The 60,948-nt window shown below is 37.1% G+C and overlaps 2 protein-coding genes and 1 non-coding gene across 3 annotated transcripts; 2 read left to right on the top strand and 1 right to left on the bottom strand.

The window, feature by feature from the left end:
* Nucleotides 1–13,036: 13,036 nt before the first annotated feature.
* Nucleotides 13,037–20,190, bottom strand: LOC141642986 (uncharacterized). The gene is made up of 4 exons (XM_074451994.1): nt 19,654–20,190; nt 14,688–14,795; nt 14,377–14,486; nt 13,037–13,430 (listed from the first exon to the last, which is right to left on the bottom strand). Exons 1-4 carry the CDS (start codon nt 20,114–20,116, stop codon nt 13,359–13,361), a joined length of 753 nt encoding a protein of 250 aa, XP_074308095.1. The 5' UTR covers nt 20,117–20,190; the 3' UTR covers nt 13,037–13,358.
* TRNAF-GAA (transfer RNA phenylalanine (anticodon GAA)) lies at nt 19,411–19,483 on the top strand. The gene has a single exon. It is a non-coding gene; the product is annotated as a tRNA-Phe (tRNA).
* A 38,229-nt stretch (nt 20,191–58,419) lies between the features above and the next one.
* LOC141641318 (uncharacterized) lies at nt 58,420–59,637 on the top strand. Its single transcript, XM_074449988.1, has 2 exons — nt 58,420–58,621; nt 58,718–59,637. The coding sequence occupies exons 1-2, from the start codon at nt 58,420–58,422 to the stop codon at nt 59,635–59,637; spliced, it is 1,122 nt and encodes a 373-aa protein (XP_074306089.1).
* The last annotated feature ends 1,311 nt before the right edge of the window (nt 59,638–60,948 follow it).

The following is a 60,948-nucleotide window of genomic DNA, read 5'->3' as shown; positions in this document are numbered from 1 at the left end:
ACCGGTGACGGCATCGCAACACCGCCACCAACAACCGCACGCAGCGCAAAATGTCCGCATCACAACACATCATCGTGCCCGGATCACCACCCGAGGCACAACAACCACATCGATAAACATCACGCCCACATATAATTCCCACAAACACCGACTCAAGTATAACTCTCCAGGACAAGAAAACTTACTCAAAACTGCTTTACTCGACCATAACACAACATTTTATGCGGAATAAACATACAAGAATCTCATGCCTATCATCCATACCTTTTCACGGAATAAGCATGTATCATCAATACACATACGATTTTAACTATCCATGCCAAATCAATCAAATTATTACCTTTTGAACCTTATTCCAATAGATTGTCGTACCCAACATATATCACAAACATTCATATAACAACTTTATGACTATCACACCCTACCGCTTCTCGTGAGGTCAGAACATCACACAAACATTTATACACATCATAGACCTATAATCACATCTAACTAGTCAATCCTGATCACGTAAGTTACCACCTGTTAAAAGTTACCTCTCACCCGAGCTTAACTCGTACACCCCTCATAACATATTCTCCCATTCGCATAATCATCACCCCCTGCTAAATGTGACCATACCGTTAATACTCAACTACTAACAACCGCCTCGTATAACCACATCTTATACTCTCTCACAACCATACATATCTATCTGGTCTCTACAAAATCAACCTCATTAGAACAACTAGTTTCCCTAAAGTAACATCATCCTCAACCACTAGTGACAATATTATGGCACCAACATCCTTCATGTGACCACTCTCTTACTATCACTTCGTAATATCACAATCCGTTTTCTCTCTTTGGTTATCATCCCAAATAACGAACATCCAATCCATCAACAAGATTTACCTCAATATTATTCCCAATTCTATCCTTTATCATCTCGTTACCTAACTCTCCACCAAAATCTCAGATCGTGCAAACACTCTACAAGCTCCTTATTCCCTTAATACCTCGAAACTCACGGCTAACACGTCGTCCTGCTCACCTTTATAACCATTAACTCACACCCTCTAATGGGGATATCGTACATTTCATAATTTCCTACCTTCATGCTCCTTAACTCTGGTCAACGTTCTCTCAACTTACTTCCATCCCTCTTTCCCTCCTTTTACTCAATAATGCCAATTAATAAGTCATCTCCTTTCTCTTTCTACCTAACTCTTTAGTCATTTGTTTATTTTCCATAGCTCCACAACTCTAATTCCATTAATTCATCTCAATATCTTATCATTCTTCTTATCATTTATCATCTCTCATCTTGCTTCACACTCACCCTTGTCACCATCAAGTCCGCACACTAATGATTTACTCTTCAATTAGTCGTATCTCCCTTTCGCATCTCTAGAAACCAAAATTCACTTCATACCGTTTGTCCAAAGAATTACACACTAGGCTCACCCCTTTGATATTCCAACTTCCCAAACTTAGCCACTATCTACAAATCCACATCGCGACATAACTTCCTTTAAGTTCACTATATACCTCTCTTTCCTATCTTCTTACAACAACCTTCCATTACATATATCCTTAAGCAACTCTATCCTAGCTGTCTTCCTCCATAAATCCTTACACATCCAAATATGCCACTATTCGTGTCCCTTATCTCAATCTTTCATTCTCATGCTTCTTTACACTTACATCACCCTTGTCCATATACACTTACTTTTATACTACTCAACACACGACTATATCACTCATCATATCTCACAAAACATGCTCTTTGCCTCAATTAGCTCACATTCTTCCTTTTTCTTTTTCCATTATCTCTCACATGTCTTCCTTATCCAACACATGTCCTTCATAAGCCGGCATTCTCCCTATCATAGTATTTGGTAACTTACGTATCAAGACCGTCTCACATATAAAAGAATGCGTTAAGACTCAAAACATACATGTGTATATACCCTACGACTCAAAACAATGTAAAAACATAGCCACCGGCTCAAAACAAAAGTAAGAACATAGCCATCGACTCACAGTGGCCATCCAATGAGGTACTCGGTCGAGTACATAACATACTAGGTCGAGTACAAGGTACTTGGTCGAGTAACTATATTACTCGGTCGAGTTTTCGACTCCAGAAGCAAACTCAATTGTCGCAGAAGGATTACTCGGTCGAGTATTGGGAATACTCGGTCGAGTAGACCTTACTCGGTCGAGTATGAGACTACTCGGCCGAGTTCACGACTCCGACGCTAAACAAGTATTATCACAGAGAGATTACTCGGCCGAATATGGAATACTCGGTCGAGTATAAAAGATACTCGGCCGAGTAGGGACTACTCGGTCGAGTATCGCCAGATTCTCAAAGACCGACCAGTTTTCGTAAAACAGTCATATCTCCCTCGTTACTAGGTCGTTTTGGGCGTGTGACCTATCGTTAGAATCGTAAGAAGACAAGCTATCACCTCAACTTGGAATCACAGCAATATCATTTCTAGAACTAGACTTATGACAGTTTTAAAACAACCCTTCCGTAATCGTTCTTTCTACAAATCAAGTTTCCTAAGCCAAAACAACTTGAACATACATAAGGCAACAATAACAATTCAATACTTCAAGAAACCAGTACATAGAGGCACTTTTATCATACTCACATTAAAATTAAACACGACATTCACATATATAGGCGCATGACCTTAATCACATGCTTCTACCAACAATCAAGCATTAAAATCATCATGTTCACATGCACATGTACCACTACCATACTTCATGTTCAACATTGTATTAAACAGGTAACATGATCACATTCTTCATGCTCAATATCAACCAGATACAATTTCACAATTCACCTTTCATATTTTACCATGTTCCAACACTTAACATGCCAACATATTCATACTCAAAGTTTAACATCAACAATCCTCGATGCATCTTTCAACAACTATCACATTCCACTTCTTTCATCATTTCATCCAACCATGCACAAGATTCAAACTATAGATATCAAACTCACATGACTCAAACATACAACAGTTTCCCCCCATGTGACCGGCTTGAGATCCTAAGGGCCTTAATGCGACTTCGGGACGTCTCCCAAGTCTTTGCGGTAGCTCCAAACAACTCTCCCCGGGTTCATTTTATTTGGACTTCCTAAGTTCATTGGGTTCATTTGTTTTAGGTGCCGGAATCGTCGGCTCTGATACCACTTTGTAACACCCCCTCATACCAAGGTACCTTACCAGGACTACCCCAGCATGAAAGGTTGTTACCATCTCGGTTGCCCGAGGTTAGTATATATCAAAAGCAACAGTCCAAACACATTTATTAATGTACGGTAGTTATAAAAGTTACATAGTCTCCAAAATCTAATAAACGAATTATCCAAAAGGCAACAACTACCCAAACAATAACTAAGGCTCGTGATGGTGTCATCTAATCCAGCGTGGTGACTCTCCCATGATCGCCCCAAGCTCAATAAATGTATCACTGTCACAATCGCTCACCATCCCCGAATGGATCACCGCAGTTTTACAAAACAACAACACGGGGTCAAGACTACTCAATCAATATAAGACAACAAACATTACCACCGGTGATCATCGATCTCACACAAGAACCGACTACACACCGAAGTGTGTAGCCCCGCCAGATTACCCATCGCAACAGGTAATCCGCCGCTGGGTGACCGCAGCCCATCCCCACCTAGTCCAGCTCATCAACGAGCGACTAACAATCCCCGTCCCTTAATGTGCACATCCCCTCCCGTGACGGGTTCCACGGAGGGCGAACTAGGGTGTGAAGCCACTCCCGCAAGTGACTCCACCACAATCATACACACACAGCATCACAGCTGTCACAACATCACAACCGTCACAACACAACCGCACCAACACCGTCATCACAACACCCATACTCCGATGATCGCAGATAACAAAGACTTACAACACAAGCACAGTCTTAAATCAATTAACAGTAACTGAGTAGGGAAACCCTACCTTTTCGCAATCCGATATGCTCTAATCAATCATACAATATGCATAGCAATTACCACATCGTCACCTACAACAATTATAATAAACAATTAACACACATATAATGACCAAACCCTAAACCCCCAAATTAACCCAAAACAATAATTAGGGCAAAACCCTAAAAGACAACTTAATGAGACTCATGAAATCAGAGACTTACCGACATAATCGACGCAAGGCAATATTCGTTAGACTCACGAACAATCCACGCAAATGAGAGGGAGATTAGGAGAGGATTAGAGTTACGTTGTGTAGTTTAGGTTTTGTAAAAATGTTTTAGAAACTGTATAATGCGTCTCAATATAACTCTAATCCTTTCTAAATCAACCGCGGAAAATATTACCCGTCAGACCGGATACTCGGTCGAGTATAGAGTATACTCGACCGAGTATCCTCTACTCGGTCGAGTATTACCCATACTCGGCCGAGAATTCCTGGGCAGTAGCCAAACAGAATACCCAACACACTTTACTCGACCGAGTAGGCCATACTCGGTCGAGTACCAGCCTATAAAATCCGTAGTGTTACAAATATAACTGTATTTACCGACTTAGTTGAGTGCACGCTTCTGAGTCACCCTTTTAATCTGGTTAAATTTAATCCTGGATCGGAAGATTGGACTAAATAGACCTGCTATGAACAGTAGACTACCCTGACGAGGACAGAAGTTAAGTTAGTGGTTATTTAGGATAGAAAGTGGACCGGAAGGACCTTTCCATATCCGTCTCGTAGTAATTCATCTAAGTTGTTTACAGTTGAATCACTGGACTACCGTAGTGAACCGAAATCCTGACATGCCCCTTCTCTATTGATAGTTTAATCTCATTTTCTACCTTTATTGCTCTTTCCTTGCTTCTCTTCCTTTTGCACTTTTAGTTTAGAAAACCAATTACAAAGCCCCCCCATTTGTGACCAAATAGACAGACCTTTACAGATATCTTGCCTCCCTGAGGAAATCGACCTGACTTCCCTAGCTATATAGTTAGTTTAGTTAGTTATTTTTGATAGGTATACGACAGCCCTGTCAGCGGTGGACTCTCGCGTAAAAATTGTAGTGTGTGATGGTTGGTATTTATAGAGAAATGTGGGATGGTAGGTCGGTCGATTTTTCTTGGTGGCTAAGGAGACACCTGCTTTAGGCACGAGCTACCTCGTGATGCAATGGGGTGTACTGTCCCTTTCGCAAATTTGGATTTTGCATTTGTTCTATTAACCAATGTTTTGTTAGTTGTGATTTGTGATCTTTGATGGTTTATTGGCCGTGTACGCGTCCTCTTGGGTGATATTTGGGGTAGGTATTTTGTGTCTTTGACTCGAGTTTGACCCGTGTGAGTCGGGATTTGAATTTCGAGTCGGTTTTTGGCTCGGTGTCGGTTTTGACTCTAATTAGGGTCATTTTAATGGAAATGACATGATGAAGACATTCATGGCATTATTTTAGACATTCGAGATTTGGGTTGACTCGGGTTGACTCAGGTTGACTCGAGTTGCGGGTTTTTGAGTTGGTTTTTGGCCCGGTGTCCGTTTTGACTCTAATTAGGGTCATTTTAATGGAAATGACATGATAAAGGCATTCATGGCATCATTTTTTACATTCGGGATTTGGGTTGACTAGGGTTGACTCAGGTTGACTCGAGTTGCGGGTTTCTGAGTCGGTTTTGGGTCCGAAGACGGTTTTAACTCTAAATAGTGTTATTTTAATGCAAATGAAGTTAGAAAACTTTTTAAATCATTTTTCATATCCGAGTAGTGCATTAAACCGTCTCATGTATAGCCAATTCACGCACGCATATCAAAAACACGTTATAGTCTGATCATCATCGGGTGGTTTTTGGAAGGTGTAGATACTGGGTATCTACAACCGCCATCAACACCTCTACACATGGCCACGAAACAACCCTAGCCAACCGACACCAACAACAACTATACACACGACACAAGCAACCTACACCACCATCATACGCCACTAGCAGCCACCACGGTGGTCCCATGAGAAGCGCCACCACGCCACGGTTAGGTCTAGCCAAATCATGAGGGTTCTAATACCCGGGTTCATGACAAACGCCAACAAACAACCAAACATGCGACAACTCCGGCAACCACCCCATAACCCACCACCTTTAACCACCCTAACGCATCCCCGACGGCCGACCAACTACCACAGGTCCAAGTCCGGCCAAGCCACAAACAAGGGTGAAAACGTATGTTAATCGTATGCAACAACCACTCATAAACCCGCCTGAAAAGCCCCTTTACCGAGGTCCCTGGTGTTCAAGGGTGGGTTCTGGCTACTCCCTGGTGGTCCACGGTCATGGTCAAGGTCACGGCTAGTCTTACGGTGGTCTAGAAAGGGAGCTATAAAGGTTATAAAATCAATACATTAAGATGTAAGACGGTCTTACCTTGAGACGATAATATAAGCTGAGTTCTTCTCTTTTCACCCTTCTAAATCTCCCTCTCTCTCTCTTTATTGTGAGATTATGAATTTTATGAGTGAATAAGGTCTCTAATTAGGTCATACCATCTATTTATAGTGATAAGGTAGGTCATATAGAGCGGTATTTAGGAAACTATGTTATATACTATTATTATTAGTATTGGGAAATCCAATTACTATTAGTATTATTGTAATTGTAATTATTATTATTATTATTATTATTATTATTATTATTATTATTATTACTATACTTTAAATACTCGGTCCAACACGTCTTCCTGACTCGTCCATTATTTTATTATTGGTTACCGTCTTATTTGCAATTATTAATATAAATGTCTTTTAATTAATTATTCAAATTACATAAATTATTCTTATAAATACTTATTAAATTACGGGGTATTACAACTATTTTCTCCACCAGAACTTGGCATTCCTTCTTCCCCAATTTCCCTGCAGCAATGGGAACACCTAAGTACTTAAATGGAATCTTGCCCTCAACACAACCAGAGACATGAATAATATGATCCCTATCAGCCCTCTGAACTCCATTGAAAATAAATGTTAGACTTCAGCTTATTCATATGTAGTCCAGATACATCAGAAAAAGGTGGCAAAAGATCTCAGTAACAACATCACAGACTTGGTATCCCCTCTTGAGAACAACAAAAGATCATCAGCAAATATTAAATGATGTAACCTCAATCTGCCACATAAAGGATGAAGCCTAAAACCCAAGTTTGCAGTTGTAAATTGTAGGATTCTAGTAAGATACTCCATTGCTATCGTGAACAGAAAAGGGGTCTCCTTGTCTCAGTCCTTTATGCCCTTTAAAGAACCCAAATGGCGCACCATTAAGTACAAGGTAATATGAGGTAGTGGAAACACACTCCATAATCATCTACAGAAATTAGAGTGGAAAGTTCAGAGCTATCATCATCTGATGAAGAAATCCCCAATTTACATAATCATAAGCCTTTTTTAGGTCCACCTTGATCAAGCATCTAGGTGAGACTGAAGCTCTCTTATATAATCTGATTATATCCTGGCATTCAAGGATATTCTCAATAATTCTCCTTCCTTTAATAAAGCCTCCTTGATTAGGGCTAATAATACTGGGAAGGACATTGGCTAGCCTAGTACACAACAGTTTGGTTATGACTTTATAGATCACATTACAACATGATATTGGCCTGAACTATGTGACATTCTCTGGCATCTCAATTTTGGGAATAAGAGTAACAAAAGTATGGTTAGCTTGTTTGAGTAGCTTCCCATTCTTGAAAAAAATCCTTGACCACTTCACATACATTAGGCCCCACAATACTCCATGCATCTTTAAAAAAGCACTTGAATACTCATATGGGCCAGGTGCTTTATGATTAAGTATTGAAAAAACAGCATTCCTTATCTCAGAATCAGACATAGGGGCCAATAAAACCTCCCTATGTTCAGCACTACAAACAGGCCCTTTTTGCACCACCTGAGTATTCACATGATGCACAGTATCCTCCTTACCCAGTAAATTTTGATAAAAGATCAAGAAAGCCTGCTGAATCTGCTCAGGTTCAGTAACCCACACACCCTGTTTATCAGCAATTCTTAAAAATTTATTCCTTGCTTGCCTCCCTTTTATATAACTATGAAAATAATTGGAATTAGTATCGCTTTAGACTTTTGCAAGAGAAAACTGTCACATGCTTTTTTTAGTTCCTGATAATCTTTGGTTGCCTGGTTCTTAGTACCAATTAGCTCAGCATTACTAGGATCAGTCCTCAACTGTTATTGTATATTTTCTAAGTGCTTCCAAGCTCTCATAGTATTGTTCTCAACATCATTAAAGAGAGCCTTATTCAATTCCTTCAAAGATCTCTTTAACATCTTTGGTTTCCTCACAAGCTTATACATAGGAGTGCCATAAACCTGAAAATCCCATGCTTCACTAACATAGGGGATAAATTGCTCCACCCCACTCCACATGTTAAAGTATTTGAAGCTCTTCTTACACCTTTAAACCGAACTGGACCTTTGGATGATACAGGGTGTATGGTCAAAATATCCTTTCACGTGGAAATGAACATAATAATCAGATTTTTATATCAACCATCCATGATTGACCAAAGCTCTATCAGACCTACTATAAACTCTTGTACTAGCCTCCTATTTATTATTCCAAGTAAAATAAGATCCTGAGGCAGCCATATCAACAACATTACACTGATCAACACAATGTTGAAAATCCTCCATTTCCTCATCAGTTGTTTGCCCTCCAAGTCTTTTACATGGCCTAAGCACTGTATTAAAATCCCCACAGATGAGCCAAGGCCCCCTGATGTGAGAATAAAATTGTCCTAATTTAAGCCATATCATTTTCCTTTCCTGAATTCCATTGAATGCATGAACCATAGTTATGTGAAATGAGTCACCAGTCCCCAACGCATCTACCAAAACATGCATAAATTGAGCACTTTACTCAATGAAGCTAATCTAATAAAGGTTAGGCTTCCAAAGTATCCATACTCTTCCACCCTTATGCCACTGAGAGTTAGTTGATACACACCATCCACCACATATATTCTGCCTTATTCTATTTAGAGACGAAGGTTTCACCTTCGTCTCAAGGAGGCCAAATAGTCTAATATTATGATGATGCAGGAACCAATTATTGTATTTCTGCTTGGCTGGACTATTTAGCCCCTAACATTCCAAAAGCCTATCATTGCACCCTACCCCCTCCGGGGGCAAAATAAGGGTTTTAGTACCAATTCCAACTTTAGGTGTGACATTGTTTAATGCATCAAGGTAGGAGTGTTCACCAAATCTAGATGAGCTACAACCATGGTCAAGAAGTTCTTGCCTGCTCAATCTAATAACTGCTCTTGCAGGAGTGGTAATATGATAAGTTCCCTTCCTGGTCCATGCCACCTGAAATTGATTAGGGACTTCAACCGATGTGCTGTCAGTTGTGATTTAGGAGACACAAACACAGGTTTAGGAGTAGGCTTCTTTGGCGTAAGTACCTTAGGCGTAAGGACCTTAGGTGGAGGACCTTTTGCCTGATTAACCTGCACTTTTTGCCCCTGCTTCTATTTACTCTTAGGCTTCTTACAGCTTTGCCCATCATGGCCAATACCACCACAGACCTTGCACAGGATAGGATTCCATTCAAATTCCACTAGAACCACTATCAGCTTTCCTTCTTCATCTAGAAACTTAACCTTTTTAGGTGTTGCTTTCCCAAAAGGGACATCAATTAGCACTTTAGCATAACCTAATATGGTTCTATCCACTGTAGCCCCATCACACCTAACAAATCACCCATTAATCCTGCAATCCTAGGTATATATTTACCCCAGAATTTCAGGGGGAAATTAAGAAGTTTAACCCACACAGGCACCACTCTCACCTCAGCCTTAGAAAGGGGTTCCAGGGCAGACCACGGTCTCACAATCAGAGGCTTGTTATCAAACAGGAAGTGACCCTGCTGTAACACAACTTCTTGATCCTTCTGTCGTCCAAATCGCACTAGAAACACCCCAGAAGGCAAAAAGAAAATTATACCCACACCATAATCCATCCACAACCTTCGAATAAAACCCTCCACAACATCTCACGGAGGGTCCGCTCCAAGGATGAAACAAATCACAAAATGTTTCCATAAATCTAATTTAACCTTAACTTCAGCATCAGAAAATTGTAGCGTGCCTACAGGTTCTTCATCAATGGTTCAATTTCCGCTTATTCTTGCCGCGATTTTGCACAATCCACTCTTTTGCCTCTTCATCAGTTATAAGATCATCTAAATCCAACGGTTCTAAATCCACTGGGATTGAATTCGGCTTGACTGAAGAAGATGGTCCTGTTACTGTGAAATCTAAAGGAGAAAAACGATTTTTATTCGAGTTTTTATAATTTTTATGAGAAGAAATCTCTAAAGATCGTTACTTTTTAACTGCCGTCATGTTGAAATTTTGGCTTCTGACAATCCTCACTCATTCTCTTGTTTTTTTTGTGTTTTTCTTGTTCTATCTCTACATGTTTTTATGTCAAAGTTATTCTTGTCTTTAGTTTTGTAATTTTAGATTTATATTTTGATTGATTATTTTCAAACTTATCAGGTAAGTCTTGAAATTACATCAAATTTATTGTTAGATCTTGATTTCGGGTGTGATATTTATCATATGGAACTATTAAAATTCACTTTTAATTTAGTGAATATGGTAATTTAGTTTGACGAATATATTTTCTAGTGTGATATTCATCATATGTCACTGTTATATTCACTTTCAATTTAGTGAATATGATAGTGTAATTTGACGAATATGTGGTATGTAGTGTGATATTTACCATGTTACACTATTATATTCACTTTAAATTTAGTGAATATGATAATATAATTTGATGAATATGTATTACATAGTGTACATTCACTATATAACACTATTATATTCATTTTGGGTTTGGTAAATATAATAGAATAATTTGATGAATATGGGTTATGTAATGTGATATTCATCAAATGACACTATGTTTATCAGTAGTTCCTGCAGCCCTACGTAAACCTAGTTCCTATATTATAATATTAATATTTATTCGTAAACCGACTTATAGCCCTAGTTCTTAGTTTCACACTTTTATCAAGACCTACTTTAACCTCCTAATAACCCACCCCACTAAACCCAAAAATAACAATATATAATTAGACATTATCATGCCCCTTACACGTGTGCACTTCCCATTTGGTATTCAATTGGGGTTTTACTACTTGGCAGTGTGATGTGTTCTAATATTGTGTTCCTAAACCTTTCCATGTGTTCCATCCAGGAAGTTTGGAACACATGACAGAAGAAATGGGCTGGTTATTTTGTTTTATTTATTTTAATTTTTTTTTTTCGTTTTTTGTTTTATTCAAGACCTAGATCTATTCAACCCAACCTATAAACGTAGTCTTATATTCACTTTGAATTGAGCGAATACGGTGTTTAGTTTGACGATTTTGAACTATAAACTTAAAAAATCTGACTACAAATTGATGAAAATTATGGATTAGATAAATTTGATACGAGTATGATTGTATAGTTGTTTTATTGAGTAATATGAAAAAAAAAAAAGTACTACTGAAAGATGTTGTGGGTAGTTATTTTTTTTCTTTTGTTTTTTTTTATTTTTTTTTCAATAACTCCTTTAGGAGTATCTTACGAGAAAAAAAGGATTACGCATCTGAAGTAGTACCTCAGACCTTGTAGTTTTTGAGCATATTCACATTTTTTTTCTAAGCATATTACCATTTATAAATATAGTTTCTGAGCAATATTATATTTTTTTAGTGTAATGTTTTAGTAAATGTGCTCAAAAACTTTATACTAAAGTAGAACTCAAAAACTTTAAAATAAAACTCGGAAAATAAACTACCTCAGATGTATAGTCCATGAACTCGTATCTTACTCCCTACTCCTGGGTGTAGGATATAATTTGCCATTAGAAAAAGAACATTCCCATATTTATCCTACTTTTTCCTTTTATTCTTATACAAACAATGGTTGAGGTGGATGTGCGGCCATATAAGGAAATATCGATTAAGGAATGAGGTGATTAGTGAAAAGGTGGAAGTGGCGCCAATAAAGGACCAAATGATGGAAAACCGACTAAGATGGTTTGACCATGTGAGAAGGAGACCTATGGACGCACCAGTTAGGAGGCTGGAGAACTAGGGTACAGAAAAGGTTGCTAGGGTGGAGGGAGACCAAAACAGACATGGCTGAGAGTGATAGAGCACAATATGAGATTTCTCGGGCTTGATGAGGGAATGATGACGGAGAGGATACAATGGAGGGAAATGATACATGTGGATTTTTAGTATTTGACGTTATTTGATATATTTAATGTTTTTATTTAATTTTTAAAAATGTATTTGTTCTTTTCGAATGTATTACACCACATTTTTACCAACAATTTTCTTATATATTAATACCTGGTTCACTTTTTAGGTATTCCGGAACCTTAAGTTTTACTTCGGTTTTCAAAATCGTTTTAATCTTTATTGTCGATTTAAATTCTAAGTTTTTATAAAAAAAATCCGGATTTCGATTTAAAACCTCAAGTTTACCTTCTTTTGTATTATGTTTTACTCCCCTTTTGTTTTTCACTTTTTCTTTTTTTCGCATTTTGAGGTGTGCGTTCAACCATGAATAATTTTAAAGAATGATTCATGTCAGCTGACCCCAAATCATTTGGAATTAAGACTTGAATGTTGTTGTAAGAAAATATAACAAGTATTGCCGTCAGATGGAATGCAGATTCAAATCTCTGGAAACTGGAATCCAAGCCTCGAGTTCTCAACCTGTGTGGAAAACTATTGAGCGTCTAACCACAAAATGCAACCCAACCAAGTATGAGTATGACCAACTTATTCTCACCCTTGCATAATGTTCTCAATAGGCAGATGCTTAACTAGTTTAACTCGTAAAATCATTGAACAGAACAGGGTAGCACTCATGCCTCGGATTTGAGGCTTGAAATCTATAAGCAAGAACATTGTCCCTGTAACTCTGTAACCCCTTTACACATTTTAGCATTTTTCTACACATTTCATCTTTATAGGTTCTACTCTTCCAGAATCCATCTAACGTACAGTAACGATAATAACAACTCTGATAAATGTTTTCACAATTTAATATTGAAATTGTTGCACTCTGACGGTACATAAACCAAGCATGGACAACACTGAAAGAATGTTTCAAAGGACATACAGTAATAATAGTCGACTGCTGTGCTCACATCACAATTAGTGCTTCTATGTGAGCTCAATTGACGCAAGATCTATGTGGCCAAAGAGACACTTGATGCATATGAGCTAAACCAGATCAGTGTGTCTATCAGGATATGTTGGCTTTCAATCAGTGACCAATGCTAAAAGGTCTACAGGCTTGGCTCTGTTGAACAGACAGTGAAGGACGCCTGTTGTGGTCCTGTCATCAAATGAGAGCAACTGACATTAGTATAAAACATGTTTAACATGGCTCAAATTATGGGAGAGGTGGAAGAAGCACCCTTAATCCCAACCCTCAGTGAGATTATAGCCAAAACGTCTGGGTGTGCCTTCAGTGCACCTTTTAGATAAAGTACAACTAACAAGGTGCAATACTATGCAATTTCCATTTATTTTTTCTCGCTCTTTTGTATTACTCTTCACATTGCCACAGTATCCTTTACAAGTTAGCCATCTTTAAAACCCCAAAAAGGGTAGATCCGCACATTTGTTTTTCTAAAATACAATTTGTTAACAAAAACAGTGCGCCTCATGTCTAAAGCCTGCTTTTGCCTTGCAGCTTTCCACTCGACGCCACGGGGACTAAGGACCTCAGTGTGCTTCACGAGTTCACAAATTAAAGGTTGATATATGACAATTTCAAATCTAGCAGGGACCACAAGCAATTTTTATTTTACACACATTTTTCAATGAAACCTTACCAATTTTTGAATTCTAACAAGGTTTCGTTGCCCTCTCTTCCTTCACCACTAGATCACGAAGATCTATCACCAATATTATTTACTAATTATTTGATTAAAATCTTAAAAGCATGGTGTTTTCATGTTCCTAGAAGGAGGACATTTAATCCTTTAAATGACAAAAAAATAGCCATTAAGACTTTCCATGAACCACCTTACACAAATGTTAATATTAAGCCACTTTTTTTTTCTAAGATTAACTTCGTACATTAGTAATCAATGGCTTCACCACTTGAATAGAGATGCACTATATTATCATAAGAAGGTTTATAAAATGTGTAACTGTTCTATGAAAATGCACTTACTTTTGGGTTATAGCATCCATGACAGCTATAGTTTTTGGTGATACCCAAAAAGGAAGAGATAAGCTTATGCACTAATTTAGATTGAGTAAAGACTACATACTCCAATGTTGATGACTGAACAACACGAGCAACACCGAACAGATTGGGCTCCAAATGGATACATCAAAAGAACTGCACAAATCTCACATTTCACTTGTCCAACTTGATGCTCTGATATCCGCTCAAAAGAAGGACCAAAAAAAGGTTAATGGTTAGAGAACAATCAATTAAACGAAAAACTTACAGCTGTTACTGCATATCATTACACAATATCAAGCAGCAGAAACTAGCTTTTTACAGAAGTTTGGAAATTAGAAGGCGGAATTATTTTAAGTAGTTGATGCCAGAGAAAAGCTGAAAGCAAAGAAAGACCTTCGAGGACATAGTTCACTGTTAGGCAGCATGAACATCTCACGTGCTTGGAACCTTGAGGATAAGATAGAAGGTGGCGGCAAGAACCACAGACCATTTGACCCATTTCTGTTATTGAAATATTTAAGTTAGTGAGAAATCTGAAAATAAGGAAGTCCACTGGAAAGAATTAAAAGTACATAAACAATGTCTTAACAAAGAATCTAGTACTCGTTCCATCCATAAATCAAATTCCTGGTTTATTTTGCACAAAAAACCAAGGAAATAGTACAATGTAGATGGAAATGCAAGTTAATGAATAATGAATGAAAGATATGGGGTCAAAAACCATAATGACCACAATGTATCGTACAAAAAAGTATAATTCCAAGTGGAAAATTTCATTCATGGACATCACAAAATGGGAGATAGTAAGGTTTTTCATGGACGGAAGGAGTAAAATCGAAGAGCTGCTGCAAACCTGCAAGGCAGTGACATACTTGCACACTGAAAAAAAAATAATAAAAAAATAACCTGTGCAACTAAGCAGGACTTTGGCAGAAAAATGCGATACATTGATTTTAGTCAAATGCCATGATGTGTTCTACTGATGTTGTCTACAACTTGGTGAGGACTGTATCATCGCATTAAATGAAGCAAAAATGTGATCCATATTTAGCTTTTGTACTGTGAAGTTACTGTTGACGTGGTGTGAAGCTAAGCGATAATAGCGAAAGAACAAACGTTGCAGTCACTACATCATTCGTGGCACGAGATTATAGGCTCAGCTCATCAAATTCAAGAAAACAGTCATATAAACCTAATTCTGTAACATATGATGAGCTCTATAAGTCTATATGACATGGCATGATGGCATGCAATTCAAATAGCAACGAGTAGAAGTATTTGAGAACATAACAAACCAAACATGTTTTCCAAAGATATAACTCCAACAACAACTTTCCTATAACTGTGAATCGACCTCAGATTCCCAGGAGTATTTTGGCATTAGAAAATAGTACCTAATAAAAAGGTAAGTTGGCTCTGTGAGCAGCGGCTTCACCAGCACCAAAGGAATTAAGCAATTAAGGTACCACGGAAAGGGCATTTTTGTTTTCAAAATTTGATAACTACCAAAGGTAATAAAATTGATCACTAGTTGTAAGATAAACGTGTGAGTGCCAACTGGTAGCATCGTCAATGGTCAAGGGAAATATGATTAATGAACCTCCGAATAAGGTAGCTTTTTCAAGTATTATCGATGACCCTCCGATTTGCAAATCACAATGGAGTCTTCATCATGAATCATCTCAAAACAGCTTTATTTGTACAGCACAAGGGTAAGACTTTGTAAATCTGAACTTCCTACCTAACCATTGGTGAGGTGTTGGTTAACATTGTCGTATATTAATGACCGACTAAATTCCACCTGATATTTTACCATGTTTTTACTATCATGTGCTTGAAACAAGCAAAACTTTGCGTCTCATTAGACCAATACTGCGGAACGGGGGCGGCCCATAGCATGAGCAATCCGGTTCTTGGAACCGGGGGCCAAGCGTGTATGGGGCCTCATCTGCCAAGGAAAACAGTATAAGTATCAATGAACCCTGGGAGTGAATGTTTGTGAGCGTGTGGTGCAGCGGTTGGAATAACTATGCAGGTCAACAAGCGTGCATAGAAGGTCCAGGGTTCGATCCCTAGCACTATATCTTTTCTCCTAATTTTGGATTATTTTTCGTCCACTAGCGTAAATGACTTCGTAACTTCGTTAAACTTTTTTTTTCGAAAGATAATTTCATTGACCGTAGAATTTTTCTTTAAAAAAGACGGTTTTTACACAAATTTGTCTATAATGACGCACTTAAATTACTCCATTTTTTCCTTGTAGCTTTATTTTTTAATTTTCTCTAGTGTAAATATGCTAGATCAAAAATTAGAAGAAATCTCTATTTACAAACTACAAGATAATAAACGTATTGTAATGTGGTACGAAGTAATAATTGTAGATTATGATCAACACTTATCTGAGTTTAATTACTTTTATAGCATTTGAGATCTTCAAAAAGTCTCCTTCTATTATAATTATCCTCAAATATTATGTTTGAATTGATAGAATTATGAAAGATTGAATTTCATTGAGTTGAATTGCATAAATTGATTGAATACAATGTCCATGCTTTTATACAAGTTACAAGGATGATCTAGCTAACCCTAATGCTAATACTAGCCGTAATACAAGAGAGTGAAATATGGCAAGGATTTTCTATTGACTAAAATAATACAATTAAATATAATACATTCTATACCAAAGATATATGAAATAAAAGAATATGCTTATGGAGGATATTGTGCGTAATCTTGTGAACCAAGATTATTCTCTACACGCCCCCGCAAGACGGACGGTCGTAGAGGAAGTCCTCTCTTGGAGTAAAAAGGTGGTGTTCGATTGGTGGGTCATGGGTGCCTGTTGGCAATTTTTTTTTTTTTTTTTTGATTGGAGGAGGCAGCCATGGTAACAAGGACGAATAGACGGATCGGTAAGAGTCATGTCAACCATGGAGGAGCCTACGTTGGGGTTGATGTAGGGGCATGGGTGAGTACGAAAATGCAAAAGCTTAGGTTTCTTATTTTCGTGAAATGGTTTTGTTGATGATTCGTGATTTAAACGTCAATTGGTGATTTTCTAAGATAGAAGTAGTTTTGAAGATGAGGGTTCATTGAACATTTCAAAAAGATGGAACAATTTTGAGTGTGCATGGTGATGGGGTTTTGACTTTTGAGAAGGGAAGTTCTGCCGTGGGTTGTAACTGGACAATTTTTTTTTTTTTTTTTTTGAGAAAAAAATAGAGAAAAGTGGATAACGAGGTTTGAGTGTGTGGCCTAGACAGTTGTGGCCAAATTTAAAGGTGTGTTTGGGAGGACGATAAAGTTAGAAAGGGTGGTCGTGTGAATGACCAAGTTTGTAAAAGGATGGTCACGTAGATGACCAAAATTTTAAGGGTGGTCATGGGTGAACAAGTTGGGGTTGCTGTAGTGGCATGGGTGAGTACGAAAATGCAAAAGCTTAGGTTTCTTATTTTCGTGAAATGGTTTTGTTGATGATTAGTGATTTAAACGTCAATTGGTGATTTTCTAAGATAGAAGTAGTTTTGAAGATGAGGGTTCATTGAACATTTGAAAAAGATGGAACAATTTTGAGTGTGCATGGTGATGGGGTTTTGACTTTTGAGAAGGGAAGTTCTGCCGTGGGTTGTCACTGGACTTTTTTTTTTTTTTTGTTTTTTTTTTGAGAAAAAAATAGAGAAAAGTGGATAACGAGGTTTGAGTGTGTGGCCTAGACAGTTGTGGCCAAATTTAAAGGTGTGTTTGGGAGGACGATAAAGTTAGAAAGGGTGGTCGTGTGAATGACCAAGTTTGTAAAAGGATGGTCACGTGGATGACCAAAATTTTAAGGGTGGTCATGGGTGAACAAGTAAGGGATGGTCGAATATTTGACCGGATTTGTAAAGGGATGGTTGCGTGGGCAACCAAAATTGCAAGAGTTGCCGAGATGACGACAAAGTTTGGTAAAGGGGTGGTCGAGTATTTGACCAAGTTAATAAAGGGGTGGCCACAGGGGAACAAAGTTTAAGAGGGTTGGCCACAAGGGCACAAAGTTTGAGAGGGGTGGTCACAAGGACGCCAAAGTTTATGAGGGGTGGTCAAGTGGTTGACCGGATTTGGAGGGATGGCCACAAGGGCACAAAGTTTGAAAGGGGTGCATGGTCATAGATGACCAAGTTTGCAAAGGGTGGCCGTGGATGGCCAGGATAGGGGTTGATCGTTTGATCGGATAGTTTGATGCAATTCTTGGGGTAGCGGAAGATGGAGTAAGGATGGTGGTGGTAGTAGCGGAAGAGGATCAACTCTTAAGGCATTAACCTTTATCAAGAGCACGAGGCACAGATACCATGATAGAATTATGAAAAATTGATTTTCATTGAGTTGAATTGCATAAATTGATTGAATACAATGTCCATGCTTTTATACAAGTTACAAGGATGATCTAGCTAGCCCTAATGCTAATACTAGCCGTAATACAAGAGAGTGAAATATGGCAAGGATTTTCTATTGACTAAAATAATACAATTAAATATAATACATTCTATACCAAAGATATATGAAATAAAAGAATGTGCTTATGGAGGATATTGTGCGTAATCTTGTGAACCAAGATTATTCTCTACATGAATATTGGTAATGTCAAAATGTATATGACAATTATCATAAGGGCCTCCATCGAATATTTCGAACAGGGCCACCATATTTCATTGGCCGCCCCTGCTGCGGAACTTCTCCAGAAGTATAAAGCCATATCAGAAAGTGAAATCAGCGAACTATGGTGGGTCTATCAGTCTATGTTTGAAGCTGGTGGACATCGACAAGTAATATCTTATCTAGCATTTCGTAAGCAATATGGGGCAATATATTGGTATTTATAACAAGTGAATGCAGCTAGCTTAACAATGTTAGCCAGGGGGCTGAGGGTAAGGCCTAAAATACACACTTGAAAACTTAACGATGACCACTAGCAAACAATAGGTATACTTTCTCTAGGGGGCTAAACAAACCTTGATTCCAAATGACATTGAATGGCACCAACTTACAAAAGCAAAGACACTGATTTAAAATGGCAGTGCAGTGCTTGTTTTTAAAATGAGTCACCGAATATAATAATTAGAGAGGAAAAGAGAAACAAGTTGCGGGGATAGCTCAGTTGGGAGAGCGTCAGACTGAAGATCTGAAGGTCGCGTGTTCGATCCACGCTCACCGCATTTCTTTTTAAATATTTAAATAAAATATTTTTTGGATTTTCCGGTTTTTAATAAATAAACCATTTCTTTTTTTTACTTTTAAATAAAATATTTAATTGATTTATTTGATTTTCCGGGTTTAAATAAATAAACCTGTATTTATACAAGAAATAAGAATTAAAAAAAAAAACCTGGTTGGGGAGAAGGGGGGAGTTGCGGAGGCGGCGGCAAAGAATCCCAACCGGGTGGGGGACCTTCCATTTCATCATCTTCATCTTGTTGCAAATGTTGTTGCTCCACATTAACAATATCTGTCTCTTCTTTTAGTTCTTCTTCTTCTTCTTTTAGGTTTTCTTCTAATTCAGGGATTTCAACAACTTGTTCTTGTCCAATTTCTCGATTGATTTCAACTTGTAGTTTAATTGGGTCTTCAAATTGTTCAACCTCTCTCTCTTCTTCTGCATTGATTTTTCCTGGGTCTTCTTCTTCTTCTTCACAACTTTGTATAATTTCTTCTTCAACTTGTATGATTTCTTCTTCAGCTTGTATTTTCACGGTTTCTTTGTCCTCGTTTTCGTCATTAAGTTGTTCATCAAGTAGAGGTGGTGAAGACTGTTGTTGGGTTTCGGTCATTTGAGGGTCTTCTTCCGCCATTTCAGTGTGGGGTTCCTTTTCTATTTCTCACTTGTGATCCTTTTAGTCACTCCAATTCTTAATAACTTTTCCTATTTTCTTTTTATAAAAAAGTGAATTTGAATTACATAAAATACACTACCTTACATATAATCTATAAATATTATTAAAAGGCTAGCCTAAAAATATCACGTAAACAATGCCACATTGGATGAAAAAAGCCATGTAACAATGTGACTTGGCAAACTAATATGACATGGATTATCCAATTTATTATTATATTGCATTAATTTAAAATACTTATTTCTTTTAAAAATTCATCCATATTCCATTAGCTTTAAATTTAATTAACTTCAAAAAATTACAATAAAAAAATACGCATTAATTATAAGTTAATAATTTCAAGATATTTCATATGGAATAGTATTATATGTATTCGAAATAAAAAAAACTGAATACATAAGAAATTAAGAGCGAAGATGAATAAATGAAGTTGAAAGAAAAATTGTATTATCACTAATTCATTACTTTTTTTTTTTTTGAAAGGCATTAATTCACTATTGTTGTTACTATAACTTTTTTGTATATAGAAGATGTTTTATGGAACTACTTAATCGACAATTGAATATTAAAGATCATATAAAATATTTTCTTAGGAAACTATAAAATATATGGAAAATAAAATATTTATTTAATTTAAGTAATTTATAAACAAATTATGTAAATACTTAAGTGAAATTAAACACTAATAATAGAATTTTAAAAGGGTAATAATACCGTGTATTTAGTTCATGAAATTATTTCACGTAAAGGGTAAGGTTTTAGAAAATATAAAATATATGGATAAGAAAATATTTATATAATTTAAGTAATTTACAAACAAATTCTGTAAATACTTAAGTATATCTATGCAATATAGTTAACAGGTTAGATTAAAACGTTTATTTTAATTTCACATGGCATTAACATTTAGTATTTTATACCCCATTAATTTCTATTAATTTTTATTGATTATATAATTATTTATTAATTATTATTACATTATTATTTATTTGATATAATTCTTATAAAAAAAATGAATGATTACTAAAAGTCCTTACAAAAATGTCTTTACATATTGTGCAACATAAAAATAAAGAAAATCAAAAGACATCATTAATATTCTTAAATTAAATGTATATATTTAAGATTTGATAAGCTAAAAAACCAAAAAAAGATGTAACTTACCAAAATTCACATAAAAGTTTCATAATTTACAATTATATTTCACATTTTAATTTAAATTTTTGGAAGAGAACATAAATGTTAGTGAATCGGTTAAATTTTTTCATATTAACAAAACTCATAAAATTAAAGTATACATTTATTTATTTCTTTAAAATCTATATAATAAATAGTATAAAAAGACTAACATGGAGTATATTTTTAAATGATATGTGATATAACCACATGATTTCAAGAAGTCATATTACAAGTCTCATCATCATAATTATTTTCTTTTATTTCCCCTAATATTTATTCTTACAATTACAATATTAGAAAAAATTAAAAAAGACAATAACCTTTTATCTTCTTCCACTTCAATACTTTATTCAATTCACCACAAGCATTTAACCATACTTTTCACCTTCTTTCTCCATAATTCATTTCTCAAGTTTATTTTTAGTTTACCTTAAACTTTTGATGATATTATGACTTCTTAATTACTACTTTTTTTCTTGAGATGATAATGTTTATTCCATGAGCACAACAATAGACATGCATTTTTATTATAATTTTTTATCAACCTACAACTAAGTCGTTTTTCTCATGTTCTCTTTTCCATGATAAGATTTTACTATATTGGTCAAACTCATTTGATAATATTTTAAATATACTCGATATATCTTATGCAATTTTGTATTTCGTGTACAATTAATTTTGGCATAATACTAATTTATACAATTGATTGAATTTTCAGCAGCATGACATACTTGGAGATCAATACGTGCAAATGACAATCGACAAGTATGTGGATTTTTTTAAGAGGATGATGTTTCTCATTTTTTTTCCTTGGATTTTTTTTGGGAGATTTTCCTATTTTAATTATTAATAAAAAACTCATTTGATAATATTTTATATATACTCGGTATATCTTATGCAATTTTGTATTTCGTGTACAATTGATTTTGAAATAATACTAATTTGTACAATTGATTGAATTTTCAGGAGCATGACATACTTGGAGATCAATACGTGCAAATGACAGTCGACAAATATGTGGATTTTTTAAGAGGTATCATGATGTTTCTCATTTTTTTTCTTGGAATTTATTTTTTTGGGAGATTTTCCTATTTTAATTATTAATACATGACAATCGGTGAGTACAAAACACAATTTAAGAATTATCAATTTTTTTTATTTCAGATATTAGTTCAATATCAGTTAACACGATAGTTGATGTTGGAGGATGTGTTCATATGGATGATCAAATCTGAAGCTTTTGAATGGAGTAATCACCATATTGAGGATGTATTTTTATGTCGTTCGTTTTAATTGATATTAGCCTATCTATTTTTGTTCCAATAATTATGCTAAGGTTTTAGCCTATTAGTTATTCTTGGCCTTTTAGTTGTACTGATAGTATCGACACAACATTGACGGATAATTCTTACAAGAGAAAAAAAACCATCAAATGATAATTAAATTTGAAATGGAGACACACGTATTCAATGTATTCAATTACTATATTAGTCTTAATTCATTCACTTTGTTAGGCTATTTTTCTTTTAGCTATTGAAGGAAAAAAAACTTGACCACCGTTGGTAAATTGACGGTTAAGAAACACCTCAATCTCCGGAGCACCAATATTTTGAAAATACATAATACATAACCCATGTATAAGTATTAATCATTGATTTCTATATAAACAACTTATGTCTATATACATGTAATTAGACTATTTAATTTGAGTATGATGAATTGAGAATGCAAATCATTACTGAATTTACGAGCTAGCATAAATCATGAATCATCAGAGCAATAAGCAGCGTCATCCGTTCAACATATACATTAAAAAAAACTCTCTATTAAATGCCTAAATCCCATTAATTTACTAGGTTGTTAATAGAGGAGAAAAATAGTTACTCATGATTAGATTTTTTTTATATCTTTTACAAAGACCCACATTTTAACGACAAATACAATGCCTCTATTCCCCACTAATCTCATATTACTATTATTATTGTTTATATTACCGTGTTATTATGTTCAATCTCATTATTTACGTCCTATTTTATCGTCTGCATTGTTTTCAAATCAAAATATATTTTAGACAAGTAGTATTAATAAAAAAAAGGAATTTGTATAAGACCCGTGATTTTTCACGGGTTTCAAAACTAGTTAGATTTTAACCACACAAGACACTATATCACACAAGCAAAATAAAAATAAAAATAGGGAAGGTTATTAAGAATCGGAGGGAGTATGTTTATAATTACGGACTATTTTATTTGTGGTTGCTGGGCCTTAAACCGGCTCTATTTAGTTCAATTCATCCCTCCACAAATTAACTCTTAATTTAGTTCAGTTTAGCTCCATTAAGTTCATGTCTTTTTATCCAAAAAGAACATGGCATAAGATCTTTCGTTATATGATTTTACAATATGATAATGTAAAACCGTTTTACAGAAGACGTAGTTCTTTTTCATGGCCGAATGCAAGGGCTATGGCTGAGTACGGGTCATAGTGGATCAAGCACGTAATTTAACTTTTCTTTAAAATTGTTAAATTTTGATCAATATAAGAAAAAGATATATACAAATTATATAATAAGACAATTTCTTACTATAAGACTAGCACATCACCAAAACAAAAATCCAATACCTTAAAAAAAAAAAAAAATACAAACCCCAACAACCAAATACAAAGTACTGCAGTAATTTCTAAATAGTAATCACAAAATCTTATTTGTCTAAAGTTGTAGACGCGTTAAATATGTCACCACTTTCATAATAAGGCAAACAACAAGTGTGATGGTGAGGGGTTGTCTTATTATGAAATCCACTTGTTTTTTATCTTCATTCTCCGATGCTGCGGACTATAATTATATAAAGAACTTACAATATGTTAATATAGAAGACAGCCTCTTGGTTTTCCGCCAAATCTCCACTTTCTCGATTCTTGCACATATTAATTTCAATCTCTTTCTTTTGTGGGTCCGGGTGCGAAACTTGCCGCTCCATCTTATGAACACGGCGGTTGTTGCTCATCTACTTTCTCACGTGGGTACGATTTGTAAGGAGGAATCATTTCCTGATATTTTCCTAAATCGCAACTTCATACGAATCAAAGTATGGATCGACCTCACTAAACCTTTGGTACCAGGTTGTTTTATTCCTATCGGAGATATGGAGCATCTTTGGATTACCTTCTCTTACGAAGGCGTTTTCAGATTTTGCAGAAGATGTGGACTTGTTGGGCATAGGGTTTCGTTCTGCCCTATTTCAAAATCTTTAGGCGCCGCACGTATTGTTGCTCGTATGACGGAATTGCGAAATAGCGGGCTCACTATCCTCCAAGGCCCTCCGAACTATCCTTTTTATTCTCCTGATATCTTAGGTTTACCAGCAAGGTTTAACTATCTGTCCACGGCGGTTGACGTTGAAATCTCATCACCACCTGTGATGACGGACACCGTTGTTGCTTCGCCGATTTTTTCCGTCTCTTCATCCAGCACGACTTCGTCTGAGGAGGAAACTAAATACATAGAGTCAGTTACTCCTATTGATCCTACTGACGTGGTCCATGAAGACTTATATAAGGACCGACTTCTTATGCGTGAATATCCTGTTCTCCGTGGTCCGTCACATTTTCCATCATCATCTGCTGGACCTTCTACTGTGCCAACGCATCCCACTCCTGCTTTTCGGATACATGCGCCTAACCCAGCTCTTGATGCGACACTAGACTTGAACTTTGGCGATAATAGCCGAAACTCTGGTCGGGATACCCAAAACTTTGAAGCTGATGCGTCACCATCTTCCCCGGCGAAACATTTGAGGGCTTCTCTACCCGGGCCGACGCCATCTAATGTTCCTATACCTCGTCGTCTGACGCTTGGAGGCTCAAAGGTACGCCATGTTGAGTTTAAGGATTCAAGTACCTAAGAGGGGGAGGGGGTGAATTAGGTACTATTTAAAAAATTTATAACTCCAACTTTATTGAATTAAAGTGAGTTACGAGAACAAAAGAGATGAGAGGATACTTTGAATAATATTGAAAGATTGAACAAGTATCACGATGAATGTTTGCTGAAGTATGAAAGTAATAATCGTTCTGACTGTATCTATTTGTCTCAGTTTGTGGAATATGACTGCAGACCAAATGCGACAGTATGATGAACTGTTACTTCTAAGGTTAAGCAAAGCAAAACAAACAAACAAAGTAAATTGCAGCGGAAATAAAGTAAAACAAATGAACACGAGATTTTTGAATTGGTTCGGCAAATACTCAAGTGCCTACGTCCAATCTACCTTTTTATTGCTTTCTTTTAGTGATCTACTCCGACAACTAAAAGACCCTTACAATAAAAGACACCAACCTACTCCGGTTGTAAAGCTAGTACAAGAACTACTCCGTTCTTATGACAAGCTAACTCGCAACCTACTCCGGTTGCCAACTCACAACCTACTCCGGTTGTCAAGAGTTAAAGACTACTCCGTCCTAAACTCTACTAACACACTTAGAATGTTATAGGATCAAGTTTCCACTAACACATTCTTAACAAAGAATAGAGATGGACAACTTTTACAAGATCAACAATTCATAAGCAAGAGAGTTTAGTATAGAAAAGCAACAGTAGCCACGACTGTAACAACTTGAAGACACTTGAAGACTTTTAAAGGATTTTGCAAATAAACACGATTTTAAGCTTTAAAAACAATTTGCAAACATGAAAGAATTATTTCAGAAAAGTCTTAAGGATTTATGAAGGTGAGGCACGGTTTATATAGAGGAGGTGAGTGAAGGGGTTGCTAGGGTTTTAAAGGGTCAAAGACCTCACATGTGAAGGTCAATAGCAACCACCCAAAACTTGCACCAAAAAGGGCTCTTTTGCAAAGGCAAGAATAGGGAAAAATGGTTTGAAAGATATCCTTAAAAGCTCATGCAAATTCAGAAAACAAAGAGAGAAAAGACAAGTCACATGATGACAAGTTAACACTAAAATGGCAAAAAGCATTCTTTGTTTTCTTAAAGAGCCAAAGGGTTGAATTTGCATAAAGAGAAAACATTTTGAAAATAATAATTCAAACCACTCTTTATTGAAGACTACCTCCTTAATAAAAATCTGATTTTTATCTTTGAAAAATATGAGTCACGTGAAAGGCTTTTGAAAGATAAAAAGGGACTTCAAGTTTCTCGAGTTGTGGCAACAATCCAAGCAGTTGTTTACTTGTAAAAGCAAAATCGTTTGGACATTTCTATTACTCTAATATACTCTACTTTCTCACTTGTACATTAGATGACACATGACTTATTACAATGGGATTAATAACAACTTCAACACTTCTTAATCCATGCTTGATATGATCATATATCCTGAAAAGGTAAACTAAGATGACACAAATCAAATGGGCATGTTATCATCAACATAAGAAACCCAACAAATTCCCCCTTTGATGATGACAAGCCCCAAACGAATGTATAAGCAATGTAAACACCTTGATTCAAGATTATAAGCAAGCAAGATCAAATGAGATAAGGGACAATATTACCTTACCTAAGGCAAAAAGCTAGAATCAAACTACCATGACAATTTTACATTGCCCCAAAACAAGATTCAAGACTAAGAAGGTTAGACAAGGCATTAAGTTAATCAATATGCAAAGAGATTAAGAGCATGAGTTTACCTTTTCCCCCTCTTGACATCATCAAACGGATAGGGATGTCAAAAGCATTAGAGTGCAGATAACCACAAGAAAATGCAAAAAGACACATATAAGCGTGACAAGGTAACAAAGTCAACATAAACATACGGATTAAACATAAGTTCACCATAGTTCACCACGGCTAAATAGAGTTTAATACACACCACCAAGCATCAAAATAACAAGTAAAGAAAATAGTCTTAGAAGGGCACAACATGGTGGGACAAAAGATGTAAGGCAAAAGACAAGTTTGATTATGGGCAAATTTAGGGTGCGGAAGTTTGGTCATCGTTTTGAGGATAAAGAAGAAGATAGCAAAATGGTTAAGGTTTGACAATGAAGGTCTGAGTCACAGTCATCTCTACTGTTGCATTAGACTTTGTATATTGAAACCGCCAAGGTATGCACCGATATAAGTTCTCAACATGTGATGAAGGAACATCAACTTCTTGTATTTTGCTTTCATATCATGAAATTTTTGATAAATTTGATCTTGACCTCTGAGCGTAGCAACAATTGCATACACTGTTGCTTTCCTTTCTACTTTGACCTTTGAGCATAGTGATCGATACACTTTCGTGACTTCCTTTCAATTTCTTCCAAAATTTTTGCTTTATTTCTCAAGACCGTCGCAGTTTTCCATTTCATCTATCTCGTTTCCAATAATCACTTTGACATTTCGCATATTGCCTTCCCGGTTTTTTTTTTTTTTTTTTTTTTTTCATTCTCCAATTTTCCAACCAACTTCAATTTTCAATTTCATCTATCTCCGTTTTTCTAACCAACTTCCCAATCATCTCTTGATGCATATGTAGAACATGTAATTGTTTGGTTCTTTGTTTCACATAGACCTTTGCAACATAAGTGGATTGAATGTGAAGGGGTGATGTCTTTGGGTATTGAAAAATGAAGGATTTTGAGCAATTTGAAGAGTATAAGAGACATCCATTTGAAGGTGGTTGAAAGGGTTGGTATTCGTATTGAAGGACGTTTTGACCATGGTGGGTAATTGTTGAGTTTAATGGGTAGGTGAGATGGTAGGATTTGGGGAGATGAAGAGATAGACGGGTTGTAGGATTTTGGTGGGTTAGTAAGTTTGGATGGGTATAAGGGTAGAAGGTGGGTTGAAGGGAGTAAATGGCCCAATAAATGTGGGAGGTGAGGTAGTTGGCCCAACTTAAACACATTTAATTACTCGAAATAAAAACGCAAGGTAGCATATAATAAACGTAAATTTAGATATGAGGTTGAGTGATTACCGACTCACAAATACGGTGTCAATTTTTGGTCTAAACATGATTTCAATGCACTTAGAACACTTAATAACATATATCCAAATTTAATTTAATCAATTAAGGAAATTTGTAGAACTCACACTAACAATCACAAGCTATTAATTAACCCAATTTCTAGTCTAAATTTCTCAAAATGTTCTCTTGCAAGTGGCTTAGTAAAAATATCGGCAATTTGATTTTCGGTCTTGCAAAAGATAAGTTTAATATGTCCTTTTTCCACATGATCACGAATAAAATGGTGACGAATATCAATATGTTTGGTCTTAGAGTGTTGAATAGGATTTTTGGAAATATTTATTGCACTCGTATTATCACACATTAAAGGAATGGAGTCAAAAGTAATACCAAAATCCAAGAGTTGTTGTTTTACCCAAAGGAGTTGAGAACAACAATGTGCCGCACTAACGTACTCACTTTCGGCCGTAGAAAGAGCTACCGAGTTTTGTTTCTTTGAGGCCCAAGAAGTCAAGCAAGGACCCAAGAACGTTGCAATTCCGGAGGTACTCCTTCTATCCACCGTGCACCTCACATAGTCCGCATCCGAAAAGCCTATAAGATCAAAAGGACAATGTAAAGGGTACCATAAGTAAAGATTTTGTGTTCCAATCAAATACCGAAGAATTCGTTTAACGGCTTTAAAATGTGATTCTTTCGGATTTGCTTGGAACCTAGCACATAAACAAACACTAAAGAGAATGTCGGGACGACTTGCGGTCAAGTAGAGAAGTGAGCCTATCATACCTCTATACACCTTATCACTAACATTCTTACCGAGTTCATCTTTGTCCAATTTGGACCCGGCTACCATAGGTGTATCATGAGGCTTACCATTAGTCATCCCAAATTTCTTAAGCATTTCCTTAATATACTTTTGTTGATGGATCATGATTCCATCCTTTGATTGCTTAATTTGGAGCCCAAGGAATAATCCTAGCTCACCCATCATGCTCATTTCAAACTCCGATTTCATTAGTTCCGAAAAATATAAGTAAAGGAGTTCATTTGTTGCACCAAATATAATGTCATCAACATATACTTGTACAACCAACAGTTCACTGGACTGTTGCTTCAAGAACAATGTTTTGTCAACGGAGCCTCTTTTAAAACCATTTTCAATAAGAAATTTAGACAATCTATCATACCAACATCTTGGTGCTTGTTTTAAACCATAAAGAGCTTTGTCTAATTTGAAAACATGGTTAGGCAAGTCATTGTTCTCAAAACCCGGTGGTTGTTCTACAAAGACATCTTCTTCCAAATATCCATTTAAGAAAGCGGTTTTGACATCCATTTGGAAGAGTTTAATGCCTTTGTGAGCCGCAAAAGCTATAAGCAATCGTATGGCCTCAAGTCTAGCTACCGGTGCATAGGTTTCATCGTAATCAATACCCTCTTGTTGGTTATAACCTTGCACCACTAGTCTAGCCTTGTTCCTTACGATTTCTCCCGAGTCATCAAGCTTATTGCGAAAGACCCACCTAGTACCAATGACGGTACGATTAGGCGGTCTAGGGACTAAGTGTCATACCTCGTTTCTTTTGAATTGATTGAGTTCTTCTTGCATTGCAAGTAACCAGTCTGCATCAGTCAAGGCGACTGTTACATTTGAAGGTTCAATTTGAGAAAGGAAGGCATTATGGGCACAATACTCATTGAGATGAGCGAGATTGTTGACGGATGATCTTGTTCGAATTCCCGAGTTGAGATCACTTGTGAGATTAGTGAGTGGATGAGAGCTTTGATGTTTCCACTTCTTTAGAACAATGGTTTCTTGTTCCCCCTCAATCGCATCGATCCACGTGGATGTTTCTATTGGCCTGGAAGGTTCTTCATCCTCACTGTTTGGGTTACTTGATTACGGAGGTGGATGCAATAGTCGTTGGGTCTGTTGCTTCAGAGAAGAAGAATCGAGAGCGAGAGGTGCTACGTGTTCCCCCGAGTTCTTTGATCTCCTTTGAAGGTGACAGTCTCTGTGTCTGTTGCAATTCAGTGCTGGGAGCTTCTTCATCCGTGAACACGAAGTCCTTTCGAACAAGACCAATCTCAAACTCATCATCCTCATCCTCATCATCATCATCCATGTGTTGTACCTGTCCAAGAACACTAGATTCATCAAAAATGACATGGATGCTTTCTTCAATTAACAGGGTTCGTTTATTGTAGACTTTATAGGCCTTGCTATGGTCGGAGTACCCAATAAATACTCCTTCATCACTACGTGGATCGAACTTACCCAAATTGTTTTTACCATTGTTATGAACAAAACATTTGCTTCCAAAACATCTAAAATATGAAATGTTGGGTTTTCTTCCACGTAATGATTCATAGGGAGTTTTATTTAATATACTCCTTATCATGACACGATTATGAATGTAGCAAGCGGTATTTACCGCTTCGGCCCAAAAGTTCTTAGGCAACTTAATAGATAATAACATTGTTCTAGCCATTCCTTCAAGGGTTCTATTCATCCTTTCAACCACACCATTTTGTTGTGGGGTTCTAGGAGCCGAGAAGTTATGGTCTACACCATTGTCATCACAATAAGCACCAAATGATGAGTTTTCGAATTCGGTTCCATGATCGGTTCTCATTGAAACAAGTTTTAAACCAAGTTTATTTTGAATCTTTCTTAACCAAATTAGAAACTCATCAAATGTCTCATCCTTAGAGCTTAGGAAGAGTGCCCAAACGAACCTAGAGTAATCATCAACAATAACACACACATAACGACTACCACCTCTACTTCTAGTTCTCATTGGTCCACACAAGTCGATATGTAAAAGTTGCAAAGGTTGAGATGTACTCATAATTCTTTTGGATTTAAAGGAACTTCTAACATGTTTACCTCTAGCACATTCATCACATATTTTATCAAAATCAAACTTTATATTAGGAATGCCTTCAACTAAGTCAAGTCTTTTAAGGGTATTAAGAGTTTTTGTACTAACATGACCAAACCTTTTATGCCATAACCAAGGATCATTGTTCATTACACTCATGCAAGACATGGTGTGACCGGATAGAGAGTTCAAATTAGTTAATTAAACATCTTTGACACGTCTTCCTTCGAGTATTAGTTCATTAGTAGTGGCATCAAAAATTTGACACATATTGGCACGAAATTCAACAAAATTACCCTTATCACAAAGTTGAGAAATGTTAAGGAGATTATGTTTCAAACCTTTGACAAGCCGCACATTGTCGACACAAAGTAAGGATGACTTACCAACCTTTCCAATACCAATTACTTCACCTTTCTTGTTGTCACCAAACCTTACCGTGCCACCATCATATGCTTTAAGTGAGAGGAATTGGCTTCTATCACACGTCATGTGACGAGAGCATCCACTATCCAAGTACCAATTGCGGCCGCCTCTCACCAAGCCCTACACAAGATTAGACTTTGAGTTTAGGAACCCAAACAAACTTGGGTCCCCTTTTGTGATCAACATATCTCATGGTATCTTTCCTAATCCATATTTGCTTAATTATTTTGATGTTCTTGTTAATGTCATGAAATCTTTTCTCACAAGTGTTGAGGACATGACCATTCTTACCACAATAATTGCAAATAATGTATTCGGGAAGACCCACGTATTTTCTCCTTCTAAATTTAGTTTTAGGCTTCTGGATGCAACAGTCGATCTGACTGTTCCATTTGAACCCCAAACCAGCAGCTTTATCACATTTATCGGTTTGATTCGTGAGGAAGTTTAACACGGTTTGACTTCCTTCCCACTTTTCAGTGATGTTCTTAGCATTAACAAGTTCATTGGTCAAGTCATTGACACGAGAGAGGAGATGCAAATTCTTTTCTTTTTCTCTTTTGAGTTCATCATTGTTAACACTTTCTATGGACAATCTTTTCTCAACAATGAAGTCATGGGTGTGGTTGCTGAGTTTAGACACGAGATATATGATTCTTTCTTTGGACTCTTCATATTTAGATGTCATCTCGTCAAGTCTTTTGTTTAGATCAACGACTTCATCGGATCTATGGTGAGGAGAAGAGCTAGAAGTGCTACATTCGGGCATGCCCTTTTGAAAGAAGGTAAGCCTATCATGGAGATCTTCTATTTCATTCTTGAGACAAACAACCTCACTCTTAAGACACTCGTTTTCATTTTCCAACCATTCACTCTTTCTTTTAGACTTGTCTAAATCATGGTCAGAAGCAACAGTCTTAGACACTGTTTCTCTTAAGTCTACAACTTCAACTACAAGGTCATAGATCTCATTTTCAAGAGCATCTTTGTCCTTCAAAATGTCATCACGTTCCTTGGTTAGAGAGGAAACTTGCATCACCAAGGTAGTGTTGACATTTTCAAGGTCAGAGACATCAGTGGGGGTCAACCTAAGACGCTCAAGTTCTTTAGTCAAATGTTTGTTTAACTTGTTGACTCTTTTAACTTCATTATATGCCTCAGAGGTGACAGTGACGCAGTCTGTTGCTTTTAGTTCATTTTTCAGATTAAAGTTCTCTTGAGCAATTTCCTCAATCTCATTTTGCATTACCTCGAGTTTATCATTTTGAAACCGACACTTATCAAAAAGTTGGTCAAGAAGCTTACATACTTTCTCTTTGGAGTAAGTTCTAGCCTTGGCCTTTAGATGATTTACCTCGTTGTCGGAATCGGAGTCGGAATCGTCGGGGTTAGCCATGAGGCATCTTAAGTGTTCAAGTTTTGAGGTTTTTGAGACTTTTTCTTTACCATGATTTGCAAGACACATTTTAGCCTCAAGTTTCTCCTCGATGAGTTCCTCATCTTCCTCGAAGTCAGACATTCCCCAAATAGCACTCATGAATCTATGTTTATAGTCCTTTTTAACTTTTTCTCTTCTTTCCTTAGATTTGATTTCTTCCCACTTGGGACATTCTTTAATTTGATGAGTTTTATCACCACATTTAAAGCATCCCACGGTGGAGTTAGGTCGTTTCTTAGGAAAGCGTTTTTTCGAGTAATTATTAGTGAACCTTGTGTTACCTTGTCCATTGACCAACCCGGCTAAGTTCCTTGTGAACATAGCAAACTCGTCTTCCTCCTCATCTTCTTCATCACTTGGATAAGATGTGAGGGCGAGACTCTTTCCCTTTGATGACTCACTAGAATGCTTATCGAGATTAAACTCGTGAGCCATTAGTGATCCCATTAGTTCATGAAGAGATATGGTTGACAAGTATTTAGCTTCCTCTATGGCGGTGACTTTAGGTTGCCATTTAGGAGTTAGACTACGAAGGATTTTTCGAATGATGTCCTCGGACTCGAAATTTCTTCCTAGACTTTTAAGCTCATTAATAATACAAGAAAAACGTGAAGAGAAACTATTTAAAGACTCGTCCTTTGACATTCTAAACATCTCATATTGTTGCATGAGAAGGTCAATACGGTGTTTTCTTACTTGGGACGTCCCTTCATAGGTAAGTATAAGGGAATCCCAAATAGATTTTGCCGTAGGACACCCGGAGATTCGACTAACTTCTCCCTCACCAACACAACGTTAAAGAATCGACATTGCTTTGGAATTCTTTTCGGCAAGCTTGAAGTCGTTCTCATTGTAATTTGTTTCCTCTTTTGTCTTGGTGAAACCATTAAGAATATCGGTTTCCTCAATGGCAAGAGGTCCATTTTGGATGATGTTCCAACATTGATAATCGATAATTTTGATGTAATGTTCCATTTTGAGTTTCCACCATCCAAAATTCGAACCGGTAAAGACCGGGATCTTGGAGTGTTTCTCGGAATCCATTACCCACGAATCAAACTCTAAGGCGATTAGCCTCGATCAAGAGCACGAGGCTCTGATACCAATTATTGAGTTTAAGGATTCAAGTACCTAAGAGGGGGAGGGGGTGAATTAGGTACTATTTAAAAAATTTATAACTCCAACTTTATTGAATTAAAGTGAGTTACGAGAACAAAAGAGATGAGAGGATACTTTGAATAATATTGAAAGATTGAACAAGTATCACGATGAATGTTTGCTGAAGTATGAAAGTAACAATCGTTCTGACTGTATCTATTTGTCTCAGTTTGTGGAATATGACTGCAGACCAAATGCGACAGTATGATGAACTGTTACTTCTAAGGTTAAGCAAAGCAAAACAAACAAACAAAGTAAATTGCAGCGGAAATAAAGTAAAACAAATGAACACGAGATTTTTGAATTGGTTCGGCAAATACTCAAGTGCCTACGTCCAATCTACCTTTTTATTGCTTTCTTTTAGTGATCTACTCCGACAACTAAAAGACCCTTACAATAAAAGACACCAACCTACTCCGGTTATAAAGCTAGTACAAGAACTACTCCGTTCTTATGACAAGCTAACTCGCAACCTACTCCGGTTGCCAACTCACAACCTACTCCGGTTGTCAAGAGTTAAAGACTACTCCGTCCTAAACTCTACTAACACACTTAGAATGTTATAGGATCAAGTTTCCACTAACACATTCTTAACAAAGAATAGAGATGGACAACTTTTACAAGATCAACAATTCATAATCAAGAGAGTTTAGTATAGAAAAGCAACAGTAGCCACGACTGTAACAACTTGAAGACACTTGAAGACTTTTAAAGGATTTTGCAAATAAACACGATTTTAAGCTTTAAAAACAATTTGCAAACATGAAAGAATTATTTCAGAAAAGTCTTAAGGATTTATGAAGGTGAGGCACGGTTTATATAGAGGAGGTGAGTGAAGGGGTTGCTAGGGTTTTGAAGGGTCAAAGACCTCACATGTGAAGGGCAATAGCAACCACCCAAAACTTGCACCAAAAAGGGCTCTTTTGCAAAGGCAAGAATAAGGAAAGATGGTTTGAAAGATATCCTTAAAAGCTCATGCAAATTCAGAAAACAAAGAGAGAAAAGACAAGTCACATGATGACAAGTTAACACTAAAATGGCAAAAAACATTCTTTGTTTTCTTAAAGAGCCAAAGGGTTGAATTTGCATAAAGAGGAAACATTTTGAAAATAATAATTCAAACCACTCTTTATTGAAGACTACCTCCTTAATAAAAATCTGATTTTTATCTTTGAAAAATATGAGTCACGTGAAAGGCTTTTGAAAGATAAAAAGGGACTTCAAGTTTCTCGAGTTGTGGCAACAATCCAAGCAGCTGTTTACTTGTAAAAGCAATAAATGTCTGGACTGTTTCTATTACTCTAATATACTCTACTTTCTCACTTGTACATTAGATGACACATGACTTATTACAATGGGATTAATAACAACTTCAACACTTCTTAATCCATGCTTGATATGATCATATATCCTGAAAAGGTAAACTAAGATGACACAAATCAAATGGGCATGTTATCATCAACATAAGGAACCCAACACGCCATTTTTTGTCTGGGACTTTACGGCATTGTTTGTTTAAGCAAAAACGCCCCTCTAGGATTAAACCGTCTTCGTCTCGCCCTGCTAAAATACCACGTCTTTGTCAACTAATAGAATATCCCATTTCTTCCATGGTCAATATTTTTTATAACGATCAGCCTAACCCACCTGGTGCTTCCATTTTTTTTCCCTCGTAGATTCACAGCTCTCAAACGTAAATTTTCTTCTTTTACACCATCTAAATTCTAACCATGCTTTTTTCCCGCGTCTAAAAAGTGTAAATCGCAGCTTTTATTATCTCATGCTTTACTACACTTCTGCTTAACACCTTCCTTTTTATCTTGTTTCAGCCCTTGTTTCCCGTCTTCATCATGTGGCCAGGTGACTGGCCTTAATTCGTCACCGGGGGCACAATGAAGACTTTTTGCTGGAATTGCAGGGGCTTGGTGACGCGGACAGCCCTGCGATTCCTTATCTTAGGTGGTGTGTCCGCAAATATCGCGTTTCCATTTTTTTTACAGGAAACGATATGTTCTTTTGAAACTGCTATTATGAAAACAAACTCTCTTGATTTCCCGAATTTTTGTGGCGTAGACGTCGTTGGTCTTAGTGGGGGTTTGTTGCTTAGATGGAACAATGACGTATCGATTGTACCTATTGAACTAGATCGTCACTTTATCCTTTGTAAATTATCTTTAGTATATCCTTCTAATGAATGTTATTATCATATTTATTTATGGTGAACCAAATGTCTCTTTACGCTTTTCTTTATGGGAGCGGTTGTTGACTCTTTGTCGAACTTTTTCTCCGGTTGTCCTAATTGGAGATTTCAACCAAGTTGAGTTTCATTCCGATAATATTGGTGGTTCTAATAATATTCGAGGCCAGTTTTATTTCATAAACTGGAAATTAGACAATGAGTTGTTGGATGTACCTTTTTATGGTCCGCCATACACTTGAATGAACTGTAGGCGCAATAATTCATTGCTATTTGAACGTCTGGATAAGGCGTATGCATCGGAGCAATTGCTTTTATTTCCTTCTGCCTATATATTGCATCTACCGATTCTAGTTTAAAATCATGCACCAATTATTTTACATTTTAATGACAAATCGAAGCATTCTCGAAGACCATACCAGCTTGACAATTGGTGTTTCTCACTCGAAAATTGAACAGTTTGTTAGCCATTTTTGGCAAATGCAGATTAGCGGATCATCTATGTTTGCAATTTCAAGAAAACTCGCGCTTATCCGTTACAAAATAATGAAATGGGTTATAAAGCATTGGACTATTCATGGCATAAATTGGTCCGAGATTAATTCAGATCTTGAGAAGGTCGATTGACATGCTTCTAACTGTCCAATTTCACGCTTCCTTGTGTATAATGGCAGATGTCGATCGACATAATGGATCGGTCGATCGACATATACAGCCTGCCTATCGACGTACATAGCCTGTCTATCGACAACATGGTGTAATACCCCGTATTTTCTAAGTAGTGCACTCGGCCGAGTACAAGAGAGTACTCGAGCGAGTGGCACTCTACTCAACTGAGTACAGTGATCGAGTGCCCTTCGGGCAATTAACGAGCTCCTGCTTGTGAGTCACTCGGCTGAGTGGCTGGTGCACTTGACCGAGTGTACGGGCCCAGAGATGTTTTCGCGTTTTGGGCTCCATGTGTTGGGCCTAGATATTTTTACTCTCTTTTTCAAATTTTTCTTCATTTGTTAAACCCTAAACATCTCTCTCATATCCCAACCACCCTAAAAATCCCTCAAAATTCTCCATAATCTTATCCTCTCAAGATTCCATCTTATCCTTGAAGATTTGCACCCAAGTTTCATCCCTTTTCAATTCTTTACATTTGTGAGTGTTTGTTTATCCTTTTTCCTCAATTTATTTTGTTAGTAAACCCTAATTTTTGGGAATGTTGTCTTATGGGATTTTAGTTAGGATTTTGGTTAATTAAGTGGGTTAGCTAAGGATTAATTAGTATTATTAATGTTGTAGGATGTATTTGTGATAGATATTTCATTAATTGTTGTAGGAAGACACTTCCTAGAGGAACCCTTCTAGTGTGCTTGCTTTGTTGTTGAAAATTTGCAAAAGGTAGGGTTTCCCTACTCGGTCTTGGTAATATGGTTGTTTACATTTGTGTTAATTGTCATGAATTCCATATTACATGTCATAATTGCATTATAACATGATTGGTTGGGGAATTAATGTTAGTTGCACACTAATGTTGGACATTCACCATGTCATGAAGTTGGGTAAGTAGTATTGGCTTCACATATTCATTGAATCATATTATAACATGAATTGGGAGAATTGTTGGTTATAAGATTGGTTTAAATGGTGAACTTGTGTATTTATGTCATATTGTGATTCATGGTTATGTGGAAATGTATAACTGGCATTCGTTATATGCATTGGTTACTTGTGGATGTTGGAGGAGATGGTTGGTTAAGTTTTGGTGTGTTGTGTTGGGTTGTTGAGGAGACGTAAGACGGATCGGGAGCTAAATCACACAGGTTTGGATTGTAAGTCCATCAAGACTTATTCGGTGCATTGGGCCAAGTAACTTGGTAATCATAAAGGGCCTGTGAACTGATGCGATTCAAGTCAATGACTCGATTCAAGTCAATGATTTTCGTGGCTGGTCACGCATTTCAAGGAGGGAACGGTCCAAGCTAGACATTTGCATTAACATTTCAGATTATTTTTTTGTTAAAATAAGATCTTAAGTTTATCTAGTATTTAATTGTTGCATTTAACTTAAGACTTTTCATTCCTAGCTTTAATGTTATAATTATGTGGAGAGTGATTGCTCAAACTCTTCACTTCTTGAGCTCTTGGATGGTTCAATCAAGCTATATAAAGCCTTGGTTAGTTATGAATAAAATGAATCAGAAAAATTAAGAAAAAGAAAGATGTTGCTTGTTTGGTATTTTGCCTTGTGCAATTGCTGAATCGGATCGACGCGTTTGATCCAAAATCGTTCTTGCTTGACGCGTTTGAGCATTAACACGATTGATATTCAATAGGTCTTGGATAACAATCACCATTGTTTGAGTTATAGGTCTAACTCAAGCAAATATCCCATTGGTTCGTTTTCTTCATAGATCTCGAATCAAATATCCCTTGTTCTTTATTTCGTTCAGAAATACAAAAACACATAAAAATTACAGAAACAAACCAATGTCAGACAGTCCATACAACCGTTCAATTCACACAATTGCGACAGTCAGACAGTCATCAGCACTGTTCGGTTTAATAAACTCCGCTGCCAAATTGATTCCGCTGCCAATTCGTATCATGGACAAAAGAAGTCAGGGAGATCTCAGGGAGATTTAGGCAAATTAGGGAGAATAGAATACAAGGCAGCGGATTATGGAAAGAAGCATGGTAGGACCAAGATTCCTTGCCGTGCAAGGAATAGGTCTCGGCTAGGGTTTTCACCCTATAAATAGCCAAGAAGACGGAGAAGAAAGGATCATTCAAGAACTACCATACAAACGCAACATATTGTGCTAGCTGTATTATCGTGCCGCCTCCTTTGTAATCACTCTCATATTAAAAGCTAGTGCAAACATTGGAAGGGTACCATCCCTTCCCGCGGTCGTTTCCCACATTGGGTTTTCTGCGTCACCAAATGTAACACCCGCGAATTTCCCATTTTGACATTTAAAATTTATTAAACCGTTTGATTACTTTATTCTATATTTTTGAATTATTCAATTTAATTAATTTTATGTCAAACACGATTTTTATAAAAGTAATATATAAAAGCTCATTTATATAAAAGTACGTATTGTTAAATTATATTCTTGAGGCATAATTTATATAAGAATTTGTGTATACATATTTTAGTCGGACAGTAATAATAGTGGCAATAGTAATAATAATCCCCGTCTTAACTTCCGACTAGCTATAGACTGTCACATTTCACTTGTGTGACTAATATTTTCTCGACATATCCTATATCGGCAACACACTCACCAACCCTCTTACACCCTACCCCTAAATATCGCCTTTATATATTATTATATATTTTATAAAATTCTTTTATTATTATTATTATTATTATTATTATTATTATTATTATTATATATTATATATTATTATATATGTTATTGCTATTAATATTAATACCCTGTTGTTGTTATTCATACCGTGACCCCCACACCCCCGTCATTTATTTCTTCTTCTTCCTTTCTTACGGACAAGCAGCAGCAACAATGACACAGTAGAGCCCGTACACCATTTTCGTCCCTTTCAAACTAAGATCCCTCCTCCATTTCTAAACCTTTTTCTCTAATTTTTACACCACTAGTTTCCTCTTTCCTTCCTCATTCTTTTAAGGTAAGAAAGTATCGTCCTTTTGGTGGTTTCGTCTTTCACCGTCTTATAAAAGTTGCGGTTTTTGTCTCAATCCTTTCGTGTTCTTGCTCCTTGATGATGAAGGTTTCGAAGACCCAGTGGAATACTCAAGCTTTGGGGCCATTTATTTGAAGAAATTATGAGGTAACGGTGATAGGTTACTCGACATGAGTCGATATTTCGTCCTTCTTACTGCTTGTTTTCTGGTCGGTTCATGGCTGAAATGATTAGTGCTATTTTTCCTTTGAGTCGTGCAATTTCCGTCCTAATGCTACCTTCAAATGTCAGTCTTGAGTTGGGTCGTAATTTTGAGTCGAATAGACGACTTGGGTACTCTTTTTGGAGCCGTGTTTAGCATAGTTTTCTTAGTTTAGCCGACTGTTGTTGGGGTTGGCTCATGCGACTGATGTGTGGCTAAAATTGTCGATTTTGGGACAGTAGAAAGCTATTGGTGGGACTGGTTTTCCTGTGCAGGTTTTGAGACAAGTACATGTCGAGGTTTGGAGACGGGTTATACGTATTTCTGAGTCTGTTTTGGACGGGGGTGTGAGGACCAAAGTTGGGATGATACAACTTCGTTCTAGGACAGAGATGGACTGGTGTGACATGATTTTATGGGTTGGAACTTGGGTTGTTTTGGCTCGGGTTGGGGCAGAAACACCGGCTGCTTTGGGACAATAAAGCGTGGTTTTTGTGACTGATTTGGGTAGTTACAATGGCGGAGATGAGGGGTTGTTTAAGTGAAGTCTTGGTGACGGGTTGTGGCCTGAGCAGGTGCGGTCTGGGTGGTGGTTAGGGCTGGCCAGTTATGGCCTTAGTCATGAGCGGAGGCATAGTCATGGTTGAGCCGTGGCCTAGCCTCGGGTCGTGCACCTTGTTGAGTCAATGTAAATTCGTGTTTGGTTCATTTAAATATCGTCTCATAGTTTATATAACTTGACTCGTTAAATACCATTCATTTAAATATCAATTTAATTGGACTTGTCATATTCATCTATTTGGGCTTGACTTGTTAAGTTAATTGGGCTTGTCTCTATTTTGTTATTGGGCCATGTTTTGTGGTATATATCCTTGGTTACCCACTTTGTTTCCCTTCCTCTTTTGTTTGATATTTGTTGTGCCTTATATTGGACTTGTTCATACCTCATGGTATTGGGTCAATTTTATAAGATGGTGTGGTCTTATGAATGGCCCGTTTGTGGTTGTATATGTTTTAGCTCGTAATTCATATAACGTAAATTATTCATTATCATTTATTATATTTCATTTAACCGGCATGTTAAATTATAAAATGGAATATTTATTAATATGATACAAGTACGAAATATTTATTATAAGTACTGGTAAGAGTCATATTCTTGATAATGCCTTGTATTGTTCTGTTGTGAGAGTCTTGTCCTATCGGATACTAGAGGTGAGCTATAAGCCCTCTAATTGCAATATGATCGTCGGGATTGATGTTCTCATCCGTACATATGGTGAGATGTAAGCTATAAGTATGAATGTGACATTAGTGATTCCGTGTTATATGACATTTTATCGTGTTTATATTCGCATGATCATTCCTACTCTTATTGTGACTCAAGTGTGACGTTTTACATTGTGTGACGACTTGACATTCCTTATTTCCCCTTTTCGGACCCTTGGTTACGGTTAGGTGCCATGTTTCCGGATTGGGCTATCCTTCCGCCTCTTCAGACCTTGGGTCACGGTTAGGTGACATGGTTCCGATTTGGGGTTACTCGACTTTCGGTCACATTTTGGTGTACCATGTTTCGAGTCTTGGATGCGGATGGGTCACCGCTTGTCGAATCGGGTGTCGTCCATCCCGAGAGTCTGTCCAGGTTTAGACAAGGACCGTATTATGATCGCCGTCCTACCAGGAGGAGTGGAGTCTAGGATGTAGTCTTGTGTGTGGTATCTCGGACATGCTTTAAAGGTAGCCTCTGAGTCGGATACTTCTCTATACTTTGTGTTGGTCTTACACTTGTGAGTCGTGTCAATATGAGTTGGTTGACTTGGTTATTCTATTTCCTTGTTTACATATTTATTCTAATGCATTATGCCTATCTCATCATGATTATCAATTGTATCCCATTGTTCTTTATTGTTCATATATGTTGCATGATCAATGTGTTTAATTAAGTGTTTGTTTACTTGCATTTCGACATATTGTGGCTGGGAGAACCTTGAGTTACTCCCCACTGACTGTGGTGTTCATGTTTACATGAATGACAGGTTGTGAAGATGCTTACGTGGGGGAAGACGTGTGGGCTAGCGAGAACTAAACCCTTGGACCTTAGTTGCTAGTTTAGGAACCCCTTATTTCATTTCATTTTTGGCACCCGCGTGTTAATCTTTAACTAGTAACAAAAAGTTTTTAAAATCTCATAAATTTCCGCTTTAATTTATTAGTTATATTTTTCTCTTTATCGCGGGGTGTCACAGTTGGTATCAGATCATATGTTGCTCCCGGCGCACACACGTGTACCCCAAATTTAAACTTAAACTTGACCTTGAATTATGAATGAGAGATGTGTAGAATTAAAGACCTAAGGTGGTAGTCTATAGTGTGTTTGCTCTTTGTTAGGTTGTAACATGTTTGTTGATTGTCATTTAATAATTGTTGTGCCCGTGGATCAATAACCGTAAACCTAGCAACGTGAAGAACAAGATTTGGTGCCTATTGCCGAGGAATAAATATTTGTTCAACTTTTGAAGGATGATTCTACTTCCTCGAAAATGTTTCTCATTCTTTGTGTATATTGCCTTACTCTTTATCTCTTGGTGCTTATCCTTCTTCTAAACTCTCTTCTGTTTTGCTTTGCTTGAAAGCTACTCTTGTACCCCTAACTTGTCCTTTGTTCCTTGCTTTTCCTCCCTTAACGCCTTTTGATGGTACCCTTTCTTTTGAGGAATGTTAACCTTGATTGGAAAATTTGACTTTTGTGGAGTTTGTTTGTGGTTAACCCATAACCCTGGTTTTGAGAGGTTGAGATGTTAGAAAGACTTAGGTAGTGTGATAAGATATACTTAATGATTCTTATACATAGTCCCTTGGTAAAGTGAGTATAATTGATCGGTGGAATTATTTGTGTTGTAAAGTGTGAGTTGCATATGTTATTAAAGTTATAGAACTTAGCCTTGTTGACTATGTTTGGGATTTGAAAGCCTTGGGAAGTGTAGTGAGACGTGTCTTGCGGATACTAGTGCTTAGTACTTGACTTAAAATGGATGAGATTGAATGGTGGATTTGAGGATGTAGGATTGACTAAGTAAGTCGAGTTTATGATTGGCTTTCATAGTTGCTTTGGATATGAGGGTTTAATGTGTATGTTACCATATGACAAATGCTAATTGTGGGATTATTAGTTTGTCTAAGTGAATGATCTTGACTACTACTTGAGGTATAGTATGAGAGTGAGACTAAGCTACATTGTTGGGAAGTCGTAGCGCTTGTTCTAGTAACTAGAAAGGATAATGGTATGGTTGGCGCCAATTGTTAAGTTAAAGAACATAGTTTCAATCTATGGTGTTCAAATAAGGAAATATGAGGTGAAATAGCGTTGTTACAACTAAGATCTTGTTTCTTGAGGACTCGATGGTAAGTAAAGTTCTAGGATATCGGATTTGAAAGAATATTCCTTGGGATGTTTATGATCATAATGGATTGGTGATGTGATTTGATATTAATTGGCTCTTGAGAGTTCTTGAGTTGAGAGAGACTTAGTATTGAGAAGTATTTGTTAACCCTATAGTTTTATAAACCTTGAGGTTGTGTTGAGTACTTGAGATGATGGAATGATGTTGTCGATGAGGGTAGTAGAGTAGACTTTTATGAAAGAAGACTTTAGGTTGACATGTTACTACCGTGTTTTGAAATGGGAACCTTGTGGGATATTTGAGGACCCTTTCTGGGAATTTAGAGGTTGGAATTAGGCCTTGATTGAGGATTTTACCACTTTGAGAAACCCATGGTTGACACTAGTTGGATATGAGTATAGCTTTGATGGAAACCTTGACCTTGATCTTGTGGAAGTTGTTTGTGGACGTTTGAGGATTTGGAGTGATGAGATCACACTTATAGTGGAGCACCTTGTTTCAGGGAATAGATTAAGATGAAGTAACGTAAGCGTTTTGAGGAAATCCTCGGGAGTGGTGTGGTTATGAGTTTTGTTGTTGGGGAAGTTTTCGGAACTGTTTAGGATGATGTTGTATGTTGTTTGAGGTTTGAGTACCTGGCGCTTCCTTGTTGTCTAATTCCCTTTCTTCTTTGACCATAAGCGTTGCCGTTCATGCCTCTCTTTCCTCGCTTCATCTTGCTCCTCCTTTAAGTTTGATGCTAGTGACCTATAAAAACTCTACCTTTGACATTCTTATTGATTTGACTTCAATCCTTACCCTATGAAATTCATCATAGCTCTTTTGATTAGTTAAGTTGAATCCTTTTTGCATACCGGTATCTATGATGTCTAAGTTACTTTTCTTTTGTTCAATTTCTAAACTTTCAAGCTACCAGTTTTGATTCGGTGTTAAAAGTTTATGTTACTTTTGAAAAACCTTACCTATTTTAAAGATTTGAAAATGAAAATTTGATTTAATTCCATATTTGTTCTTTGAGTGTAGACTTCTTTATCATGATTTTAATTGCCAAACCTGTGATTTCTTTAAATTTTATCCAATTTCGGTTAACTTAGATCTATTTATGGTTTCTTTGTCAAAGTTTAATATTACATTTTCAGACATTTGACTCCCTTTTGAGTTTAAAGGTGAAACCTTCCTTTCTATTTTGGCTTTTGCAAAAGAAAATTTGAGTGAATTACCTTTTTCTTCTGATTTTATCGTTGATCGGATGTTAGAACTCGTTATTAGAGACGTTTAATAACTTGTTCTACGCTTGTCGGCGAATGATTTTTGTTTTAAATTTGTCTTTGACTTGGAAAGTAAGCGTTCTTGTGTGCACGACAAGAGCATTTCGTTCCATGAATGAGACTTACACTTTTGAAAACTCTCCGTTAATGTTTTTGAAAGTGTTTTGATTATGATTTATACAAATGATTTGCCTTTCGACCTAGTTCTGCCGAAAAATTTTAGTTGAAACTTTCGAAAGAATTTTAATTCTTACGGTAAGTAACCTTTTAATGTTTTGGTTACCGATTCCAAAATTCCAGTTTTATTTTTTTTAGCCTTTCATTTCTACTTTCAAGTTTCGAGAACGAAACTTTTTAAATGGTGGGGTGATTGTAACACCCGCGAATTTCCCATTTTGACATTTAAAATTTATTAAACCGTTTGATTACTTTATTCTATATTTTTGAATTATTCAATTTAATTAATTTTATGTCAAACACGATTTTTATAAAAGTAATATATAAAAGCTCATTTATATAAAAGTATGTATTGTTAAATTATATTCTTGAGGCATAATTTAAATAAGAATTTGTGTATACATATTTTAGTCGGACAGTAATAATAGTGACAATAATAATAATAATCCCCGTCTTAACTTCCGTCTAGCTATAGACCGTCACATTTCCACTTGTGAGACTAATCTTTTCTCGACCTACCCTATATCGACAACACACTCACCTACCCTCTTACACCCTACCCCTAAATATCTCCTTTATATATTATATAATTTATATAATTCTTTTATTATTATTATTATTATTATTATTATTATTATTATTATTATATATTATTATATATGTTATTGCTATTAATATTAATACCCTGTTGTTGTTATTCATACCGTGACCCCCACACCCCCCTCATTTCTTTCTTCTTCTTCCTTTCTTACGGACAAGTAGCAACAACAATGACACAGTAGAGCCCGTACACCATTTTCGTCCCTTTCAAACCAAGATCCCTCCTCCATTTCTCAACCTTTTTCTCTAATTTTTACACCACTAGCTTCCTCTTTCCTTCCTCATTCTTTTAAGGTAAGAAAGTCTCGTCCTTGTGGTGGTTTTGTCTTTCGCCGTCTTATAAAAGTTGCGGTTTTTGTCTCAATCCTTTCGTGTTCTTGCTCCTTGATGATGAAGGTTTCGAAGACCCAGTGGAATACTCAAGCTTTGGGGGCCATTTATTCAAAGAAATTATGAGGTAACGGTGATAGGTTACTCGACATGAGTCGATATTTCGTCCTTCTTACTGCTTGTTTTCTGGTCGGTTCATGGCTGAAATGATTAGTGCTATTTTTCCTTTGAGTCGTGCAATTTCCGTCCTAATGCTACCTTCAAATGTCAGTCTTGAGTTGGGTCGTAATTTTGAGTCGAATAGACGACTTGGGTACTCTTTTTGGAGCCGTGTTTAGCATAGTTTTCTTAGTTTAGCCGACTGTTGTTGGGGTTGGCTCATGCGACTGATGTGTGGCTAAAATTGTCGATTTTGGGACAGTAGAAAGCTATTGGTGGGACTGGTTTTCCTGTGCAGGTTTTGAGACAAGTACATGTCGAGGTTTGGAGACGGGTTATACGTATTTCTGAGTCTGTTTTGGACGGGGGTGTGAGGACCAAAGTTGGGATGATACAACTTCGTTCTAGGACAGAGATGGACTGGTGTGACATGATTTTATGGGTTGGAACTTGGGTTGTTTTGGCTCGGGTTGGGGCAGAAACACCGGCTGCTTTGGGACAATAAAGCGTGGTTTTTGTGACTGATTTGGGTAGTTACAATGGCGGAGATGAGGGGTTGTTTAAGTGAAGTTTTGGTGACGGGTTGTGGCTTGAGCAGGTGCGGCCTGGGTGGTGGTTAGGGCCGACCAGTTATGGCCTTAGTCATGAGCGGAGGCATAGTCATGGTTGAGCCGTGGCCTAGCCTCGGGTCGTGCACCTTGTTGAGTCAATGTAAATTCGTGTTTGGTTCATTTAAATCCCGTCTCATGGTTTATATAACTTGACTCGTTAAATATCATTCATTTACATATCAATTTAATTGGACTTGTCATATTCATCTATTTGGGCTTGACTTGTTAAGTTAATTGGGCTTGTCTTTATTTTGTTATTGGGCCATGTTTTGTGGTATATATCCTTGGTTACCCACTTTGTTTCCCTTCCTCTTTTGTTTGATATTTGTTGTGCCTTATATTGGACTTGTTCATACCTCATGGTATTGGGTCAATTTTATAAGATGGTGTGGTCTTATGAATGGCCCGTTTGTGGTTGTCTATGTTTTAGCTCGTAATTCATATAACGTAAATTATTCATTATCATTTATTGTATTTCATTTAACCGACATGTTAAATTATAAAATGGAATATTTATTAATATGATACAAGTACGAAATATTTATTATAAGTACTGGTAAGAGTCATATTCTTGATAATGCCCTGTATTGTTCTGTTGTGAGAGTCTTGTCCTATCGGATTCTAGAGGTGAGCTATAAGCCCTCTAGTTGCGATATGATCGTCGAGATTGATGTTCCCATCCGTACTTCTGGTGAGATGCAAGCCATAAGTATGAATGTGACATTAGTGATTCCGTGTTATATGGCATTCTATCGTGTCTAGATTCGCATGATCATTCCTACTCTTATTGTGACTCAAGTGTGACGTTTTATATTGTGTGACGACTTGACATTCCTTATTTCCCCTTTTAGGACCCTTGGTTACGGTTAGGTGCCCTGTTTCCGGATTGGGCTATCCTTCCGCCTCTTCGGACCTTGGGTCACGATTAGGTGACATGGTTCCAATTTGGGGTTACACGACCTTCGGTCACAGTTAGTGTTGGGAAATGTGTCCTCAACAATAGTGCGATCACATGATTTAAATATCATTATTAAATCTCATTTTAAAGAATACAATTGGGAAGTATTTATACTGTCAACTGGTCAACATATATCGGTAATGATTGGCTGACTAGAGTTTGACATTACTGTCGTGCGACGGTGGTGATCAGTTGACCCCCTAGGTCATACCTATAGGGCAACACTCTTAATTGATTATTTAATTAATCGTATAACGTTACGAGTTAATTAAATTACTTGAAAATTGACGGACGATTTTGGAAGTAAAATTTACGTATCATATTGAAATGTGATTAAATGAGATACGGTCTGAGTAATCGAATTGTTTCATTACTCGGATGAAATTATTGTTTAAGGAAACAATCGGAATTGAATGAATTTTTGTAAATACGATTTATAAAGTGGTAAAATATTTTGGCACAAGTAATTATGAAATTACTAAATCAATTTTTGTATGTGACGTATTTTTATTAATACGTTGATTTTTAATATGTTAAAAATACATAACAAATATATGTGACATATGACATGTAACATATAGACAATTGACAAAAATAATATGGAATCCATATTATGTAAAGTCTTAGAAAAATTGGAGGAGAATTAGGCTAAAATTGTGTTTACATTTTTAGTGGTGAACATAATGATTAAAGGCAAGTGTAGCCATGCAACCCTATAATACATTGTGAAGACAAATGAGGGCATGCATTGGCTCTCCTCCCTCTCTCCTTGGGCCGGTTTTTGAGAGTGAAAAAACTAATTGTTTTTCCTCTTAATTTACCTACTATACAATAATGAAATATCATTATTCATTCATTCCATTCACAATCTAAAATAAGAATTTTAGAGAGATAAAAACTCCCATCTTCTTCCTCCACAAAACCGAAAATAATCAAGTGTTTACATTATTTTGGGTCAATTTTCTACTTGATTAATATTATACTAGTATTTGTAATATTAATTAAAATTAAGAGGAGCCTTGGGTATAAAGCTTAGGGAGAGATCTTATACTTAGATCTTGTTTATCCATAAGGAAAAGCTCAAGATCAAAAGAGAAAGGTGATCTCTTTTGTGCCCTTAAATCCGAAATCAACAATGTAAGGACATGATTTCTCTTCTATTATATTATTTGTTTGCATGCATAAAATCCGTTTTAATTTTATGACAAATTAATTTAGACATATATGAGTATGTTAGTATGTATATGAATCTACATTTCCTTCAATCGGTATCAAGAGCCACGGTTGTTTGCATGCAAATCGGTTAAAAGTTTTTCCGAGTTATAAGAATAACAAATAAAACTTGTAAAATTTGTGTTATTATGATATATCACGAAATTAAACCATGCATGTTAATATTTCTGGTCCTAAAATGTTTTAGGATATTTTGGTTAATTTTTCGGATTTTTATTGTTCATAATTTACAATAATGGCATTTAAATATAATTTTATGAGTAAAAATGTCATTTTTGGTCTAAAATTAGCTATACTTCGAATTTTCAGTTGGTTTTTGGATATGTTGTCAAATATATTATTTTGAGATAATCTGTAAATTTTCATAATTTTTGGACATGTTATGCTCGAAAAATGATTTTTTCATTATTAAATTCGGATTTAGGTGAAAAATAGGTTAATATGAGTTAAATTTCGAATCTGGTCATAGAAAATTAATATGTTGTCACATGCAATTTTATAAGATGTGTGTAAAATAATTGGCTATAAAGAAGTCCTTTTGCATGATTTATGAATTTTTGAAGAAAAATAGCATAAATAGTGACATTATTAGTGGAAAATTAATAAAACATAATCTATGACTTAGGAAAAACGTGTAATGTTGCATTTTATTATCTTTTTTCAGATCTAAAATTGAAAAGTTAATGAAAATAATTTTTCCATGTTTTTATGATTATTTTATTAAAAATCGATAAACCGCAACATTGTTTTTCCGGAAAATTTTCGAAATTTTTAACCTAAGATTTTGAACATTATGAGTGTCATGGAATTTTTCCAGAATGTTCATGAGTTTAAATTTCAAATTTTGAATTTATTTGAAATTTTGTGATTTATTTGAAGTTTAATAGCTTATTTTTGTAATTTTTGGTCCATTTATGAACAATTTTGTAAAATATTGGTTAATTATGGTCAAATTATTAGTGAAGACTAAATTTTGAGTCTTAAGAGGTTAGGGTAATTAACTTATGCATAAATATGAGTTTATGTATTTTTGTGATTATAAAATGTTGAAATCACGCAAATCCGTAAAAACCGAGTAATATACGATATTGGCTAATTAAAAGGCGATTTAGCATAAAAATTGAGCATGTTCATACATATTATAATGCTGCATTTTCTTTATGATTGTCATAATTTTAATTTATGTAATTTTTGAATTATGTAATTTTACTTAGTATGGCCTTAGATTTTAATTGGTATTTCCCGAAATGTATGGGAATATCGATTCGGTTGTAATTTTTATTGTGATCTCGTATCACCGTTTTGTAATTTAATAGATTTATTTTATTTTAGTTACAAATGTATAATAGGAAATTATGTAATTTATTATGTAATTTTATTCATTCCGGAGTTCCCAAAGACGGATTTCTTCAAGAATGGCGATACATAAAGACGGTGTTACCTCGAGATGCGTGCCACAACCGAAGTTCAAGGGACCAATGGAGTTGGTTTCCGAATATGTAATAGTTAAATAGTTTTTCTATTTTAGGAAAGGCCATACTAGGATTTATTTATCTTTATGCTTGCATTTTATTTTATGTCACATGCATCGCTAAATCGCCATAACTAAAACATGCATCCTTATTTTATCGAGTTTATCGACCGTGTCAATTAAAATTATCGTAGTTCACCGCTTTAGTTCACTTAAAACGTGATACATAATAAATTGACATGACCTCTCGCAAAAACAAACAATTGAGACATAGCCTTACCAAATAGTAGAAACCATGAAAACCTATTTCGCGAGGGAGTGCACTCGGCTACCCCGGGGTACAAACCTTGTTACGTAGGGGAAGTGGGTGATGAATGTTAATCCACCGAATTCATGTTAATAAGGGGTATTTCGGCACACCGTGCCCTAAATTGATATGGGTTTGGATTATGGACACATTTATTCGAAATTTGGGTTGTACTCAACGAAAGTATTCACGACGATTTCCGGATGTGTTTCGGGCTAGAGATGAATATTAATGTAAACATCATCGACCAAGAGTTCTAAAAGTAGAATCGATTAAAAGGTTAATCCACCGAGTTATGTTAATAAAGGGTAATTCGGCACACCGTGCCCTAAGTTGACATGAATTTGGGTCTTGGAATCATTTATTATAGTTGGGTAGAGGTCACTATATAAATGTTCATATCTTGTTAATTTGCAAGTATGATTTTAAAAGACAAATGTTAATATTTCCTTTTCCTCCATATTTGTAGTTCTTTACAATGAATCCATCAAATGCTACCGCACCAATAACTATTGAGTCATATCACAATGTTCTTGACGACGTATGCTCCAACAATGATTTCGATACAACTAGAGAACTTCATTTTGGGATAGGTTCGGATGGTAACCTTAACTTCATCACTTCTTCTAAACCACCCACTACTACTAGACCTCGTGTGAGTCCGTCTCAGGAAGACTACCTCATACGATCTATAGGGTCTTTGTCTCTGGAAGATAAAGACGCCAAAGCTAGTGGGAGCTCTAGCAATCAAGTTCTTGCGTCAAAGGGAAAGAGGTTCAAGAAGAATGGAAAGAAAGTCAAAAACTTCAAGCAAGTTAATGATGAGTGCCATTATTGCTATGGCATGGGACATTGGCTTAGGAATTGCCCTATGTATTTGCGAAATATAAGGGAAGGACTCATTACTCCAAAAGGTACAATTCCTAAAGAAATTTATGTTATTGATATAAATTATACTTCCACACGACATGGGTACTAGATACCGGTTGTGGTTCTCACCTTTGTAATCATTTACAGGGTTTAAGAGATGTGGAGAGGCTTAGCAAGGGAGATGTGGATCTACGCCTTGGAAATGGAGCTCGGGTAGCGGCCGAATCCAATGGAACTTATGTTCTAGCTTTGCCAAATGGATTTGAGTTGTATTTGCATAATTGTTTTTATGTACCTACACTCTCTAAAAACATTATTTCAATCGCCATGCTAGACGTGGACGGTTTTTGTTTTGTCATTAAGAACAATCGTTGTACTATTTCTAGGAACGACTTGGTTATAGGCCAAGCTTCCTCTATCAATGGCATTTACATTTTAGAGACCTCAAATCCGACTAATGATATTTATAACATTCAATCAAAGAAACTCAAAACAAGTGACCCAAGTGAAGCGTTCATTTGGCATTGTCGATTAGGTCACATAAACGAGAATCGCATCAAAAGATTAATTTCTACTAATGTGATTACACCATTTGATTATCAATCATTTGGTACATGCGAATATTGCCTACTTGGCAAAATGACTCGTAATCCTTTTAGTGGTAAAGGGACACGAGCTAGTGAGCTATTGGGACTCATACACACCAATGTATGTGGACCAATGACTATCACCGCTCGTGGTAATTATGACTACTTTATAACCTTCACCGATGACTTGAGTAGATATGGGTATATCTATTTAATGAAACACAAAAGTGAAGCGTTTGAGAAATTCAAGGAATTTCAAAACGAAGTAGAGAACCAATTGAACAAAAGGATTAAGGCACTACGATCCGATCGTGGTGGAAAATACCTTAGTCTTGAATTTGATTCACACTTGAAAGGTTGTGGTATTATATCACAACTTACTCCACCCGGAACACCACAACTCAATGGTGTTGCCGAAAGGAGGAATCGAACCTTACTTGATATGGTTCGATCCATGATGAGTCAAACCGAGTTACCGAACTCGTTTTGGGGATTTGCAATTCAAACTGCAATAAAATCTTTGAACGTAAGTCCAACAAAAGCAACTGAAAAGACTCCATATGAGATATGGAGAGAAAAGGTTCCAAATCTATCACATATGAAGATTTGGGGTTGTGATGCTTATGTCAAAATTAGAAATGATAACAAGTTGGCACCACGATCCGCAAAATGCATTTTTGTAGGTTATCCCATGGCCTCACGAGGCTATTACTTCTATAAGCCTCAAGAGAACAAAGTATTTGTGTCTCGCGATGCTGTCTTCTTAGAAAGTGATTTTATTTCTAGGAGACAGAGTGGGAGAAATTTTGAACTTGATGAAGTTCAAGAGCCACAAACCGATATAGAGGCGCAAGAAGAAGTTCCTTCGTCATCTAACGCGGTTGTTCCTCCTCCTCTTAGAAGAACAGGCCGAGTTATTCGCCATCCCGGTCGATATGTAGGACTTATCGAGGAAGATGGAACACTCGATGTGTTACTTATGGAAAGTGACGAGCCTGCCACCTACAAGGCCGCAATCTCTAGTCCAAATTCCTCCTTATGGCTTGAAGCCATGAAGTCCGAAATGGATTCTATGCATGAAAACCAAGTTTGGGACTTGGTAGATTTGCCTAAAGGGGCAAGACCCCTTCAATGCAAATGGATATTCAAAGTCAAGAATGGAATAGAAGGACATGATGATGTCTACAAAGCTAGGCTAGTGGCAAAGGGATTTACCCAAGTCCAAGGTCTACATTATGATGAGACCTTCGCCCCCGTAGCCATGCTAAGATCCATACGGATTTTGTTAGCGATCGCCGCATTTCATGATTATGAAATATGGCAAATGAATGTCAAAACCGCTTTTCTAAATGGGCATTTAGAAGAGGAGGTGTACATGATACAACCCGAAGGTTTTGTTGATTCTAAAAATCCTAACAAAGTGTGCAAGCTTAAGAGATCCATATATGGTCTTAAGCAAGCATCTAGAAGTTGGAATCATCGATTCAATCATGTTATAAACGAAAATGGTTTCACTCGAAATATTGAGGAACCATGTTTATACATGAAATTCAGTGGGAGCAATGTTGTGTTCCTAATCTTGTATGTCGATGACATACTACTCATTGGAAATGATATTCCAATGTTGTCTTCTGTTAAGAAGTGGTTAGGTAACCACTTCCAAATGAAGGATTTAGGAGAGGCACAACGCATATTAGGTATCCGGATCTATAGAGATAGATCCAAGAGGATATTGGCACTAAGTCAAGAGTCTTATGTTGATAAGATTCTTGACGATTCAAAGATGGACAAATCCAAAAGGGGTTTGGTACCTATGGTAACCGGAACGATATTGAGCAAGACTCAATGTCCCTCCGAACCCCATGAAGTTGAACGCATGAAGTTGATCCCTTACGCTTCCGCTGTTGGATCAATCATGTATGCCATGATATGCACACGTCCTTATGTCTCGTATGCCTTGAGCATGACGAGTAGATATCAAGGAAATCCAGGTGAGAGTCACTGGATTGTTGTCAAGAACATCCTTAAGTACTTGAGAAGAACTAAGGACTCTATCCTTGTGTTTGGAGGAGACACTGAGTTGCGTGTTAATGGATACACGGACTCAAGTTTTCAAACAGATAGAGATGACATGAAATCACAAGCTGGTTTTGTTTTCATGCTCAATGGTGGTGCCGTAAGTTGGAGAAGCTTCAAGGAAGTCAGAATCGCGGATTCGACAACGGAGGTCGAGTACATAGCAAAGATCGAAGTCGCCAAGGAAGCTATGTGGATCAAGCAATTCACGGAAGGTCTAAAAGTAGTACCTACCGCCAATGATCCCATCACTCTCTATTGTGATAATAGTGGGACGATCTTCCAAGCTAAGGAGCCAAAGTCTAGTAATAGATCTAGACATGTACTTAGAAAATATCATGTAATAAGAGATTTCATTGAAAGAAAGGAAATTGCGATTTGTAAGGTTGGGACGGATGACAACATAGCCGATCCGCTCACCAAGCCTTTATCGCAGGCTAAGCATGATGGACATGTTACGTCCATGGGACTTAAACGTGTATCAAGTTTTTGTTAGATTTTGAAATGAAATAAAAGTGTTGTTTTTGTTCATGTTCATAATCACATTTGTCTTTTATCTTTAATTTATACTTTGTTACATCCAAACGGGTTGTAGAGACAATTGAACCCCGTTAAAGTGAACACGGATTAACATAGTATTTGCCCATAGTCACTTGTATGAGGTGACATCTCGAAGTGACTAGAGTGTGAGGCGATTGATGGCAAGTTCAAGTGCCATAGAGTCATATGAGATGACTAGTCGATCACATAGGCAGACTGTTAGGAACATTTTGTCGGGCCTTATGACCGCTTATAGAGTTCTGGCAAATTTATATAGCCTGGTCGTGGTGAGAGCTACTATAGTATTCTAATGAGTCGATTCTTTTGACTAAAGACTATTCGCCTAAGATGGCACAGTTTCAGATTAACTTTGATTTGTGTTACTACGACCTTCGTAAATGGGGTCAAATGGGCATATTTTGGGTTATGATGGTTGTGGCTAGTCGAAGGGAATGAGTGCGATAAGAATTGTCCACCCCTTGTCAGGGTTATAACAATATCTCAGGGCCACTCGAGGAGTAATGAACTGGAAATGCGTGGCCACGCTCGGAAAGTATCTATGATAGATAAGTCCGGTCAATCGGTTATTCTCCCGGATCGAGGAAACCACTCTCGATATGATCACTTGCAAGTACGACACGAAAGACACCTTGCATTGAGTGGGAGATAGTAATAGGACAAGAGAATTGGTGACGCACACTTGTCGAGGACAAGTGGGAGATTGTTGGGAAATGTGTCCTCAACAATAGTGCGATCACATGATTTAAATATCATTATTAAATCTCATTTTAAAGAATACAATTGGGAAGTATTTATCCATCAATCGGTCAACATATATCGGTAATGATTGGTGACTAGAGTTTGACATTACTGTCGTGCGACGGTGGTGATCGATTGACCCCTAGGTCATACCTATAGGGCAACACTCTTAATTGATTATTTAATTAATCGTATAACGTTACGAGTTAATTAAATTACTTGAAAATTGACGGACGATTTTGGAAGTAAAATTTACGTATCATATTGAAATGTGATTAAATGAGATACGGTCTGAGTAATCGAATTGTTTCATTACTCGGATGAAATTATTGTTTAAGAAAACAATCGGAATTGAATGAATTTTTGTAAATACGATTTATAAAGTGGTAAAATATTTTGGCACAAGTAATTATGAAATTACTAAATCAATTTTTGTATGTGACGTATTTTTATTAATACGTTGATTTTTAATATGTTAAAAATACATAACAAATATATGTGACATATGACATGTAACATATAGACAATTGACAAAAATAATATGGAATCCATATTATGTAAAGTGCCGAAAAATTGGAGGAGAATTAGGCTAAAATTGTGTTTACATTTTTAGTGGTGAACATAATGATTAAAGGCAAGTGTAGCCATGCAACCCTATAATACATTGTGAAGACAAATGAGGGCATGCATTGGCTCTCCTCCCTCTCTCCTTGGGCCGGTTTTTGAGAGTGAAAAAACTAATTGTTTTTCCTCTTAATTTACCTACTATACAATAATGAAATATCATTATTCATTCATTCCATTCACAATCTAAAATAAGAATTTTAGAGAGATAAAAACTCCCATCTTCTTCCTCCACAAAACCGAAAATAATCAAGTGTTTACATTATTTTGGGTCAATTTTCTACTTGATTAATATTATACTAGTATTTGTAATATTAATTAAAATTAAGAGGAGCCTTGGGTATAAAGCTTAGGGAGAGATCTTATACTTAGATCTTGTTCATCCATAAGGAAAAGCTCAAGATCAAAAGAGAAAGGTGATCTCTTTTGTGCCCTTAAATCCGAAATTAACAATGTAAGGACATGATTTCTCTTCTATTATATTATTTGTTTGCATACATAAAATCCGTTTTAATTTTATGACAAATTAATTTAGACATATATGAGTATGTTAGTATGTATATGAATCTACATTTCCTTCAGTTAGGTGTACCATGTTTCGAGTCTTGGATGCGGATGGGTCACCGCTTGTCGAATCGGGTGTCGTCCATCCCGAGAGTCTGGCCAGGTTTAGACTAGGACCGTATTATGATCGTCGTCCTACCAGGAGGATTGGAGTCTAGGATTTAGTCTTGTGTGTGGTATCTTGGACATGCTTTAAAGGTAGCCTCTAAGTCGGATACTCCGTCTACACTTTGTGTTGGTCTTATACTTGTGAGTCGTGTCAATATGAGTTGGTTGACTTGGTTATTCTATTTCCTTGTTTACATATTTATTCTAATGCATTATGCCTATCTCATCATTATTATCAATTGTATCCCATTGTTTTTTGTTGTTCATATATGTTGCATGATCAATGTGTTTAATTAAGTGTTTGTTTACTTGCATTTCGACACATTGTGGCTGGGAGAACCTTGAGTTACTCTCCACTGACTGTGGCGTTCATGTTTACATGAATGACAAGTTGTGAAGATGCTTACATGGGGAAGACGTGTGGGCTAGCGAGAACTAAACTCTTGGACCTTAGTTGCTAGTTTAGGTACCTCTTATATGTTTATTCGTGGGATATCTTTTCCTCGTTTTCTAGACTTGGGTTGTAATAACCTAACCTTGTCTATTGTTGTATTTGTTTCATTTCATTTTTGGCACCCGCTTGTTAATCTTTAACTACTAACAAAAAGTTTTTAAAATCTCATAAATTTCCGCTTTAATTTATTAGTTATATTTTCCGCTTTATCGCGGAGTGTCACACCAAATCTCTTGTGTCAATCTTTATTTACGTCTTTAATTTCCATACTTAGCATTAACGTAAAGATAGAGTCAACATACAACGAATAAGACCGCATTGACCTTTCTTAACCTAATTCGGTCGAAAAATCCCAAAACAGTTTGGCGCCCACCGTGGGGCATTGTGGTCGTCATCGTTAGTTACTTAGATACATAATGGATAAACAAACATCATCAGCTAGGTCAGGGAGTAGTTAGCCACTGATACCACCAAATCATATCCTGAATCAAGCATCAGCGACTCAAACTCAGGCACCCGGACACGCATCAAGAGTTACACCTGTGGCAAAAGCCACCCTGCCTCCCAAGACTCCTGCTGTGGCAGCACATTCCAAATCAGACAAGGGATCTGGAAGCTCGAATCCCACCTCGCCGCCAAGTCCGACACGAACCTTACTTAGTGGCATGGAAAATCTGCAAAAGGTGATGGAGAGCATGCGCGAAGATCAAAGGAAAACAGAACTTGAAGTAAAAAGGAGGAACAGAGAGCTCTGGGCACAAATAGATATTTTGAGACAGTAGTCAAGCACATCAGCAAGCGTGGAGGGTGAAGATCAGGCTCCAATAGTGGATCTCACACAGGGGGCATCAAGCAGCAGGAGTCGACCCCAACAGATTCCAGCGGAGCTAGTAACAAGATTAGATCTAGCAGCAGTGTCGACGGGAGAAAGGATAGTCCCACAAGGACTAGGATATCTCACATCGGACAGCTGGTAGCCTGCCAGCCGCCCAGATGCGGTGCCAGGTAACATTCCAGTCGGTAACTTTGTCATAACTAACCAAACACCTGGTGCAGGATCCGCAGGCAGTCCACAAGTAAGCCGGCACCAGGAGACGCTCATGACATCAGCCCCATTAGGTAACACGCCGCATCATAACCCAGTGGAACTCAGGCCAGGAAGCAGCATCCAGGGTCAGCAGGCGGTAGACAGACGTAACCAGGACTCGGAAAGCTTAATCAACAAGCAGTATCTGGAGCTGAGAGAGATGTTGAGTAGGGTCCCAGGAATGCCACCTCCACTTGAGAAAGCAGCGCCTGACAGTTATGCTGACTCACCGTTCGTAGACGCAATATCAGTTGTCGCCATGCCGAAGGGATTCACAAATCCAAACATGACTCTCTTTGATGGCACAACAGATCCCTTTGATCACGTGAGCCAGTACAAGCAAAGGATGATGACGGTGACGGCTGTTGGGCATGTAAAAGAAGCCTGCATGTGTAAAGGGTTCGGGTCCACACTGTCAGGACCGGCACTCCGGTGGCTCGTGAGTCTACCTAACAGATCGATATCCACATTTGCTGACCTGGTAAATGCGTTTACTCAGCAATTTGCAAGTAGCCGGAAGCCGCAAAAGCACGCTGGCGACTTATACCGGATTGTTCAAGGCGCCAACGAGACCATTGGGGAATACAACACTAGGTTCAATAATGAGAAGGTGGTAGTATGGGAGTGTGATGTGTCAACATTAGTGGAAGCATTCAGAAGGGGGTTACACCATGAGTCAAACCTATACAAGCAACTGACTATGCACCCTTATCATAGCTTCGAAGCGGTACAAGAAAAGGCAGCAGCTGCAATCAGACTGGAAGAAGATATCCTAGCTAGAGCCATTATACCAAGTACGCCAAGCATATCCAGCACGTCGGCCATAGAGAAGTCAAGTAGAAAGCAGTCTACCGGAAAGAAGGAGGAAAGATATAGACCATATGGAAGGGGAGTCAACAGAATCGACAACAGAGAAGAGAATCAACAACTCCCCACACTGGCAGAATATGGATTCACAACTGACGTCGGAGGAATCCTAAAAGCACTCAAGGAGATGGGAGACGGGGTAAGGTGGCCAAGGCCACCAGTAGAGGGACAATCATGGCGAAAAGACAGTAAGAAGAAATGTGAGTTCCATCGTGACATTGAGCATAACACGGAAGACTGCTACACTCTACGCAGAGAGATTACGCGCCTGTACGAGCAGGGGGAACTGAGCCACCTATTACCACGTGGGGGCAAGCAGCATGATAAGGTGGGCTCCACAAAACCTGCAGCACCACCTACATGAACCAAGATAATAAACGTGATAACAGGCGGCTCAGACTTAAGCGGATTGATATATTCGGCAGCCAAGAGGCATGCTACTAAAACTAAAGGAGACAGACTGGAGACTTCCTGCAGAGTTTCCCACAGTGATCTGCCTACTGTCGCCTTCGACGAAGAGGATATACATGACAGCCAGGAGCACCATGATGCACTTATCATAACGTTGTCAATGGCCAATTGCACGGTTAGAAAGGTCCTGGTAGATACTGGTAGCTCGGTCAACCTAATCATGCTGAAAACCATAGAAAACATGGGATTCAGCGAGAAAGACTTGCAGAAGAAGACCATCCCGCTGGTGGGGTTCGGTGGAGAAACAGCTAACTCATTGGGAGAAATCATGATCCCAACCTATGCAGAAGGAATCAACAAACAGGTGAGATACTTGGTTATAGATGGACCATCTACCTACAATGTTATTCTTGGGAGACCATGGCTCCATCTAATGAAGGCAGTCCCCTCAACGTACCATCAATGTGTGAAGTTCCCCACACCTTGGGGAGTGGAAACAATACGAGGAGACCAAGAGGAAGCCAGAGGTTGCTAAAGAAGGCATTAAAGTGCACAGCCAACCCTCCAACATAGCAATCACAGAGGCAGCGCATCCAGGACGAATACATCAAGCCCCCAGCCGAGGAGCTAGATCAAATCAACCTGGATAAACTGCACCCAGAGAGAACTGTGCTAATAGAGGCAGGATGCACATGAGATCTCAGACAGCGCCTAATCAAGTTTTTACAAGCCAATATGGACTGCTTCGCGTGGTCCCATGACGACATGATAGAAATAAATCCATCTATCATAACACACAAACTCAGCGTAGACCTAGGATGCAAGCCCATCCAGCAGAGATGAAGAAAATTCGCAGCTGAAAGGAGTAAGGTGATCAACCAGGAAGTGGACAGCCTGCTAGCAACAAACAAGATAAGAGAGGTAAGATATCCAGAATGGCTATCAAACGTGGTAGTAGTACCCAAGAAGAATGGAAAATGGAGAGTATGTGTGGACTTCACTGATCTCAACAAAGCATGTCCAAAGGACCCCTTCCCACTGCCACACATTGATGCAATGGTGGATGCAACAGCTGGACATGAAATGTTGACATTCTTGGACGCCTGGAGTGGTTACAATCAAATCAAAATGGATCCAGCAGATCAGGAGAAAACAACATTCATGTCTGAGAGGAGAATATACTGTTACAACGTCATGCCCTTCGTCCTGAAAAATGCGGGGTCCACGTATCAGAGGCTGGTCAACCGGATGTTCAAAGAGCAAA

The sequence above is a fragment of the Silene latifolia genome, chromosome 2 (assembly GCF_048544455.1).
Source record: "Silene latifolia isolate original U9 population chromosome 2, ASM4854445v1, whole genome shotgun sequence".
In the NCBI taxonomy this organism is placed as follows: domain Eukaryota; kingdom Viridiplantae; phylum Streptophyta; class Magnoliopsida; order Caryophyllales; family Caryophyllaceae; genus Silene; species Silene latifolia.
The sequence above is the reverse complement of the archived record's forward strand: the minus strand, read 5'-3'. Positions and strand labels throughout refer to the sequence as shown.

Excerpts from the sequence above, each read along its gene's own strand:
- LOC141642986 (XM_074451994.1), bottom strand. The coding sequence starts at position 20,116 with ATGGCGGAAGAAGACCCTCAAATGACCGAAACCCAACAACAGTCTTCA. Across the intron at positions 14,487-14,687 it reads AGTGAACTATGTCCTCGAAG|AGCATCAAGTTGGACAAGTG; the intron begins GTCTTTCTTTGC and ends AGCGGATATCAG. Across the intron at positions 13,431-14,376 it reads GTTCAGTCATCAACATTGGA|GACCACAACAGGCGTCCTTC; the intron begins GTATGTAGTCTT and ends ATTTGATGACAG.
- LOC141641318 (XM_074449988.1), top strand. The coding sequence starts at position 58,420 with ATGACATCAGCCCCATTAGGTAACACGCCGCATCATAACCCAGTGGAA. Across the intron at positions 58,622-58,717 it reads TGAGAAAGCAGCGCCTGACA|ATCCCTTTGATCACGTGAGC; the intron begins GTTATGCTGACT and ends ATGGCACAACAG.